This window comes from Magnolia sinica, chromosome 14, assembly GCF_029962835.1.
Source record: "Magnolia sinica isolate HGM2019 chromosome 14, MsV1, whole genome shotgun sequence".
Lineage (NCBI taxonomy): Eukaryota > Viridiplantae > Streptophyta > Magnoliopsida > Magnoliales > Magnoliaceae > Magnolia > Magnolia sinica.
Genome location: NC_080586.1, coordinates 71,113,192 through 71,185,280, shown reverse-complemented (window position 1 = coordinate 71,185,280; position 72,089 = coordinate 71,113,192). Strand labels below are relative to the sequence as shown.

At 39.7% G+C, this 72,089-nt stretch overlaps 2 protein-coding genes across 2 annotated transcripts in view; one reads left to right on the top strand and one right to left on the bottom strand.

Annotated features, from left to right (window-relative positions):
- Positions 1-35,564: 35,564 nt before the first annotated feature.
- LOC131226127 (endo-1,3;1,4-beta-D-glucanase-like) lies at positions 35,565-52,700 on the bottom strand. Its single transcript, XM_058221838.1, has 7 exons — positions 52,503-52,700; positions 47,903-47,924; positions 41,240-41,366; positions 39,133-39,223; positions 38,883-38,972; positions 38,419-38,519; positions 35,565-35,914 (listed from the first exon to the last, which is right to left on the bottom strand). Exons 1-7 carry the CDS (start codon positions 52,648-52,650, stop codon positions 35,774-35,776), a joined length of 720 nt encoding a protein of 239 aa, XP_058077821.1. The 5' UTR covers positions 52,651-52,700; the 3' UTR covers positions 35,565-35,773.
- An 18,137-nt stretch (positions 52,701-70,837) lies between these two features.
- Positions 70,838-72,089, top strand: part of LOC131225006 (anaphase-promoting complex subunit 8-like) — a 16,649-nt gene continuing 15,397 nt past the window's right edge. Inside the window, exons 1-2 of the mRNA XM_058220434.1 lie at positions 70,838-71,122; positions 71,233-71,581. Of these exons, the coding sequence (XP_058076417.1) occupies positions 71,025-71,122; positions 71,233-71,581 (447 nt within the window). The 5' untranslated portion in view covers positions 70,838-71,024. The remainder of the gene's footprint in view (positions 71,123-71,232; positions 71,582-72,089) is intronic.

The following is a 72,089-nucleotide window of genomic DNA, read 5'->3' as shown; positions in this document are numbered from 1 at the left end:
TCATTGTCTAAAATAATATTTCAAAATAGACAGACAAGGTGGATAAAACACGTACATCACGGTGGGCCCCACAGAGCCCCTGATAGAACAGCTTGCATTAAAAAATGTAGACCATTTCCCAATAGTAATACCCGGGCTCAAAACCTACTGCTTGGGTTGGGCTAATTGCAGTGAAGTCTCAATTCGATAAAAAAACAGTAATGAATTCGGTGGATATGGCAATCATAAGTGGGTCCCACTCACCTTGGATGGTCCACGTACAGGAGTGAAACATCTGGAGTTGTGGATGACTAAATGCAAAGTGGACCCATGTGCGTGAGATTAGAATCATTACTCAGGCAATCTCCACTGCATGCATGCCAATCTCTAGAAAATCAAGCTGATATAAATAGAATCATCAGGTGGGCCACACATGTATTAGTAGAAATCTTCATCAAAATTCAATGCACAAGTTGGGCCCACTTGCTGATCTGACCTCTTTTCTCACAGGCGACCATGATCGCCTTAGTTGAAATTCATTCATTTTTTTCCTTATTTTCTCTTTTTAAGTATGCATTCATTCATTTTCTTCATTCTTTTCTCTTTCAAGTACGCTTCCCTTGATAAGATCTCTCCCCATCGGGCTAGTTGAGGTTAGTTCGAGCTTAGGTCTTGCTGTCTACGAACGAGGAATTGATCAATTTCAAATGCATCCGAGTCAAATAAAGGCACGAATACTCTCACTTTTCAGGACTATGGTTTGATCATGTTCAAATCATATCCAAATCAAATAAGGGCATTTGGATGGTTTGGTCTCAAATCATTGGATGGATTAAATATGATTGATGGGATATTTTTATATTACAAACCTTGACATATCACAAGTCATTAATTATACTAACATAAAATAATCTTTAATTATAAGACAAAATTGGACAAGGAGCGTGGGGTTGTATCATTTCATAAAACACGTCATTTAGCTCAAAGAGGAAAGTAACCCGGTTTGTTGATGATTGTGCATTATTCACAGCTCTTAAAGGTGTTGCAAGAGGAAGAGTGTTGGTAGGGTTAAAATTACCATAATACATTAGGGGTGTTGAACAGTTTGTTCGTTAAAAAGGTGCAAGACCCCAAACAGCCTCGAAGTGACAACAAAAGGATGCTATGAAGTTGGCATAAGATGTCTTCCAGTAGGACAAGCGCCACACCATGGATGCTAGTCCTTAAGATTGGAGAGAGGCTTGCTATCGCTACTGCAAGTTAGTTTTCCTGATTGGAAGAGTTGATCCTAACGTCCAAAATGTATCTCCTCTTAACTAGATTTCAAAGAAGAGCACGGTAGAGAAGTCACTCGATAAACAGATTTGTCTTATCATTGTTGTTGATGTTTTAAATATGTCAATAACAGGGTCTGTTGATGCCATCGACAGACCACTCGATGCCATCAAGTAGATGTCGCTCACATCAAGATCCCATCAAAAATTTTAGAAAATACGTGTTGGTTGTTAGAACGATTTAGAGTTGCTACTCGATGTCATCGAAGTAAACATTGAGGGTTGTCGATGGCATCGAAGGTCCCATCGAAGATGTGCGCAAATTTGTGTAAGTGCATAAGTTGTTTCTTATTCCAGTTGTAATACTATAGATCAAGTGTAATTGGGATTTGGGGGAGAGAGAGAGAGAGAGAAGTGTTTTAGGACTTTCTAAATCATTCTTAAGTGTTCAAGGGCATAACTAGGCCTTGTGAAGTAGATTCAAGGCTTATTCGAATCGATAAGACTCTATCTCCTGTAATTTCTGCTTTCATAGTGTATTACTTATCACTTTATGTCATGGTTTTTTCACGTAAGGGTTTTTCCACATAAAATTTGGATTGTTCTTGTTTGGACTTGGTTGTGAAATTGTGAGTACTTTGCTTGATTCATATTTGTGTGCTTCCACGGTTCCCCAACAATCACGAAATACAAGTAATGGTCCACATAGAGCGCGAATTGTATGTTTGACTTTTGTGTAAGCACTTCCTTATATATCGTGACCCTCAATCTTTGAAGGCATTAGTGGGAGCACGGCGTGTACACCATAGCAAAAGTGCCTTGTTCGCACCAATCAAGGAAGAAGGGCGTAAGCTCTAATTCTCATCAACAATACTTCATTGCAGAATAATGATTCTCTACCATAGAATCTAGAGATTAATCCTGAAAATGACCCCTTGATGAGGTATTTATAGACAAATAAAATCTACGCTCCCTACAGTCAAAGCGACCTATTATCGGACATTCTTTTCAAAGGATTATCGAATTGATTTTCGTTCACTCTTCATGGACAATTAGACCGATTGTCGAGCACACTCTTTATAAACGATTGAACTGATTGCCGATCGCTCTCTTCTACGACAAGACAATTACATCACTAATAACACTCTTACTTATAAGGTATTTAACGAACATCGCTATTACTACAGGACACTTTCGTATTGTGCTCTTCATCAGAGCATGATAATGACTTTGCCCATGCACTTCTTTTTTGTCCAAACATGGCCTATGAAGGAAACCAAATGTTTAATAAAGGAAAATTCATTGTTTATCTTCTCCAATCACGACACTCTCTCTTTAAGGGATTCTACTCATAGAGTGGTTTTGGCTATACTAAATGTAAGCAAATTAGGATCGAAGTATCGTGCATTGAGCATGGGAAATAACGATCATAAATGAACTGCCATCAATGATGGAAATAAAGCTTTTGGACAAGGTGGTAATGGTGGATGCCGGTGCTTGTATTTTTCACTCCTTACATCAATTAATGAGACTTTTACCCTAATATGAACTAGTTAGGGGAGAGGAGACTAAAACAGCTTTTATATTGTTAAACTAGTAATGGAGGAGTCCTACCCATCATTGGATTCCTCATCACCAATGCTTTTGTGCATCTCCCACACAAAAGGGAAGAGAAATCCCATTTCAATTTTAACTCATTGATATGGTACTTCTTAAATATTGCATGGAATGACTTATACACCACCATTTATGGACCCCACCTAATGTATATCTGATTAATCCAAACAGCCTATTTAGGCAATTCCATATGTGACTAGAACATCATAAAAGGAATATAGGGTTGTCCTTACATCACTTCCCTCAAAGCACAAAGTCCTGTCACTTGACTTCTTTGGTTATTCTTCTTTCATGAAGAGAACATTTTTGTTGAGGAAGAATATCTTTAATGGTTAATAGTCTAGCAAGGATTATGCTGCTAAGTGATCAACCGGAGCTTACCTTTTGATCACTTTCTTGGGGGCATAGGTGATGTCGAATTCAGAAAGCAATAGATGCCACTTTGCCATTCTTCCTATCAATGCTGGATTTTGGAACAAATACTTTAGTGATTCATATGAGTAAGGAAATCAAATAGGTAATCATGTACTGGCAGTGGCACTGGTGGTTCATACGAGGGCAAGGTAGGTCTTCTCGATTGTCTAATATCTTGTCTCGTAGTTGGTAAACATCGTTCTCAAATAATAGATTACTTGCTCTTTTCTCTTGGTGTCATCATACTGGTTAAGGACACCTCCAATCACTGTGCTGAAATTAAAATGTATGGTAACAGTGGCCTTTCATGAATAGGTAACACTAGCACTAGTAGATTCAGTAGGTACTTCTTGATCTTAAATAGCCTGGTAGTCATCATTCCATTCATTTGAATTCTTTCGAAATAACTTGAAGATAGAATCACGAGTGTTAGCTAGGTAATGAAGCGACTGATGTATTGCATTCTAACAGAAAGCTGCAAATTCCTTTCTTAGTCTTCAAAGGTTGCATCTTAGTAATAGCTTTAGTTTTGGTTTAATCGACCATGATATCTTCCTTGCTGGCGATGAAGCCAAGTAGTTTGCACCCGATTGCACCGAAGACACTTCAAGAGACTCTTCAACTGTTTGGGGGGGAAAAAAAAAAAAACTCTTCAAAATGCCCTTTGATGATCAAAGATTTAACAATATTATATCGTCCACATAAACTTTCATTTCCTTAGTCATTGTATCATTAAACTATGCTATCATATATAACTCATTGGTATGTAGCTTCAACATTCTTAAACTCAAATTTTTTTCATCATGCATTGACATGCACACTCCACCATCTTTATTCATCATGGTATGGTGGACCATTTCAAACTGAAATTTGCAAATTTTTTACTATTTATTTTATAAGATTCTAGATTTTCCATTAGCTGCTGAGTCCTTCCATCTGTGAAAGCTCAAGCTCCATGTCTTTGCTTTTGGATTGTTTTTTAGTAAGAACGGTTGCTGGTAGGAGTTCTATAGCTGCAAGCTTGAACCAATCTCCATAAGATGATGAAAAGAAAAAGAAAAGAAAAGAAAAAAAAAAGTCTCCATAAGATGGCTGGTGTACAGTGATTCAAAAACTCCAGGATTTGTGCTCCACTGTAATGGGCCTAGGCCCAAAATACTGAACATGTGGTCCAAACAATTTATATCGACCATTCAATCAAGGGACCCATGATGCTGAATGTGATCTGTTAGCAACTTTTCAACCGTCCATTTAGTTCAATACACTGCGTACAAATCAGGTGTGTGGCCCAATCCATTTATCATCAGTACAAGTGAGTCATGGCCCATCACTGTCCAATCAAGATCAGAGGGTTTTGGGATCCTTTTATTCCTGTGATTAGAGCTGCCATCAGGCCCACTATGATTTCAAGGCCCCAAGATGAAACGGCTGGCAATTGATGAAGATGTCCTCGCCTAAAAGATCAGGCCAACCTGCACATTAAGTTTTGGGCCAACGTCCATACATCATGAGCCCGCCTGATGAACGACCAGCCTGATTTCCCATAGGTGGGCCTCATCATGTCTGAGTCGTTTGTGGTGGACCCATGTAGATATGCAGTTGCAAATAGCATTTCTCATTGGACTTGGTGGGCCATCGCTGTTGGAAATTTTTAAAATTGTAAAGATTTTCAAGGTTGGAATGCATCTTATTTTGAAAATCTTATAACAAGAATCTTGTCATTTTTTACTAGATTAACTAGGAAATCTTTTGAAAGGGTCTGACGCACTTAGCGTGTGCACATCTTGCATCTTCGCGGAGAGCTGAGGATTCTGAGAACCTTTTTCCTAATCGGATTAAGCCCTAGTCAAGCTAATGATGCGGACCATGGGTCTATCTACTGGCCAGGTGAGGCGATTAGGTAGACGATTGGGCATCTCTACCATACCTTGACATGATGCTTGATTGGCCAAGGATTGCCTACACAACATTGAGGTTGGTAAACGCAATGGCTTCCTTCCCTACTAGACTTGGCTTCGGTAGTAACTCCCATTGGTCGTAAGTGTGTATTATTGAAGTGGTAGTATTTAGTTGAGTTGTTTGATCGTTTTAAATTGAGATTGCGTTGGTTTTTAGTTCGCTAGTGTTTCGAAAATTTCAATTAGGCACTCTGACCTTTCGTAAAAGAACCTCTTGAAGTGCTTTTTTTCAATCTTGACTCTGCAGCCCTGGGCGGGTAGGTCGGGGGGGTCTTTCCCTGTTGTTCTGTTCCCACCACGAGAAAGATGCACGGAAAAGGTATGCCTGGTTGCATTGATGACTTGGTCCCTAAGGTAGTTGGGGTTCCAGCTTCCATACAAGGGAGCTTCACCAATCTACAGCCAAAACGTCAGTTATTATCGCGCTTGGAAAGATAGGGGCAATGTCAAATGTAGCCAAGCGTGTGAGATGCCCGGGACTAGTTAGGAGCATTTTGCATATGACGATGCTCCAATTCGCCCGTCTCCTTGATTTTCCCCATTGACTACTTCGATAAGGGGCGAGCAAACTCCAATTCTTTGAAGGGCCCTAATTGAAATGGGGATGGGGGAGCTTAAGTTGAGCATAGGAATGGACCTGCCATACGACTGTTGGGATGAACCCAAGCGAGGTGGTGGCAAGGAACTCCAATAGGTTTTTGCTTTATACCTTGCCCAGACAATCACAAAATGAAGCCATCTTAACCTTAACGTGCGTCCACACTCCAATTGTTTCCAATTTCTCAAATTCAACACTCATATCCGTGGAGCTCTCTCACCCAAAAAAAAAAAAATGAAAATAATAGGATTTGGTTTGGCTAGGGCACTTGAGAGATGATTGTCTTAGGAAGATGTTCAGACCTGGTTGACTATGCCCAGGTTTCAAAGCCCTAGGTCGTGGGCTACTACCCCTATTGTCGGTGCTGGAAAAGCTTTATGGGTCCACCAGATGAATGTGCCATCTCGTCTGTCCATTTTCAAAGCTCATTTTTATTAGAATTTTAGAGATTTCTTGCGTGTGGTTAAATTAATTTTTTTACACAACATTAAATAGATCAAATATTGTGTCATTTCATTTTGATTTGGTGTTTTCTTATTCTTCTTCTTATTATTATTCTTTAAAATTTTTAGACATTTTCTGAAAATAATTAAAAAGCCAATTTATTTTAATTATTTGTCATTACTTTTAGAGGTTTTTCTATAGGTTGCCTCTACTTTGGCGTATGGATGAAAAAATCCATTATTCTTAAATTATTTATCCAAAATCACTTAATAATTTCATCATTAATCCAAAATGGCTCACCTATAAACATGGGTTTAGCATGTTTTGACCTGAAAATTTGTCTATTTATCAATTTACCCATCTCCCTTTTACATGAAAAAACCTTTGCATAAAGTCAGGAAACTTTATATGGTCTACTTTTGTAATATTTGTGACAAATCTTACCTGTCCATTATTTTTTCCATCTCATTTTAGAGGGTATTTGGCACAGGGTATTAGATGGGATTAGGTGGGATAGAATTGCATTTGGTCCCGCACAAATTCTATCCAGCATTTTGTTTGGGGAGGAAAGGTTGGGATTATGTTGGATGGAATTGCATTTGGTCTCATGGAATTGCATTTGGCACCATCCCCGATTTCTATGGATTTTGAAATCTACTATACATGTGGGCCCCACATTGATGCATATTTTTATCCATGCCATCCATTCACATATACAGCGTTCAGTTCACACTTAACATTCTAGTTATATATGTGTACAAGTGAACGGCATCCATTGTGAATTTGGTCCGTTGATTGCAATTCCATGGTCCACTAAACATGATTTTGCTTAATTCGGTGTTTCCCTATAGCAAAAATTTTATCCCAAATATGGAATTGGATGGCTACAATACCATGGGATTTCCAGACATGCAATCATTGTGCAATAATGATGTTAATCCCATTTAATACAATTCAATACCATATAATTCCACCGACCAAACACGCCCTTAAGGTATGGGCCAAAAATACAAGCCAATCTAATGCTACGATAGGTTCCGAAGTGAGGAAAGCCTTTAACAGTCCACTCTTTCTTGACCTGTGGGTCACTTTACTACTAGATCTAGCTAATCTTTTGGTCACCCAATTAAATTTTCGTGGTCAAACTTGTGAACGGGGTGGATTTCTCTAAAATATCATGGTGGTCCCCACAATCACATAAGCCATCTCCATCGCATTATGATAAGCCAAAGAGACATGACACACATGCGTTGTTGTCATGCAACCATTCAATATAGGTGGGGCTTACTTTCACCATGCTTGTGATAAATCTAAATAGTCTACCATTTTTGTCATCCCATATAGGGTGTGAGCCTAAAATCCAAGTTGAACCAATGTAAAGGTGGGTTATATTGTAGGAAAATGTTAGACAAGGGTCCTTAACGATCCACTCTTTCTTGGCTTGAGGTACTAATTTTACATCCCATTTGATTGAACGCTTGTAACCCCACAATCACATAAGCCATCTCTATGAAGGTTGACCAGACTGTCAAGTCACCAATGTTTGCAGCAATTGGGTGATTTGAAAGGAGAGAGTTAGTCCTTTTGAATGAGATTTTTTTTCTTGCCTTTAACTCAAAAAGACTTCAATATTCACGTGATTGCAACTGTCATTCAATAATAGAATAATAGAATGGAAAAAAAAAAAAAAGAGCCAAAAATATTTTATTAATGATTTTTACAATATTAATACTCATGATTTGCTCGAGAGACGATGATCCGTTTGTCGTCCAACGTGAATTGAGCTTCATAACAAAATGGTTGTGATGTACAGGATAGTCATATGTTCATTATTCGATCGAAAACTAGGCTTCATAGCAAGACAATTGATGGAGGGTGAATCTTAGATTATTTATTTGTTCATTGATAAAAAAATTGAACTTCGTAGTGAGATGGTTGGTAGGATAATGGTATGTTCATAGACTTAGTGGGAACTGAGTACATGGCAATGCGATCATAATTTGATTATTTATTCATCATCTAGTGTAGATCAAGCTTCATGGTAAGATGGCCAACGGAATCGCCTAGCTTATAGTAGGAAAACCTCATAGCCTTCTGCTCGAAATTAAGGAATTTTTCTTACAATCCAGTGGGATGTCGTGGATGAAGGGTTCAGGAATGAGCTAATGATAAAACTAGGGCTCCGTGCCATAAGTAGTGATCGGGAGCTAAATTAAAACAAAGCAAGGAAATAAGTGTTTATGGCAGACGGATAGATAAGGTGACGTAGAGCTGGGTTTGGTGCCTGGAGCTCTTTGGCGGGTGTTGCTTTTATAGACTCAGAGACTCGGAGAGGCAGTGGTCACACATGAGTTTTCTCGATGTGAGAGATTTCGATAGTTAGCCGTATGAATCTATTTAATTCTCCAAATAAGCTAAGCGTAGTCCATTACATACCACTATGTGTATAAAAGATTGCACACACCTATTGCCATTTCGATCTTACGATGCGTGTTGGAAGTATTGTTGAAGTCTTTATGGACTCTTGCGTAGAAAGCTTTATCGAAGACTTGCTTTGATGGGACTCAAACTTTATAAGGAGTTGCTTTTAATATAACTCTAGTATTTAATAGCTGCATAGAAACATACTTTTGATGGGATACTTGCTTTGCAGAGAGATCTAATTTTATGAATTCTAATATAATGATCCCGCATATATATGTCTCTAATAACTCACTTTAAAGTTCAGCTACACCGCGTGTGGTATGGTTGTAAGTAGTGTCCTTTGAACTATTTGATATGGCCTAGATTGGTAGTAAATGGATCTAAATCTCACATGTACCACACAATAGGAAACAATACTAATTGAACGCCCACCATTAAAAACTTACTAGCACCCAATGTAATGTTTATTTGTCATTCAACTCGTTGATTAGGTCACATTAACTTGAAAAGGAAAACACAAATATGAGCTTGATCCAAAACTTTAGTGGCCTTGAGAAATTTTTAATGGTGGGCATTCAATCACTGCTTTTTCTTATGGTGTAGTCCACCTGATGTTTAGATTTTCCTTATTTTTAAGCTCGTGTAATGAAATAATCTGAATAAATGGATGGACAGTATCCATTAAACACATTCGTCATGGGAGGCTGCAAAGTTTTTTGCTGCAAAGTTTTTTCCGGCACCGCCAAGTACTTAGCTTGATACTGGAGGGGTCACTACTAAATTCAAGTCCTCTAATACCCAAGCGGGTGCTGAAAAAGCTTTGTGGGCCCTATCATGATATATATGTTTCATCCACTCCAACTTGTTAAGCTCATTTAAGCCTAGAAACGAGGTAAATCTAAATCTCAAGTGGACCATATCATTGGAAACATTGGTGATTGAACATCTAACATTAAAAACTTCATATGCCCGCTATGATGTTTATTTTCTATCTAACATATTGATTAGGAAAAACACAAAGACCAGCTTAATTTAAAATTTATGTGGCCCCAAGATATTTTTAATGATCCTCATTCAATCTCCACTGTTTCCTATGCTGTGGTCCAATTGAGCTTGAATCTGCCTCATTTTTATTTTTATTTTTTTACCTCAAAACACACCCATATGGCAGATACAGCACCAATGTAGGTGCTAGTGGGGTAACTACAGAATCGGAGTCCATGCGCATGGATGGTTGGAACTATTAAAGAGGTGGGTTCCACCATGGCTGGCTACAGGTAAAAGTGTGATTCAATTTATGGACAGATTAAATCATGTAACCCTCAATGGTTTAATTCAATTCTATTTTTGAATGGTTAGGATTGTTTTTAGTGAGCTGATGTACTTGGCCCATTGAATGGTTTGGATTCATTTCCATTTTTGAATGTGCAGAGGGAGGCCACTGTCCATAGAGTGTCTTTAGTGGGCCCTACTTCTTGGGAAACGGATTGACTACTCCCCCTGCCACCAGCCCGGGAGCTGGTGGTCAGTGCTCTGTGGGCCCACCATGATGTATGTGTTTCATCCACTCCGTTTGTCCATTTTTACATATCATTTTAGGGCTTGATATTCACCATTAAAATCCTCCTAAGGCCCTGTAGTGTTTATTTGACATCCAATATGTTGATTAGGTCATATAGACCCAGGTCCTTGACTTTTGATCTAGTGGTAGACTCTTAGGAGTTTCAACACCTAGTCAAAGGTTCAAGTACCCATATGGCAAAAAAAAAAAAAAAAGGTCATACAGACCCAGATGAAGGGGAAAAACAAAGATCAGCTTGACTCAAAGCTTGTATGGCCCTCAAAAAAAAATTTAATGGTCCATGTTCATTCAACAATGTTTCTTGTCATGTGGTCCATTTGATATTAGGATATACTTTATTTTTGGTCTCATACTATAAAATGATCTATAAAATGGATGGACAGCATGGATGAAATATATACATCATGGTGGGGCCCACAGAGCACCGACCATCAGCCATTGGCTGGTGGCAGGGGAGTAGCCAAACCGTTTCCTACTTCTTGGAGCGGCCCCGCGTGACTTGCATGACCCATTGCCTAACTGCAGTTACACCTCAGTGACCCGAGGACTGCCCGGTTTTGTAAGCAAACAAGATAAGGCAAAAGACAAATACACCCCCTTAATAGTATATTTTAAAAACCAGTGCAATTAATATAGAATTTGGGTTCAGGCGCCTTTTTTTAAAAAAGCTTTTGACTAAACCTACTACTTAAATAATTATAATTGGGGTACCTTCCCTTAAATTTATTAATATTAGCCGCCCACATGTGAGCACAGCGCGGGACAGCTCAAGCAAGCCCACCATGACATCTTCATGAAATCGCAATCTAATTACAAATCACAAAATTTAATTACAGTTCTACAATCTAATAATATTAAATTTGATAAATTATAAAAGTGTCTTGGAAATTTATGAAATTCATTGAATATTTGGAACCAAATTTGTTGAATTTTGATACCAAATTTATTGAATAATAGACTAAAAAAATAATGATCCAATTCAAAAAATGAGTTTGAAAAAGCAGTCCATAATACATATATATTGAACAAGCCTGAATATCTTAAGAACCCATCTTGATTTTCCATAATTCATCATAAAAAGGATATTATTATGGCTTTAAAAATGAATTTTTATGAGAAATTTCTTCATAAATTCTAAATTTACCTTTCTTTAGTTCCTGTCCAACGAGGTTAATGAAGTACTCTTATATATTATTTTTATTTAAAAAGTAATAAAGTTTGAAAATTTCAGGGCAATGTAACTTCCAACTTGTTCTACACATGCACCCACTATGATAATTACACGAACTAAAAATCTTTCTAATCTAATCATCAAATGGGTTACAAGTGAATTTTGATGTTTTTAAGTGTGTATATGATTTTTATGATGCAGCCTACTATATGTTTAGATTTATCAATTTTTTTACTATTCTAAACATCACGCGCAAGGCTACATCTATTAGATTGGTTGGATATCATAAAAATACCATATGGGCTTATAATTCTTGACTTTTTCACTTTTAAAAGAAAAAAATATATAAGGTGGGCGTTATGATAACTAGAGGTGGGCACGGGACGACTCGATCCAGCCAACTTGACTCGTCTGACTTAACCCAAACCGAATGAATGAGTCGATCTGAACCGAGTAAGCTTCACCCAATCCGAACTCAAACCGAGTCGAGTTCGAGTTACCCAATAACTCGACCCGACTTGACCCGAAACTTGATCCAGTTAGATTCAAGTCGACCCAAAACCTGACTCGACCCAACTCTCTAATCGTACCATGACCTGATCCCAACCTCTCTCTCTCTCCCTCCCTCCCTCATCCTCCTCTTCCAAGCCCGACAACTACCCTGACAACCACCCACCACCATCACCCTCCTCCTCTCTCCTCTTCACTCCCTCCCTCCCTCATCTCTCAATCTAACTCGGTGCCAACTTGACTTGACTCGATACTTTTAAGTGGATCAGACTCGGTCTGGATCAATCTAGGCCAAACCGAACTCGGATCGAGTCAGGCATGCTAGACTCGGTATCTAGTCAGATTGAGTTTGGGTCAGACTTATTTAAAAACCGGATCGAGTCGAGTCAGCCCTAACTCAGTCCGACTCAACTCGATGCCCAGCTCTAATGATAACGATCCTCTTTAAAAAAGCATCTTCTATGCATTTCTATAGACTGAAATTGTATTTTGTAAAGATTTTTGGTCAAAATCACTTAAAAAATGCATAAGCTGTTACATTCATGCATGTCCATTACTTGCTTGCGATGCCAAAGGCTCCGTTCTACCCACCCTGATGTATGTGTTTTATTTATGATGTCCATCCATTTTAATAAATAAATAATTTTATTTCAAAGTATGGGGCGAACAAGAGGCAGATCCAAAGCTTGAGTAGGCCCATTGCAGTACATGGTAGGATTGAATGTCTAAGTTGAAAACTTCTCGAGTACCATAGAATTTTTTATCAAGCTAATATTTCTGTTTTCTTAGCTCTACGTGACCTTACGAACAGGTGGGCAGTATGACGATTTCAACGGTGTCATCTCACCACTGCTTTCCTGTAGTGTTGCCCCCTCAAAATGATTTGTTAAAATGAATGGACGGTGTGGGTAAAACACATACATCACGGTGGGCCCCACAGGGACTCTGCCGTCCTGGGACGGGTAGCAATGAATTCCGCGAACACGATCATGTGGCATTAGTATCGTTTTTATAAGGTTTAATGCCGTATTTTGATCGAAAGTCTTTGGAAGATTTTCACACAAGTGGCAGAATGGCATCACTGATGACGTCAGCTGTGGATGACTATGCGTCCTCCGCGTGCCACGTGGCTGCTACCAAGAACTAGCGACCGGAACGGATTGGCTACTCCCCCTGCCACCAGCTAATGGCTGGTGGTCGGTGCTCTGTGGGCCCACCATGATGCATGTGTTTCATCCCTGCCGTCCATCTATTTTTATAGATCATTTTGTAGTATGAGACTAAAAATGAGGTATGTCTCAATCTCAAGTGGACCACATTACAGGAAACAATGTTGAATAAGACTATTAAAAACTTTTTGGGGGCCATAAAAGTTTCTGAGTAGCGAATCTGTTTCCCATCGACATGGGTGCCCCCCTGATTGTAGGGCCCACCTCAATGTATGCATAGCGGATTGGCTGGTTAACGGAATGATGAACGTGATGTGGCCAATCAACATCTTTCTCAAGTATAACTAATCTGAATCCAAGGAGCTCTCTAGACTCCTCGTAGAGATTTCAACTGGTTGAAATTTATAATTTATTATTTATAGTAAGTGTCCTATGTGGCTTAACCACATTAATTTTTTTTAATTTTTATAAACACTTTTCATGTTAGACACAACTCCGAAAGTCCCGGAGATGAAGAGTTACAATTAAACTAAAACTTATTAAAATTAGTAAAAATAGAAATAAACATGGAATTTGACTGTTGATATGATGGAATATCGCCAATTTGGTGTGGGGAACCAGCATAGCCAGGTTGGTTGGCTAAAGTAGCTCATTTTACCCTAAAATCATATATGGTACGTCGAGTAACTCAATTCAGTTTGCCAAATATGCCTATTTTAAGGTTTCGATCTTGATGACTTTTGCCTCCAATCGGGCTTTCTCTAATCCATCTTGGACATGAAAGTGTCCGCGTCCCACTCTACATCACTGGTGTACCACACAATATTGATCTGGCTGGTATGGCTACGTCGCGCAAAGACTAGCAGTGACGCTCTACATCACTGGTGTACCACACAATATCAATTTGGCCGGTGTGGGTATGTGTCGTGCAAAGACTAGCAGTGACGCTTTTCGAGCTCCGACTTGTACAAACGGTTCATTAAAATTACATAGGGCACACAATGGCTCCTTAAAGTTACAACAGCACACAATGGTGTGTTTATTATATTCACACGGTTTGGCACATAAAATTAATTATATCCAAAGCTAAAGTGAACCACACCACAAATACTTGTAGGACAATAATTTTCACTGGTGAAACATTCATAGGGCTCACCATAATGTTTATAAACATTATCCATTCATAAGGTCACGCAATTTATTCATAAGCTCACACAAACCTAGATAAAGAGGAAAAGCAAATATTATATTGATCCAATTTCTCGAAAGGATTTCTCTGGTAGATGTTCAATCCCTGCTACTTTTTACAGTGTAGTCTACTTAGATCTTTAGATTTGTCTTTTTTTTTTTAATCTCAAGCCTTATGGTGATCTTACTAAATGAACAAACAATTTGGATATAACACATACCTCATGATAGGACCCATAGAACTTCGTCGCATCAACACACCAGCCAGGTCAATGGTGCATGGTATGCCATCCAATCTGCTTCCATTCTATACCCACCTTAATGTATGTATTATAGATCCAGCCCGTCCATCCACTCTTTCAGCTAAAAATGAAGCAGGCAAATTTTCAAGCGAACCACACCAAAAGAAATAATAATTATCAACCATTAAAAACCTTTTATGTTTTGGATCAAGTTGATATTTGTTTTTGTTTTTGTTTTTTTTTAATGCAACCTTTTTAACATGTTGGATGGTCAACAAACATTGTAGTGGACCACATGAAGTTTCAGTAGTGGGTATTCAATGATAATTGTTTCTTATGGTGTGGTACGCCTGAAAGTTTTATCATCCCCCATTTTGGAACCATACTCTAAAATAAGATGAAAAAACAGATGGACAACACCGACACAAAATGCATATATATCCATAGGGTCAGCATCAGACCCACATGGTGACAGAATGCATATATTGAGATGGATCATACGGTCAGCGTCAGACCCGGTGTCTCCAGGTCATAGAGGTCTTTATGCCTGGGGTTGTGCATTCATGTGTGCCATGCCACACAGTAGTCATGATAGGACGCTAGATAGTGACAGAAGTTTTATATTAGGGTGATATTTTTTTTCACCGTTTATCTAAGTTGGAAGAAATCTATAAACAGTTTGGATAGCATATAAACATAATGTTCAACTTTAGAAAGCTTTCAATGGTGGACATTATTGTTCCCATTATTTTGTTGGTGGGGCTCATTTGAGTTTTGGATCGTCATGGTTTTTAGAATTCTATTTGGCACCGATTCGGATCAAGAAATGAGGAAGTGAGGGAGTGGAGAGGAGAGAGAGAGAAGAGGAGGGTGGTGATGGTGGTGGTGGCTGCCGGGCTTGCAAGAGGAGGGAGAGAGGGAGTGGAGAGGAGATAAAGAGAGGAGGGTAGTGATGGTGGTGGGTGGCTACCGGGCTTGGAAGATTAGGGAGGGAGGGAGTGGAGAGGAAACAGAGAGGAGGCGGGTGGTGATGGTGGTGGGTGGTTGCCCAGCTTGGAAGAGGAGGATGAGAGAGGGAGAGGGGCTCAAGGATCAGGTCGGGATGGGTTGCAGCCTATACATTAAATATACTTAAAAACTAAGATTTTTTATTATTATTATATATATACTCAAATCCGAGTCGAGTTGGTTTCGGATCGAGCCGAGTCTGATCGGATCGAGTTTCGAGTCGAGTTACTGGGTAACTTGAACTCGACTCGGATTGAATTTGGATTGGGCGAAGCCTACTCGGTTCGGACCGACTCACCCATTCCATTTGGGTCTAGTTGGGTTTGAATGAGTCAGACAAGTCGAGTCATCCCGTGCCCAGCTCTATAGGCAATCCGCTCCCCCACCCAATCTGGTAAGGGTATCAATGGGGCGGGCTTCAGCCTGAAAAATTAGAATTTTGAATAAGCCCGGCCCAAAATAGTTCAAAATCCTTGCTGAAGCCTACCCTGGGCCCATTGACAGCCCTACAATATGGGAGTAGATTGGGTGTGGGCCCGGCCGCACCCAAGACAGTGAGGCTCCTTACAGTGAGCCCACCTTGATTCATCTATTATACATCCACAGCGTTTATCCATCTTTCCAAATAATTTCAGGATGAGAGCCAAAAAATAAAGTAGATCCAAATCTCAAGTGGATTATACCATAGGAAATAGTGGTGATTGAATGTTATATACTTTCTACAGGTCACAAAAGTTATTAGATCAAGGTGATATTTGCTTTTTCCCTTTATATCTAGGTTTGTGTGATCTTATTAACAGTTTGGATGGCAAATAAACATTACGAAAACATTATAATGACCTTAAAAACCTTTAAATGGTTTAGTCGACCTGATATTTATATATGCTTCATTTTTGAATTCATGCCTTGAAATGATCCAGCAAAATGGATGGACTGCATGGATGTACAATACATACATCGTGGGCCCCACAATAAGGGCCCATCATATCAAGTGAGACTGGGCCACACCTAATCCTCTCCCCAATCTCAACGTGGCTGCAAATCTTGCTGTCTGCTTGCACCACGTGGCGCATGTGTTTGTAATGGCCCCCCATCACATGATCTCCTAACAGAAATGGCCCATCAAATGATCTGCTAACAGTCCTGTTTATTGTGGCAGATTATCCGAGCCTACACTTAGACCCTGGCCTCATTCAAGGCAGTGCAGCCCTTATCATGGGACCCACCTTCATGTATGTATCCTCTATCCACATTATCCGTCCATTTTTCCATATTGTTTTAGGGCATTATCCAAAAAATGAAGCAGTCCACTTATCAGGTGGACCATGCCAGAGGAAATGGTGGTGATTGAACATTAATGGGCCACTCAAGTTTTAGATAAATTAATATCTGGTTTCTTTCCTTTTGTAAAGGCTCATGTCACCTTAACAACGGATTGGATTGGATGGAAAATAAACACTATTAAAACATTAAAGTGCACCTTAAAAAGTTTTTAATGGTAGGGTTTTCAACCACCACTATTTCCTGGAGCATGGTCCACCTGAGATTTGGATCTTCTTCATTTTTGGGATCATGCCATAAAATGATCTGGATGGACGGTGTGGATATGGAATACACACAACAAGGTGGGCCCCACAGTAAGGGCCGCACCATCTTTGGTGAGGCCTCACCTAATCCTCTTCCCATGTACACGGGCCTGAGACCTGCACGGAAAATAGGGTTGTCACGGGCCCGGCCCGGGTAGGTCTCGGCCCGTATTTTATACTGTTTTGGGTTGGCTTTATTCAAAATATTGAATTTTCAGGCCCAAGATCGGCCCGTTGACATCTCTGACAGGGAGTTTACATTTGTACCGTACCGGTGCTGGATGGAGTGCATCCAACATACTGCTGAATACAATCCACAGGGGTTCTTTTGGGCCCACCGTGAAGTATATGTTTTATCTATGCCGTCCATACATTTGAACAGATTATTTTAGGGCATGATTAAAAAAAAAAAAAAGCAGATTGAAGGCTTAAGTGGACCACACCACAGAAAGTAGTGGGGACTGAAAGCCTACCGTTGAAAATTTCTTGGAGCCATGAGAGTTTTGGATCAAGCTGATATTTATGTTTTTCCTTCATCCAAGTCCACGTGGCCTTATGAACAGGTTGGATGATAAATAAACATAAGAGTAGGCTCTAGGAAGTTTTAAATGGTAAGAGTTCAATCCCCAATGCTTCCTATGGTGTGGTCCAATTAAGCTTTCGATCTGCCTCCTTTTTGGGCCCATTACCTAAAATAATATTTCAAAATAGATATACAGCGTGGATAAAACACGTATATCAAGGTGGACCCCACAGAGCCCCTAATAGAACAGCATGGATAAAACATGTAGACCATTTCCCAGTAGTAATACCTGGGCTTAAAACTTACTACTTGGGCTAATTGCAGTGAAACATCCGGAGTTGTGGATGACTAAATGCAAAGTAGACCCATGTGCGTGAGATTAGAGTCATTACTCAGGCAATCTCCATTGCATACATGCCAATATCTAGAAAATCAAGCTGATATAAATAAAATCATCAGGTGGGCCACACATGTATTAGTAAAAATCTCGATCAAAATTCAATGCACAAGTTGGGCCCACTTGCTGATCTGATCCCTTTTCTCACATGCGACCATAATCGCCTTGGTTGAAGTTCATTCATTTTCTTCCTTATTTTCTCTTTTTTAAGAACGCATTCATTCATTTTCCTCCTTTTCTCTTTCAAGTACGCCTCCCTTGATAAGATCTCTCCCCATCGGGCTAGTTGAGGTAAGTTCGAGCTTAGGTCTTGCTTCCTAGGACTGGGGAATTGATGAATTTCAAATGCATCCAAGTCAATTAAAGACATGAATACTCTCACTTTCTACGACCATGGTTTGATCACGTTCGAATCATATCCAAATCAAGTAAGGGCATTTGGATGGTTTGGGCTCAAATCATTGGATGGATTAGATTTGATTGATGGGATCTTATTATATTACAAACCTTGACATACCGCAAGCCGCAAGCCATTAATTATACTAACATAAAATAACCTTTAATTATAAGACAAAATTGGACAAGGAGCGTGGGATTGTATCATTTCATAAAACACGTCATTTAGCTCAAAGAGGAAAGTAACCCAGTTTGTTGATGATTGTGCATTATTCACCGCGCTTAAAGGTGTTGCAATAGGAAGAGTGTTGGTAGGGTTAAAATAATTCCATCACACATTGAGGGGTGCTGAACGGTTTGATTGTTAATAGAAAAGGTGCAAGACCCCAGATAGCCTCGAAGTGACAACAAGAGGATGTTGTGAAGTTGGCATAAGATGTCTTCGAGTAGGACAAGCACCACACTATGGACGCTAGTCCTTAAGATTGGAGTGAGGCTTGCTATCGCTACTGCAAGTCAATTTTCCTGATTGGAAGAGCTAATCCAAACGTCCAAAATGTATATCCTTTTAACTAGATTTCAAAAGAAGAGCACAGTAGAGCAGTCACTCGATAAACAGATATGTACTATCAATGTTGTTGATGTCTTAAATATGTCAACAACAGGGTTTATTGATGCCATCGACAGACCACTCGATGCCATCGAGTAAATGTCAATCCCATCGAAATTTTTTATAAAATACATGTTGGTTGTTAGAACAATTTAGAGTTGCTACTCGATATCATCGAAGTAAACATTGAGGGTCGTCGATGGCATCGAAGGTCCCATCGAAGATGTGCGCAAAATTGTGCAAGTGCGTAAGTTGTTTCTTATTTCGATTGTAACACTGTATATCAAGTGTAATTGAGATTTTTTTTTTGGGGGGGGGGTGAGAGAGAGATAGAGAGAGAGAGGTGTTCTAGGGCTTTCTAAATCGTTCCTAAGCGTTTAAGGGCATAACTAGGGCTTATGAAGTGGATTCGAGGCTTGTTTGAATTGATAAGACTCTATCTCCTGTAATTTCTGCTTTCATAGTGTATTATTAATCGCTTTGTGTCATAGTTTTTTTCCATAAGGGTTTTTCCACATAAAATTTGAATTGTTATTGTTTGGACTTGGTTGTGAAATTGTGAGTACTTTGCTTGATTCATATCTGTGTGCTTCTGCGGTTCCCCAACAATCATGAGATACAAGTAATGGTGCACAGAGAGGGCGCGAATTGTATGTTTGACTTCTATGTAAGCACTTCCTTATATGTCGTGACCCTCAAGCTTTGAGGCATTAGTGAGAGCATGACTTGTACACCATAGCAAAAGTGCCTTGTCCGCACCTATTAAGTAAGAAGGGTGTAAGCTCTAAATCTCATCAACAATACTTCACTGCAGAATAATGATTCTCTGCCTGAGAATCTAGAGATTAATCTTGAAAATGATCTCCCTTGACGAGGTATTTATAGACAAATAGAATCTGCGCTCCCTACGGTCAAAGCGACCTATTATCGGACGTTCTTTTCCAAGGATTATCGAATTGATTTTCGGTCGCTCTTCATGGACAATTAGACTGATTGTCGATTACACTCTTTATAAACAATTGAACTGATTGCCGATCGCTCTCTTCTACGACAAGACAATTACATCACTAATAGTGCTCTTGCTTAGAAGGTATTTAATGAACATCATCGCTATTACTACAGGACACTTTCGTATTGTGCTCTTCATCAGAGCAAGATAATGACTTTGCCCATGCGCTTCTTTTTTGTCCAAACATGGCCCATGAAGGAAACCACATGTTTAATAAAGGAAAATTCATTGTTTATCTTCTCCAATCACGACACCCTCTCTTTAAGGGATTCCACTCACAGAGTGGTTTTGGCTATACTAAATGTAAGCAAATTGGGATCGAAGTATCATGCATTGAGCATGGGAAATAACCATCATAAATGAACTTCCATGAATGATGGAAATAAAGCTTTTGGACAACGTGTTAATGGTGGTTGCCGATGCTTGCATTTTTCGATCCTTGCGTCGATTAATGAGACTTTTACCCTAATATGAACTAGTTAGGGGAGAGGAGACTAAAACAGCTTTTATATTGTTAGACTAGTAATGGAGGAGTCCTACCCATCATTGGATTCCTCATCACCAATGCTTTTGCACGTCTCCCACACAAAAGGGAAGAGAAATCCCATTTCAATTTTAACTCATTGATATGGTACTACTTAAATGCATGGAATGACTTATACACCACCATTTATGGACCCCACCTAATGTATATCTGATTAATCCAAACAGCCTATTTAGGCAATTCCATATGTGACTAGAACATCATTAAAGGAGTATAGGGTTGTCCTTACATCACTTCCCTCAAAGCACAAAGTCCTGTCACTTGACTTCTTTGGTTATTCTTCTTTCATGAAGAGAACATTTTTTTTAAGGAAGAATATCTTTAATGGTTAATAGTCTGGCAAGGATTATGCTGCTAAATGATCAACCGGAGCTTACCTTTTGATCACTTTCTTGGGGGCATAGGTGATGTCGAATTCAGAAAGCAGTAGATGCTACTTTGCCATTCTTCCTATCAATGCTGGATTTTGGAACAAATACTTTAGTGGATTCATATTTGGAGTAAGGAAATCAAATAGGTAATCATGTACTGGCAGTGGCACTAGTGGTTCATACGAGGGCAAGGTAGGTCTTCTCGATTGTCTAATATCTTGTCTCGTAGTTGGTAAACATTGTTCTCAAATAATAGATTACTTGCTCTTTTCTCCTGGTGTCATCATACTGGCTAAGGACACCTCCAATCACTGTGCTGAAATTAAAATATATGGTAACAGTGGCCTTTCATGAATAGGTAACAATAGCACTAGTAGATTCAATAGGTACTTCTTGATCTTAAATAGCTTGATAGTCATCATTCCATGCCTTTGAATTCATTCGAAATAACTTGAAGATAGAATCACGAGTATTAGCTAGGTAATGAAGCGACTGATGTATTGGGTTCTAACAGAAAGCTGCAAATTCCTTTCTTAGTCTTCAGAGGTTGAATCTTAGTAATAGCTTTAGTTTTGGTTTAATCGACCATGATATCTTCCTTGTTGGCGATGAAGCCAAGTAGTTTGCACCCGATTGCACCGAAGACACTTCAAGAGACTCTTCAACTGTTTGGGGAAAAAAAACTCTTCAAAATGCCCTTTGATGATCAAAGATTTAACAATATTATATCGTCCACATAAACTTTCATTTCCTTATTCATCGTGTCATTAAACTATGCTATCATATATAACTCATTGGTATGTAGCTTCAACATTCTTAAACTCAAATTTTTTTTCATCATGCATTGACATGCACACTCCACCATCTTTATTCATCATGGTATGGTGGACCATTTCAAACTGAAATTTGCAATTTTTTTACTTTTTATTTTATAAGATTCTAGATTTTCCATTAGCTGCTGAGTCCTTCCATCTGTGAAAGCTCAAGCTCCATGTCTTGCTTTTGGATTGTTTTATAGTAAGAACGGTTGCTGGTAGTTCGATAGCTGCAAGCTTGAACCCGTCTCCATAAGATGATGAAAAGAAAAAGAAAAAGAAAAAGAAAAAAAAAAAAGTCTCCATAAGATGGCTGGTGTACAGTGATTCAAAAACTCCAGGATTTGTGCTCCACTGTAATGGGCCTAGGCCCAAAATACTGAACATGTGGTCCAAACTATTTATATGGACTATTCAAGCAAGGGACCCATCATGCTGAATGTGATCTGTTAGCAACTTTTCAACCGTCCATTTAGTTAGTTCAATACACTGCGTACAAATCAGGTGTGTGGCCCAATCCATTTATCATCAGTACAAGTGAGTCATGGCCCATCACTGTCCAATCAAGATCAGAGGGTTTTGGGATCCTTTTATTCCTGTGATTAGAGCTGCCATCAGGCCCACTATGATTTCAAGGCCCCAAGATGAAACGGCTGGAAGTGACCTCAAGCTTAAGGATGATTTCTCTTGTATACCGGGCCCGCTGGGCGGGTCAGACCTACCTTCATCAAATCAAGCGGATTGGGTGGGTGATGTAGAGCGGGTCACGGATAATTTCATGGCTAAGATGGATCAGAAAAGGACAGAGGTGATCTGGACTGTCAGAACTTAAAAGGACGTATCTCGCAAACCGGAATGAGTTATGTGACGTACCATATATGATTTTGGGGTAGGAAGAGCTACTTTAGCCACCCAAACTATTTTTAGTAAGTTTTAGTTTGATTGTAACTCTCCCTACGTTGGGGCTTTAGGAGTTGTGTCCAACACAAAAAGTGCTCAGAAAAATTAGGGGAACATCATGGTTGGGCCAAATAGGGCACTTACTATTTTTGGCTGAAAACCATGCGCACTAGTAGGAGTCATGACCATCTATAAAATAGTAAGTTTATTATTTATAGTAATTCACAAGAGTTTTAGTTATAGTATGATTCCGAAACTTCTTCCAAAACTTAATATCCATATTTAAAGGGTTGTAAACTCATTTATTTTGATCATCAATCAATTTACGAATTTCTAGAAATTATTTTCTATTTTCTTATTTTCCTTGTGGATTCGAGGTATCTATGTAAGAGTCCAAAGAAGTTCGGTGGATTCACAACAGTTATCCCTCAAGGAAGACGTGCTCGACCTCAACACATTCTCCCCTGCGTCAGTGGACCAGACCTTTTTCGATGCATGGATCAAGTCCTATTTATAGTTGTCATGGGCTAGACATCGGGCTACAGGATGGGCCCAGACCTTATTTTATGCGATGTTCGAAATATGCTCGTGATAGGAGATTGTTGGCCATATTTATTTCTATTCGTCCATTTGGAGGTCTAAATTATCAGAGATCAGGATACTAGGACAGCCAGGCAGTGGGTGAAAGTGCCCTAGTTTGTCAATTAGCGTGAACGTTGAGTCAGCAAGACAAATGAGCCCCATAGGAAGATTGTTCAAGCGTCTGCCTCAACAGGATGTGTGCCTGAACTCGCCAAAGGAAAACCTTAGCCTCACATCCCATGTCCCAAAACACCAGGTATATAAAACCCTTAAAAATTGAATAGAACATTCTAAGGTTTTAGGTGAGAAAACTATTTTACAAAATCAGGAAAATCTTTAAGTTTTCTACCTTTGTCGATTTATCGACAAGTGGCTCGATGGAATCGAACACCATTATCGATGTCCTCGAAACTCACTTGATATTATCGAATTGAGGACTTCGGATGTCTAGCAACTACAAAGAACTCTGGACTGAATTATCAATTAATCGATGGATTGTTCAATATCATCAACTTTTGAATATCGAGTCCATCGAGTCAACTCGATAAAATCAACATCTGGTCAGTTGTGTCCAACATACTACTAAGGCAAAACATGTGATTCTCGATATATCGAAGGGATCCTAAATATCCTCGGAATTTAAATCTCGATGATATTGGTAAACCTTCAATCATATCGGATTGGGACACAAATCTATCCAGCAAGTTTTCAAGTTAAAAGTTTTCATGTATCGAGGATTACTCGATAAAATTGATATTTAAATACTGATCATATCAAGGCGTGGTCGATGTCATCGAAATAGGACATAAACTGTCCAACGAGCTTATAGGAAAATTCCTTGAGATTATCGATGAATCGACACCAGAATCGATATTATCGATATTCAAATTCCGATGATATCGATTGATGCTCGATCATATCGTATACCTGTTAAGTTTCAATGGTAAGTGCTCTCTCATTTTCAAATGTTGAGGAATCGAACCCTGTGTCGATGAAATCGGAGTTTCGAAATCCGATGACATCGATGAGTGTTCGATTTCCTCGACCAGTTGGCAAATAGTTTCAAAAGCGTTTGACAGTTTGAGTTTGTATCATTGAGCGGTCATTCGATGCTATCGAGAGTATACGCTCGATGATATCGAACTCTATCAAAAATATGACCATTTTATATCCGTTGGAACTTTTTGTCTATTTAATGAGAGCTTGCCTTTGGTTGTTGATAGAGAAAACAGAGAGTGCTTTTGAGGGTTTTAAACCCATATCATATACCCCAAGCCTTTTCTCTCATTGGAGTTCATCCTCCAATCCACCCTCATCATTGACATTCAATAGAGTGGATTGGGAAATGAACTTCCGCATTCAAGGATCCTACAGCTACCATCTTAATGGCAAATCATTAAGCTGGGATGCCTTAAATGCATAGATGATTGGAATCTCTCTGTATCCTTTATAGGAAAACATTTAATAGAGTAGGATTCCATCATAACCTTGACCCAACCCGTAGCCTTACATTGGTACATCATCTGAGTTGCGGTACAAGGGGGTTGAAGATTCTTCGTCGTCAAAGGAGGAGATCTTCATCATCGTGCTTAATGGGGCTCATCTACTTGTTTGTAAGTCACTAGAGTCCAGAGAACCCTTGTGATCATTCCTTTTGTAGAATTGGGTCAAAGGTACTTCTCACCCCTTTCAAGTCCTCATAGGAGGCCTCCGACGGGAGCGTACGTGGGGGTGCTGTGTGTTGACCCTTGCTCTACGGAGAACATAAACTTAGGTCCTTGTGTAGGTCCTTGACCTGTGTGGTCTAAAACCTGGATGCTGTGTGTTGACCCTTGCTCATGGGAGCATAAACTAGTAGGTTCCTTGGGTGGATCATTGGCCTGTGTGGCCTAAAACTTGGGTGCTGTGTATTGACCATTGCTCCTGTGTGGGGCATAAACTCATGTCGTTGAAACATGTTAGAGTCAGCCTAGAGTAGGTTGTACTAGTTTGAGGTAAACCTGATTTAAAACCTCTGTTAGTGAGATCCGGTACACTCAAGGGTTGAGTGCGTCCGCCGAAAGTGGAGTAGACACGTAGTCGAACCACTATAAAAATGACTGTGTTTAAGATTGCCATTTACTTCTACTGATTGTATGATTTCTCTGATTGTTATTGCATGTGCACATGATTATCTGGAACTATGTGAATCACACCTCACACACAGTCACATCCATCATAAACTATATTGAGCATCTTATTTATTCTTTAAATAGTTTAGAGATTGGATCCTCTATTTGGCTTGAAAGCCATTAGAGTTATTTTGAAGAAATCCTGATACTTGCATATTTATTCAGGATAGGGTTGATAGGTTTTAAATTATCATAAAATATTAAAAAGTCCTATTCACCCCCCTTAGGACATCTTGGCATATTCCCACTTCAACTAAAGCGGTCATTACCGTAATTTCAATTGGTATTAGAGAGGGTCTCTCTTAAGGGCTTCACCGCCTAGAGAGTGATCTTGACTGAAGTTGGTAATATGGCCAAAGGAGAGGGCTCATCGGTAACTAGACCTCCAGTATTTGATGGATCAAATTATACATACTGGAAGGCTAGAATGTATTGCTTTCTGAGATCTTTGGATCATGATGTTTGAGATATTATTAAAAAAGGATATGTGCCACCAACCGAACAAATAGTACTTGAAAATGGCACAACTATCACCAAACCGAAATCCAAAGAAATGTGGACAGTATTCAATAAAGAAAAACAAACATTTGAAGCTAAAGCAATGAATGTTATCTACTGTGATGTGTCCTAAGAAGTCCTCATTCAAATCAGTAAGTGTAGAACAGCCAAAGAAGCATGGGACTTGTTGGAAACAACCCATGAGGTAACTAGCATAGTGAAAAGATCCAAACTACAACTCCTAACATCACAATTTAAAAGTCTCAGAATGGAAGAGCATGAGACCTTCATGGAGTTTTTCACAAAACTGAACATCATCTGTAACTCCATGAGTGGATTAGGAGAAAAAGTTCAGGTTCCAAAAATTTATAGGAAAATTTTGAGATCCTTATCGGAACTGTTCAATTCTAAAGTCATAACTATTAAAAAATGTAGAAATATGGATGAGATGAAAGTAGAAGAACTTGTAAGTTCCCTACAAACATTTGAACTACACTTCAAGCAAACTCTTAAACCCAAAAATACTGTCCTTAAAACTTCAAAGAATACTCTAAATGAGGAAGATGAAAGTGAAAGGGAGAATGAAGATGATGAAGTGGCTTTGTTGGCTCAACAGTTCAGAAAATTCTTTCATAAAAATCGAGGCCGACCATCTAAAGGAAGACAGATGGACAACAAACATTTCACAGGTAAATCTGGTAAAAAGTCCAAGGAACCACAATGCTATACCTGTAGAAAGTTTGGTCATCTGTCCACTGAATGCCCAAATAGAAAAATCAAAGGAAAGGCAATGACAGCTACATGGGATGATACTGATGAGTCAAAATCAGAATATAGTGACTCAGAGAGTGATAGAGACCAAAAATTCCTGAAAATTCTTATGGTCTCTACAGCCTCTATCATTTCCATAGAAACTGAGAGAATCCAAGAACCTCAGCCCACTGAGTCATTTCCTTCTGATAATGAGGAAACAGAGAAAGAAGAAGAAGAAAAAGATAAACTGCTGGATGCCTATAATCAACTTTACATCCATAGCATCAATATCCTTAAAAGACTTGGGATAAGTGAAAACAAAAATAAATTGCTACAAATAGATCTAGACAAAACATTGAAAATCAATACACACTTGATTAATGATCTACAACAATACCACTCAGAAAATGATAGGCTTGAAAGAATCAGTACCTTTCTTAAATCTGAGTCTGAAAAACTGAATAAACAGATTGAACTATTGAAAGATAAAAACATGCATCTTCAGAATGAAAATCACACACTCAGATTTGACGTAGAGGAATCTAGAAAATCTATTGAACTGAATTATAAATTTTCCCAGAGTAGTGAAAAATTAGAAAAACTCTTAGAGATGGGAAGACCTGGGAAAGACAAGAGTGGTTTAGGATATGACAAGTTCAAAACAAAATCAGGATGTGCAGCGCCAATGTTTGAAAAATCTGCTGCATCAGGAAGTAAAACAGAAACTACTCCTATTTGTCATTCATGTGGTGATTGTGGCCATTATAAATTTGAATGCATATCTCCTACGAGGACTCAACTCAATTCTGGTCAAAATCATACTAATAAATACAGACCAACCAGAAGAACAATACGAAATGTCAGAAATCCGCCTAGGAATATGGCTAGAGGTAATACACATCCATCACCACCCAGAATGACTGAAAGAATGAAGGAATTATTGAATCAAGTGGCTGAATTAAATCAGAAAACTAATGAATTTATGAAACAAGGAAACATGATCCGGTTACCTAACTTGATTAATGAATCAAAACCTACCATAGTAAAAAATCCTGTCACAAAATGGGTAGTAAAAGAAAAGAAAAATTGCCTTGTTACTCACTCAAATCATATAAAAGGCAATGATGCTAAGTGGTACCTGGATAGCAGATGCTCAAGACATATCACAAGTGACAAATCCCTTCTCTCAAACTATTCAAATCATAATGATGGGATAATCACCTATGAAGATGGAAGCACTGCTAAGGTAATAGGACAGGGAAATATCAAACGAATAAATACGCTTAAAAATGAGAATGCCTTTTACATAAAAGGATTGACGCATAATCTTCTGAGCATTTCTCAAATATGTGACAACAAGCATGTGGTTACATTCAACAAGCATGAATGCGAGATCCTATACCTATCAGGTAAACCAGTGATGAAGGGTTGTCACACAAAATAACCACTGCTATGTCATTAAAGGCAAAGGAAGGGCTGATCCATATGCTTAGAAACATTTGAGCATGGAAGAACATGTCCAAGTCATGCATCTAGATCTGGATAGTTGTTGAAAAGATGCAATTTTGATGAATTTTTATGATATATCCGAGGTCCCTCACCTCATTTTTTTGTGCATAAACATCCTGATGTTTATAATTTTGGTTGGTACAATGTCTGTACAAATTTTGATGTGTATTCTGTCCGATACGAAAATATACTAAGTAATACATATATGAAAGATTGTTGAAATGCTGAAATGAAATATACACATCTTCGATAAGTCTGTCAATGAATCATATGGATGCTCGACAAAATCAAACAAATATCGAGATCATCGACGTCCCTTTTGGAATCAAAAGAGTCACATGTTCGAGAATGTTATCAAGGACACCTTCGATAACATAGAATGGGGTATATCGATATCATCGAAACCATGTTCAATGATATCGAAGTTTACCGCCCGATAAAAGGCGGACGAGCGGGAAAATTTCCATTTCACTTCTCAAAGATCAGTTTCTCTCCTCTGCTCCTCTCTCAGCCGTTCTACATGAAGCTTCATCTGTGAGTCCTATAAGATCATTAAAATCCGGTAATACCTCGTCTATTTCATTAATCCTCAAGATTACATCTTGTGTCTTTTGGGTATTTCTAGATTTTTTAGAGAAATTGTTTGTAAAATTGTAAATTCATCAAATCTCTCTCAGTGGTTACCGGTCAATGGGAAAGGACAAGGGCAAAACGTCTGGTCCTGGAGAATCTTCAAGATCCTCGAGACAAAAAGTCCTTGCTCCGAAGGCAAGGGCAAGGGCGCCTGATCATGGGACCCCAACACACCAGTGAACAAGACAAACATCGCGTGGTGGGTCCCAACATGACGCACCAGTCCCTCCTCCTGCTAGGGCAAATCCTACTCTGACAAAATATACTAGAAGAAAGCTGGTCCATGAAAGGAAAATTGACAGGGAGTGCTTAAAACCGTACAATCTGGAACCGCTATTAGCCGCAATTGATTGGCTGCCTCTCCTCGACTTTGGCAGCCCATGTCACTATGAAAGAACCTATAACTTATTTGCTTCCAGTCACTCTCCTGTGGTAGAACCTCCTTCTATCACTGTTTCTGTTGGGGATGTCGACGTAGAAATTACCCCTGAATCTATTACAAGAATCCTTAGCCTCACTCTGTCTCCCGTTGGTCTCCCTGACCTGGACCTTGAAAATGTTGACACTCGATCTAAGGTCGCGAGATTTCTTTACCATGGTCGGGATATTCCTTGGCACCAAGGTAATGCGTTAAAGGCAAAATTCTTAGAACCAAGGTATCATATTCTGCATGCATCTTCGCTTCAAATGTGTATCCTCAAAGTACCAATTGAGCAGACCTTACAGGATTCATGGCCATGGTAGTATATTGTGTAGCAACTGGGATCAAGATATGCCTTCCCACTCTGATTGTTCACTAGTTAGTGTATGCAATTCACACTTCTCGAGACGTGCATTTACCCTATCCTTGGATTATTCACATGTTGTGTGATATGATCGGTCTTCCGGTAACAAACGATCGGGAACTTTCTCTCCAACACTTCAACAAAAACAACATTAGAAAGATGGATTGAAGTTCTATCAATATCCCGAAGACCAACCCGAGGAAGGGATTCATGAAGAAGGTGAACTGGGTGAAGGGGCTACACAAGCCGAAGGAGTCGGAATAGTCGAAGGTGACCCTCTCGCATCGCAGTAAGCTCCGTCTTCCTCCGACCTCGTGCAGGCAAAAAGATTCAAACTACATCAAGATCGAATTGGAACGACTTTGCGAGAAGTCACTCAGATGAAGGAGACAATGAATGTGAGGTTCACTGCTCTGGAAAGACTGGTGGCTGGGGTGCAGCAGTCGGTGCAGCAACTAGTTGATTTGATAACTTGCCAACGAGACGATACAGCACCGTCTTCATCAGCTCCTCCACCGTAGTATTGACAGTCTCTATACCATCACATACACCAGATACTCATCACAACGTTTGGGCATGGATATCTTTTTGAATGCCCTGCGATCGTATGAGTGTATGTGATGGATGACTAACTTTGAAAGTCTAACAAGTTTTTTTGTGAAGTTTGAATATCCTTTGAGTGAGGAAAATACTCTCTTTTGTATGCCCATGGATGGGCTAAATATTTGTGTCTGTTGGTTTGGGATGGTTGTTACAAGACTGCCATGCTTGGGCAGTTCTTCTTTTGGATATTATTTTGATGGCTGTGTGATGATTCATATAAATATTAGTTGCCATATTATGCACTGCAATTCTGAGGAATATTGGTATACACTGTGTCTACTTACTTCTGCATATTCCCTATCACTTGAGAATTGATATTGCGATTTATGTTTGTCATACTATTATCTGTTCCATTCACCGCTTTCCCTTGACCTGATATGCATAACTGTTTTCTATAAGAGAAATCACTATCTGTCTTCCGCATTCTCTTCTGCTCTACTATTTGAGTTCTGGTTCTCCCAATTCTTCAACTTCAGTCAACGTATATTGTTATTTTGCCATTTGCCAATGACTGACAAAAAGGGGGAGAACAAATTTCACCCCCGAGGAAATTGTGTGTATCTATTTGCAAATGGTGGTATAGGTGTTAGGGGGAGCAGTAGTAAGAAGATAGGGAGAGCAACTACTACTGAACGATACAGTCGTGTGTATGCGTGAACTCAATAGCTTTGTAAAATTGTGTAAAGTTCATGTACACACAATTTACGGTGTTAGTTTAGAAGTTGTTCTAGGGTGTTTTTTCACGTAATTGACAAAGGGAGATATTGAAAGTGCCCTGGTTTGTTAATTAGCGTGAGCGTTAAGTCAGCAAAACAAAGGAGCCCCATAGGAAGATTGTTCAAGCATCTGCCTCAACAGGATGTGTGCCTGAACTCGCCAAAGGTAAACCTTAGCCTCACATCTCATGTCCCAAAACACCAGGTATATAAAACCCTTAAAAATTGAAAAGAAAATTCTATGGTTTTAGGTGAGAAAACTATTTTACAAAATCGGAAAAATCTTTAAGTTTCTACCTTTATCGATTTATCGACAAGTGGTTCGATGAAATCGAACACCATTATCGATGTCCTCAAAACTCACTCGATATTATCGAATTAAGGACTTCAGATGTCTAGCAACTACAAAGAACTCTGGACTGAATTATCGACGAATCGATGGACTGTTCGATATCATCGACTTTTAAATCTCGAGTTCATCGAGTCGACTCAATAAAATCGACATCTGGTCAGTTGTGTCCAATATACTGCTAAGGCAAAACATGTGATTCTTGATATATCGAAAGGATCCTCGATATCTTCGGAATTCAAATCTCGATAATATCGGATTGGGATACAAATCTATCCAACAAGTTTTCAGGTTAAAAGTTTTCATGTATCGAGGATCACTCAATAAAATCGATATTCAAATACCGATTATATCGAGGCGTGGTCAATGTCATCGAAATAGGACATAAACTGTCCAGCGAGCTTATAGGAAAATTCCTTGAGATTATCGATGAATCGACACCGGAATCGATATCATCGATATTCAAATTCCGATGATATCGAGTGATGCTTGATCATATCGTATACCTGTTAAGTTTCAATGGTAAGTGCTCTTTCATTTTCAAATGTCGAAGAATCGAACCCTGTGTCGATGAAATCGAAGTTCGAAATCTGATGACATCGATGAGTGTTCAATTTCCTCAACCAGTTGGCAAATAGTTTCAAAAGCGTTTGACAGTTTGAGTTCGTATCATCGAGCGGTCATTCAATGCTATCGAGAGTATACGCTTGATGATATCGAACCCTGCTCGATATCGAAATCTGTCAAAAATATGACCGTTTTATATCCGTTAGAACTTTTTACCTATTTAATGAGAGCTTGCCTTTGGTTGTTGGTAGAGAAAACAGAGAGTGTTTTTGAGTGTTTTAAACCCAGATCATATACCCTAAGCATTTTCTCTCATGAGAGTTCATCCTCCAATCCACCCTCATTATTGACATTCAATAGAGTGGATTGAAAAATGAACTTCCGCATTCAAGGATCTTATAGCTACCATCTTAATGGCAAATCATTAAGCTAAGATGCCTTAAATGCATAGATGATTGGAATCTCTCTATCTCCTTTATAGGAAAACATTTAATAGAGTAGGATTCCATCATAACCTTGACACAACCCGTAGCCTTACATTGGTACATCATCTGAGTTGCGGTACAAGGGGTTGAAGATTCTTCGTCGTCAAAGGAGGAGATCTTCATCATCGTGCTTAATGGGGCTCATCTACTTATCTGTAAGTCACTAGAGTCCAGAGAACCCTTGTGATCATTCCTTTTGTAGGATTGGGTCAAAGGTACTTCTCACCCCTTTCAAGTCCGCCTCCGACGGAAGCGTACGTGGGGGTGCTGTGTGTTGACCCTTGCTCTACGGAGAACATAAACTTAAGTCCTTGTGTAGGTCCTTGACCTGTGTGGTCTAAAACTTGGGTGTTGTGTGTTAACCCTTGCTCATGTGAGCATAAACTGGTAGGTTCTAAAACTTGGGTGTTGTGTGTTGACCCTTGCTCCTGTGTGGGGCATAAACTCGTTTCGTGGAGATACGTTAGAGTCAGCCTAGAGTAAGTTATACTTGTTTGAGGTGAACCTGATTTGAAACCTCTGTTAGTGAGATCTGGTACACTCAAGGGTTGAGTGCGTCTGCTGAAAGTGGAGTAAACACGTAGTCATACCACTATAAAAATGACTGTGTTTGAGATTGTCATTTACTTCTACTGATTGTGTGATTTCTCTGATTGTTATTGCATGTGCACATGATTATCTGGAACTATGTGAATCACACTTCACACACAGTCACATCCATCATAAACTATGTTGAGCATCTTATTTATTCTTTAAATAGTTTAGAGATTGGATCCTCTATTTGGCTTGGAAGTCATTAGAGTTATTTTGAAGAAATCCTGATACTTGTATATTTATTCAGGATAGGGTTGATAGGTTTTAAATTATCATAAAATATTAAAAAGTCCTATTCACCCCCTCTAGGACATCTTAGCATATTCCTACTTCAACTAAAGCGGTCATTACCGTAATTTCAGTGGGACCTACATAAGTGTCCACCAAGAAACCATAGCCAAGTAGTGGGACCTCCATAAATGTCCATAGACAGAGAGGCCCATGAAATCAATGGTCTGGACACAATATTAGGGGCCCCACTCGTAGCCAATTAAGACCCAAAGGCACCATAAGCCCTAGGTCCAAATATTAAAACTCCTCAAGGCTAAAACTTTCATGTCTATATCCATCATATCAGAAAGTACTTACTTGGCCCCACCCCATGGTTTTAAGACCGACGAGTCTGATGCAACATGTTCCAATCAACTTGTACTCAGCAAGACTGATCAATGCCCCGAGTTCACCCCCAACTCGGTCCGAGTCACCCAGTCTTAACCATGGCTAGAGCTAGCCACTGGACGGCTCAACTCGTTCAAACCCGAACCGACTGGGTGAGTCAGTCCAATCGAGTAGGCTTCACCCACCACACTCGTTCAAACCCGAACCGATGAGTGACTCGACCCGACTCAACCCGAAATTCGATCCGAAACCCAACTCGACTTGGGTTTGGTATATATATTAAATAATAATAATAATAATAATAATAATAATAATAATAATTTTTAAAAAAAAAAACCTAATTTCTAACTATCTCTAACCCTACCCGCCTCACCCGACCCCGACCTGATCCCAAACTCTCTCCCTCCTTCCCTCATCCTCCTCTTCCAAGATCGACATCCACCCACCACCACCCTCCTCTCTCTCTCTCTCTCTCTCTCTCTCTCTCGTGCCAACTTTACCGGAGTATGTACTTCTGTCCTACCCTCTCTCTCCGACTCGTGCCAACTTGACCCAATTATGTACTTCTGACCGGGTAGGAATCGGCCCGGATCAGTCCAAGCCAGACCCAAACTCAGATCAAGTCAAGCATGATGGACTCGGTACCGAGTCGGATCAAGTTCAAGTCAGACTTATTTAAAAACGGGATCGAGTCGGGTCAGCCCTAACTTGGTCCAACTCAACTCGATGTCCAGCTCTCCAACTCGTGCCAACTTGACCCGATTATGTACTTCCAACTGGGTAGGAATCGGTCTGGATCAGTCCAGGCCAGACCCAGACTCAGATCAGTTCAGGCATGATGGACTCGATACCGAGTCGGATCGAGTTCAAGTCAGACCTATTTCAAAACCGGATCGAGTCGGGTCAGCCCTAACTCGGTCCGACTCAACTCGATGCCCAGCTCTAGTGGGGCCATGGACCATGGCCCCACCAATAAAATCAAGAAAACAGACCATACACAACTTGTAACAGCAGAACAAACCACATCCTATTCGGGTTTTTCAGTTTGTATAAGTGGGACTGTGATCCAAACCTCTATTTTTCCCCCTTAAACAATCCAAGCCATTGATATGGAAGCCTCACCATGGATGGCCCATGACCCGAAAAATCCCAAGATTGATAGATCCTAGCTCTTAAAACTTGGCCTTTTCCTTGGTTGACCTGCTGCTGCATTGTCTTAACCATCCATTTGTGGACCACCTATTTCAGGGATTAGAACTCTTCCAAATAACAGCAATTTGGGTCAATGGACCATCCATAGAAGGGCTCACAATATCAACTCCATGGGTCATTGGATGATGGGCCCACTCACCCTCCTCTTGTGCCAGTACAACCTTTCTGCCTGAGCAATGTCTAATACCCCTCTGATATAAAACAACACTGAGATCACCTTCTCCATGTGTTTGTTGATCGTGGTTCTAAGGTTCAAGCATGCACTCAACATTGAATAAAAAACACATTCTCTACAGAACCTGACAAGAAAATAATGGTCCGCATCCAACTTAATAGGACAGGCTACCCAGATCAGCGGGTTCTCGAGTTAGCCAACCAGATTTAAACTGGTCCAAGTCCAATTTCCAGACCGTTTCTTTAATTTGGGTTAACCATGTTGGTCCCAGTAAAATATCAGTAGTATCAACTAGTCCGCATCAACATCGATTGAATGACATTTGTTGGGCCACAAACGTGTAAGAAGGTCCATCTACGCACCACGGGTCCAACCAGGTTGTGCCCCAATCCGGACAAACCCGACCCAACCGAACCCAACCCAACCTAAGCCTCAATGGGTGCCTGACAGGGACCCAAACCGGACCAGATTTGGGTCCAGGTCTTCAAATATGATACCCAGACCCAAACGCAGCCGTTCTTGTTCTTTTCTGAAAGGCAGCCATTCTTGAGGTAGATCCAGGAATGGTACGCAAGGACCAAGCAATTGACAACCATATGAGTTATGACTTGTAATAATAGATATTTGGTAAGTAATATTCAAAACCTGACAAACAATCACCTTGATTACTACATCTACAGACTCGTCGGAATCACTCACTGAATCCCACTAATAACACAGAAATGCAGGTTACACAAACTCATGCTAGTGTTATTAAATGTTGTTTTTAATCAGATAGCGTGGAGTATCTTCTCTTACTTGACATACTTGGTGAACCAGCCCAATGAGTCCTGATGCGCTTCTTCTGCCTTCTTCACAGCTGCATCATCATTAACATCATACCTCACTGTCCATCCATGTGCCACCCCCGGGAAGATCTTCACAAAAGAATCCACCTGTGGAAAGGCCAGCAGTTCTCAGCCATTGATCGAAGTAGAATCGTATGAATGCAATTTCTGGAAGTGATAGAATGACATGAATGCAGCTTGATATCAAGCTAAAACCACACATGTAGATTCACTATTTCAAGATCAGGTCAGGACACAAGTCAGATGGGGCCACATTTAACTGAAAAAAAATGCATGATTGTTAAAAACCGGTGGAAGTTTTCTAACCCATCCACTTATTTTTAGTATCATGGCACACCTACTGAGTGAACTTCCTTTCTCCTTGGGTGGCAACATCTACATGATGAGTTCCACTTGATGAATGGCTTGGATATTTCACATCTGCCGTGCTTGCACATTGGGCAGCATATGCATTAGCAGACTTGCACACTCATGTGGACTTTGCAAGGTTCATATAGACTAATGGTATTTAAGAAATTTGAGATTGAAAGCAAGTGGATGGATTGATTTTGCACATATGGAGCTGTTTTGTACGAGAAATCTTCAAAACTAGTTAAGCGGAAAGAAATCAGCATCTAAGGCTTAGGAGTCAAAGCCAATATGGTACATTTTGTAGAGGGTACTGATCACACAAACAAGCAAATTTGTGTGCATGGTAACAGAACTAAGACGTTCAATTAGTGTTTAAAAAAAAAAAATTAAAAAAAAAAAAAAAAAAACCCAAAAACTAGGACATTTAATCCATGGCCATCTCTTGGATAAACCTTTAGCCCAAAATCTGCCATTGGAAGTTCGTAACTGTCTGCTCCATGACCAGTCCTTTGAAAGATTAAAAAATGTTCAGAGCAAAGACAGGAAAGAATATGTAGACAGAATGACCAGTGTCCCATCCATAAGGTATAGGGTGAGCAACTCGGCCAGTTGGGTCAGGTTGAGGGTCAACCCGAGCCAAACCAACCTCAAGAGGACCCAATCTGCAACCCTGATCCAAATTCCTCTGTACTAGACCTTAAACCACCCACCCCGATTTCAAACTAGGTTGGAGTTTTCCAACCCCTTCCCAATCCAAGGACCCCCACAACCTGACCCAACCAGACCCAGACTCAGTTTGGGTCAGTTGGTTCAACTCAAACCGATGTTGCAGCCCTAAGAAGTTGGCGTATCAAATCATTGGTATGGAAGCCTTGAACAAAAGCTTAGTGAGTCCCAGTAAAACTTATCACAAAGACGTATGTTTCAGTTTTATGGAGAACACAGAATCAAGTTAATAGCAACCAATTGTGCATGTCTAAGGATCTGCTTTTACATCTCTGGATTTGGGACTTCTTTGGAACCACACCTGATCAAGGTTAGTTGATTGCGGGTCACTCCAGTATAAGGTACGGAAACGGGACGGAAACAGGCAGAGGGTATGCTACTTCCTCCGATGCATTGTATGCTAGGGCGGATCATGTGGGTCACTCCCACATATGAACGAAGTAAATGCAGTATAGTTTTATACATGAATTGATATATTAATCTATATATATAAAATGATGTTATTATTATAGATCTGGCACGCATACTATTATCTTATTGCACAAATCAAATTACAAACCTCTACACTCTAAATATAAATTTAGGTTTGACCTTAATCAAACACTTAGAAATCCATAATTTCAGGTGGCTAACAATAGCAATCTGGGTTGCAAATGACCCACAATCAGGATTACAAAATTCGAAAGGGAAAACGTGGGGTATTTGGCTATTTAGGTAACATTGCTTCTGATCAAGTTCCGTACATGGGTAAAAGGGTAATATACTGAACGGGAGATATCTGCAGTATTTTGGGCCCAGCCTTTCTTTTTAGGGAAAGGTGGTTTTTTGGGAAATTCATACAAAAAGGGAATGCTCAATAGTATTTTCATCCCCGCAAAGGGACCTACGAAAAACCCTTCAAAACCCTCGAAGCACCAGTGTTAGATGCGAGTCATGGGATGCAGCATGGGATCCATGTCATACATAAGCTCAGTAGTTCCAGGGCCTTGGTTTAGCCTTCATTTTAGTGGATAATCAGACAGTTGTTACAAATACAGCACCTGGATCCTTTAAATCCCTCAAAGCAATGTTTAGAAATGAAGAGACATGGGTATTTGGTATAGAATAAATGTCAGATGTAGCTTGGCAGTAACCAATATTTTATGTCAAAAAAATAGTAAAATGATTATATATTTAGAACTAAATAAAATATGTTATAAATATTTTAGCAATACATACTTAAATATTTTAGCAATACATACATAGATGTGTCGCCATACTCTGACACGTGGAGCAAGTTCAACAACTAGACCCATACAGAGCACCCGTACAAGAGTAAAATAGGCAAAATATACTGATGGCAGATGATATCGCATGCCAACTTCCATTTGTCTGTATTTGAGATTACAAATGGCTCCAATCTATATGAAGGGGCTGAGTCATATCCACGTGTTTCACCAAAACACAAGATCATGCACAAGGGGAAAAAATGATTAGCCTGCAATTGTAGTTCTAAAAGCTTGGAGATTCCTTACCTCAGCTTTCGCAGATAAAGCCTCCTCAAATTGTTTCACCAGCTCTGGTGGAGACATTTGGTCAACCTCGGCTCCAAGTATGGCAATGGGCGTTTTAACCTCTGAAAATGTATAAATCATTATTTATGAGATATAAATGGAAACAGATTAAAAGAAAAGAAAACCTCTAGAGAATCAGGATTCAACAGAAGCATAGGAGCTTAATGAAATTTACAAATTCTTTGAAGAGATATTATATACCAGAATATGAATACTATCCTCAGTTAATGAGTTTGTACAAGTGGGGCCCATCATCTGGTGATCCAGACAATTATCTGACAGGCCACACAGACAGATCAGTGATCTAATCATGAGCCCCACAAGCATAAACTCAAGACAAAAAATGCACAAATAATATTCATACGATACAACCATGATCATATGATTCCTCTGATTTGGAAGTGTTTGAGATTCCAGATGCTTGCCTTTAATATCATCGACAGTGACAAATGAAGGATGGCACAGCACTGCAGCATCAATGAGACTCTGCTTCCCTAATTCCACAACTACCTTCGCTGAGAAAAGACATAGGAAGTTGAATGTTAGCTATGTCTAACAGTACTACTTACAAATAAAATGCTTAACAGTATCTTTAATGGGGCACTATAGCTGGTTGATGTGCTAAAAGATTCCATAGGAAGTTTGTCTCAATGAAAGAGGACAAGAAAATCTCACCACCCCAGCAAAAACCCGCAGCCCCAATTGCAGATATTCCTTTACTTTTCAAAGCTGCAACAACTGCTTTTGCATCTTCAGTTCCTTTATCCTGTAAGAATGTTATAAGTTGTTGGATGCTGAATTCTTACCATAATATTGCAATTAATTCATAGCAAAAGGATGCATCATTGAAGGAATGAATACAGATAGCTGTGCCATGATAGGTGTATTGCTCAAATTACTGACACTGAAAAGCACTCTCAGCTAGACAATGCCTAAAATGGGGTTTAGAATGGCAGACTAATATTCAGATGATGGTTCAAAAAATGCATATTGCATGACACAATGTTATATCTGCACGCATCTAGTTTTTGTTTTTTGTTATCCTAGCGCTACCACTTGAATGCGCCTTGACCCAAGAACGAACTCCAAAACATGTAATGGAAGAATGCTACAGTGACGTCTTCAAATAGCTACCAATATCAGCATGAGAAAAATCAAGTGACCATTTGGATCACTTCATGTCCAACACTGGCACTTTTAGAAAGAAAACCTTTTCATATCTGATGTATTAAAGTGTAACGAAAGTGAATGCTACTATGGCACATGGACATCATGCAGCTCAGGATATGCACACTGAGACATCTCTGCCATACATAGGGCATTTTTGAACAGTGACCAAAACTGTAGGTTTGGTAGACCATGGTTTGCTGGCCTATCTGATCAGAGGCTTGGGAAAGGGGACACGTCACTCAAAATGGAAAAATTGTCCACATGCAATGGAAAAACTCACAAAGTTGAATGGTTATTATTGTCCCATTACTGCAATAATTTCCACTAGCTGATCCACCAGGTGGCCCACCAGATCAACAGTCCCGATCACCACACATGCTCATCACCCCCAATGCACATTTCTGACCAAAATTTTGTGAAGCTGGTGGCAGATGTGGAGGGATTCCCCTGCTAACACTGGATAGTGGGAGATGTTTGGTACATGTTACCAGGTGCACCAATCCATGCATGTGACCTTTTCCCTAGACAACTTTTGCTGGTTTTATTAGACGAACCATATGGAACACGACCCTCAACTTTGCACAATATACACGAGTCTTCAATTCCAAAAAGTGGGCTCATGGTCCAGCAATCAGACAACTGGTTTGTTGCATCCCACCTTCAGTGGATCATGCCTCAAAAGCAATCCATCCTAGCCACCAAGCCTGGATGTCTTTTCAGTTGAATGCTGAGAACCAAAAGGCAAAAGCATTCCATTTCAGTTGAATAAGCCCATCCATACAGAAGCAGAATTAGGCGAGTTTTGCTTGTATCAATGCAGGAATCTCTCACGTTCATATAATGCACAAAAAACAAAGCAATAATGCATGCACACATGAAGATATATGGGCAAGTATGCTTTGTTAACCTATGTATGCTATCCTGTTAAAGCATATACTCAGGGGGTGGGTGCAGGGCAAGCGATTTCAAAATGGACTCCTCATTCATTAGATAGAGAAGATCGCCAAGATTTCGTGATCCGCTGCCGAACCTATTGCAATTCCAACAGCCAGGACTTGGATTGTGGGGATAACCGAAATACTTCGTATCAACAGATACTAGGTATATCAATACCAATTAGTTCCGAGATCTGTTATTGAATTGCTCATTCAATGAGCATTCTCAATATTGTACCTCGAAGAGGACTCACACCTAACCTACATACGCATGCATAACATAGACAAACAACCATCCAATCATGTATGCAGGCATGAACCATAGATTCATGCATGCTTCCCTGACCTACATAAAGAGACATGCAATCCAGTAACCATACGGTCATGGTGCATGTGTGCAGCATAACATGTGTGCTTTTTAAACCTAAATAAATACTTTTCTAAAAAGTTTATAATAAAAATAAAAAATAAAAATAAAAAAAAGAAGAAGAAGAAGAAGAAGAAGAAGGCATAATGCTCCTTGCAATCAATCATCACTAAGTGACCTTGTGATTCAAAAATCAATAATAAACTCTAAACAAAGATATGAGATAGAGAGATAGAGAGATAGATGGATGGATGGATAGATAGATAGAGAGAGAGAGAGAGAGAGAGAGAGAGAGAGATCAGAAACCAACCGTTCCATGATCTTTTATCCACCCCTGAATGGGTCTCTTAGGATCATTGGGTACAAATGGATCCCCGTAAAAGAAGTCAGGAACCACCACATAGAACCCGGCAGCTGCAATTTTGTCTGCAAGCTTCCTTTATAATAAAATGTAGGTAATATTAGCTTTCACTAAAAAGTTTCTTACATACATAAGTAAGAAGTAATCATATAAGTATTCACGGAATGAAAGACGAAGAGTACTAGTAGTAAAAGGAGGAGGTATTATATAATGAAATCTTGGGAAACAGGGAATTTATTTGAAGATCAGCCCTGTCATTTCTTTTCTTTTCTTTCCTTTTTTCCCTTGGCCACATTACTATCATTCCACTGGGCCTATTTGGATAGGAGTATCCTGGGTGAGGAGGTGGAAAAATGTAATCATGATTTTCAAATCATAATAAATGCAGGGACTGTAGTATCTCGACAAATCCATTGTTGGTGATATGATCCCGCCGAGCAGTCTTGTAACTATTTAATGTATCAGTCCAGGTCTTGTCAGTATGCTTCACCAAATTTCAGTCAGTAGAGGGCATCGTTACTCTCTCCAAACTGTAATCGATGAGTGGGTTGTTGCTGTGGAATGTAATACTGTTGTCTTCAATAGAACAGATGCACTGTAGTGAAATGTTTGTGTGAAGTAAGTTTAATTGCTTTATCCAAACACCTGTAATGTGTATATTTGAACACAACCATAGACCACCGTAACAAACAGACCTCAATCAGCTGCTGTTTACATGCCTAGAACAGGCGTGGAAATTTATCTGCCGGTCATACATTTACCGAATTAATCTATCTAAACAAACGACTGATCACAAGGTCAAATGCATCTAAGAGAAACTGAAAGAATCTTTGAACTAGGACGTAGAGTGGGACAGCAAAATGTATAGGTAGATTGGATTATACCATTGTTATTATAGGTTTCACAAGGCAGGACAAGTGAAAATCGCCACCTTCGTTGCAGATATTATTCTAAAAAGGTGGAGTGCGCATGTCGACACATATCACACTCCAATGCTCCAAGGAAGTGGGTGAGACACTCCTGGATTGCTTTCTTTTCTAAGTTTTTTCCTCTAAACTGTACATAGCTACAACATAAAGTCAATATTAAGCACACGCTTTTTATAAATATATTCACAATAGGTTTTTAGATTTTACCATTATCAAGAGAGCTTTTACATGGAAATTCAATATTGCCCATATAATTTATTGTCTAGCCCATTATATAACCTATTATCATTGTATCATCATATCAATTGATCACCCTTCTATATGGAAATTCAACTCTTTTAGCGCATTGCTTGCAAGGTGGCTTTTTCAAGTGATGGCAGGGCCACTCTTTCTGTTTCGCTCCTGGGAATGTTCCCTTTTTCCTATTCTAGTACATTTGACTCGGTAAAATTGGGGGTTAACTTTCAAAAAAAAAATATTACATGTGAAAGCATCGGTTTTAGAATGAATAGAAACAAATGGTGGGATCCAATAATATTATTTTTTAGGGTTCCTTGAGTGAGAATCGAGTTTCAAGTTTTGAGGTCCTGATTCGAGGTCTTACCAAAGTGGGGGACCCAATTAATACACATGGATGACAGAAGAGGACATGTCTGTCTGATCATACTGGTGGTCCCCACAGGTTGTCCATCAAATTGTTTCCTAAACATGCACACATCATAATGCAATTGCTGAAAGAGAGAATAGGCATCTCCTAGAAGTTAATCGTGCATTCTCATTGGTATGCCTATTTCTAAATCCTTTCGGTCGGATGCAGTCCTTATTGCATATTATTTTATTAATTGTTTACCTAGTGAAATTATAGCTTGTCCATCAAATTGTTGCCCAAACACGCACACAACAAAATGGAATTGCTGAAAGAAAGATTAGGCATCTTGTAGAAGTAACTCACGCGTTCTCATTGGTATGTCTATTACTAAATCCTTTTGGTTGGATATGGTCCTTACTGCATATTATTTTATTAATTGTTTACCTACTAAAATTCTTTCTAATCGGTCTCCTATTCAATATTTTTCGGCGTTTTATCCTATTCCAGAAATCCCATTGTAGGTACTTTTGGTGTGTTTATTATATCTATAATACAAATCCTCATAGAAATAAATTGTCAAATTGGACCGTCAAATGTATTTTCTTAGGATATTCGTGTTCACAAAAAGGGTATGAGTGTTTTGATCTAGTCACTAAAAAGCATTGTATCCATGGATGCTGAGTTTTTTAAAGACGCTCCATATTTTTCTATAGGTCAGAGGGAGCACAGTTCTTGGTTCTTCTTCTTCCTGCTCTTAAGCCTGGTCCGATATTTTTTGTTCATTTTAAACCCGATAGTGTTAAAGATAAAATTGTTTTTGATTCACAATTGACTAAATCAGACATAAAAGTGTATGAAAGAAGAAATATTCGTGCTCCAGTTCTTCCTTAGGTTACCATGAAGCATGCTCCTTTAGTGACATTTACTGATGGTGTTCCTACTAGCTTGACAATTTATACCAATCCATATTTAGATTCATCATTGGATTTGCCTGATTCTATCAGAAAAGCCAAACGATAGTATACTTCTCATCCTATTAAACATTTTATTTCCTATCATTCTATATCTTCAGTTCACAAGTCATTTCTTTCTACTCTTAAGTTTTCTTTTTTCCACTATTCCTACAAATCTTAAAGAAGCTATTAATTCTCCTCTATGTCAAAAAGCTATGGAAGAGGAGATGGCTAATCTTAAGAAGAATCATACATGGGATATATGATTGATTTACCAGTTAGGAAGAATCTAGTAGATTGTTATTAAGTGTATGCTTTTAAATACAACTCCAATGGTAGTATAGCTCAATGTAAAGCTTGTCTTGTGCCTAAAGGATTTAGATAGACATATGGTGATGATTATTTTAAGAATATTACTCCTGTTACGAAGATGAATTCGACACAGGTGATCATTTCTCTTGCTTATTTGAATTAGCCATTGTACCAATTATATATTAAGAATGTCTTTTTGAATGGTGATCTGACTGAGGAGATTAAAATGCTTCCCCCTCCTAGTTTTGATATAAAAAAAAAAATGAAAAAGGAAAGAAAGGTATGTCATCTTAAGAAGGCTATATATGGTTTGAAACAAGCTCCTCAAGCCTGGTTAGAAAAGTTCAATATAGCCCTAATTTGTATTGGATTTACTCGCATTCACTCTGACCATTCTGTATATGTCAAATGGCATGTACAAGGTATCATTATTGTGAGTGTGAATGTAGATGATATTTATTACAGGTTGTGGTGCTAGAGCAATTTTTGAGTTGAAATTCTTTTTAAGCAAGGTTTTTTACATCAAAGATCTTGGATAATTAAAAAAAACTTTCATTGAATTGAAGTCTCTCATTTTAAGAAGGACATTGACTCAACGAAAATATGCCATTGATTTGACTTCAATTGGTAATCTTGGTGCCAAACCTACTAATTCACTGTTGGAGGTTAATAAAAAGCTTTGGGCTGATGATGGGGAACTTCTTAATGATCCTTGCATGTACCAGCGTTTGGTTATTCAGTTAATATATGTGACTATTACTCTCTCAGGTCTGTCTTATGCAGAGTCACATTAAGACAATTTGTCAAATCTTACACTACATTAAGTCTTCTCCAGGATATGGCATCTTGTTAGCTGTCGCAGGAATCATGATATTGAACGCTATTCTGATGCAGATTAGGCAGCTTTACCAGAAGATTAATGCTCTACGAGACTATGACAAGATATTGTACTTTTTGCGGAAGCGATCTTGTTACCCCTAAGCATTGTTCAAAGTATCCCCAATATCATCGAAATCTCCCCGATATTATCCATATCTCCAGCTCGGAGATACCGATAACACCGGTAATGATACTGATAACACTAGTATTAAAAATTCTAGATATCAATGATATATCACTAAATTTCGCTATTGTATTGATAACGCCAATGTATCGACAATATTTTTTACTGTGTAAATTCTAGGTGTCGCTTGTATCGCCAGCGTATAAGTGATATTTCAATAATATTGCAGATGTTACCAATATCACCAAAAATATGTTTATTAAAAATTTCATTTCAATTTTTTTAATGGGTGTATGGTTGTATGATGAAATGCATGTTTGTATGTGTATATATGCATGCATGCATGGATGGATGAATGTATGCATGGGTGGTTGGTTGGATGGATGTGTATACATGTGTGTGCATGCATGCATGGATAGATGGATCATGCATGTATGTTTGAATGTATGTATGTGCATGCATGGATGGATGGATGGATCCACCAATTTACCCATGTTTCCCCAATGTTTCCCTGTGTCAATGATACATTCTTTTAGGCCCCATTAAGGGAAACTTATTATTTGATTCCTAAATATGCAAATATGCATCTTTTTCCCTATCATTTGATTCTCAAATATGCAAATATGTGTAAGTTTCATTGAAAAATTCCACCGGTTTCCCCATGCTTCCCCACATTTTTGGGAATCAGCAATATTATCAACGATAACGATATTTTTTTTTGTATCCCCAGCCAGCGAAACTTGTAATGATACCGATACTATGAACACTGCCTGGAAGACTAAAAATTATAGAGTTATTACACAATCCAATGTTGAGGCAAAGTACCGTGCTATGGAAAATACCGCATGGAAAATTTTGTGGTTATGAATTGGGATTTCAAGTGAAGACTTTGATGCCTATGAATTGTAATAATCAAGATGTTATTCATATACCTTCTAATCATAGTTTTCATGAGCGAAAAGAACACATTAAAGCTAATTGTCACTTTATTTGTGAGAAGGTTGTTTATGGCATTATTTGTACTCCCTTTTGTTCTGTCTACGGCTCAACTTACCTAAATTGTCTTATGACTCATCAATAAGATGAATTTTGAATTTTAATTGTCAAGGAAAAAGTAATCTCTTCTCTTGATACCAGTTGCTACTCAGATCTCTCTCCCCATTCCATCAACAACATCTTCACCAAGGCTCGTACTGTTGAAGTTGGACGGCATATTCCTCGTAGTCGGGCATGATTGATATCTATGCCTTAGCTTGAGAGGGAGTGTAAATATTTCTAGACCGTGGGCCTTCTCTCTCTAGACCATGGACCATCTCTTATTCTCTCTTATTTATCTTGTTATTTTTCTTTCCTTTCCTTTTGTTTTTCTTATTTTTCCCTTGATTCTAAGGGTGTTTTATGTAATTTGGGACATCGCTTAATATAAATAAGAAGGGGACTAGACGTCTAGCCCCGGTTTTTTAAAAAAAAAAACCCTCTGAAATGCTTTTTTTTCTCTTTGACAAAAAACAAGCAGGGAAGGTTTCCTCCACAATTTTCTGGAGATGCGGTTTTCTAGAAACATTATTTCCTCTCTCGTGCTTTTCATAATCCAAATAAGCCTTAAGGAGTTCACCCTCCCGGATACCCGCCTCAATAATTTTTTTTAAAAAAATCAACCAAATCTTTGATCTCATTGACTACAAACACTCCTTTCTACAGAACCAGGATATTACAACAAAGTATTGACCCAAGAGATGGTCGCATTCAAGTCCATTTCCACCATGAAGGGGCTATTTGCAGAATTGAAGAAAACTTGTAGTTCTTTGTTATAGCCTGTTGAAGCCCTTTGCTATAGCCCTCAATTCTATAGAATTGGATTCACCAATTCCAGAGGCTGACCTTCAAGTCTATTTCCACCATGACAGGGCCATTTAGAGAATTGAAGAAAAGTTGTAGTTCTTTGTTATGGCCTGTTGTAGCCCTTTGTTATAGCCCTCAATTCTATAGAATTGGATTCACCAATTCAAGAGGGCTATGAAAATAAGCCGCACCAACCCAGCAAGCAAGCTTCTTCTCAAATGACACCCCAACCACCGAGCCACTAGAATTCTCCTCATTCAATTTTCACAAGCCCAGGCACCAATTGGTCAATCTTCTCCCAATGCTTGACATAATTAAAAATGACCAAGTTCCAACTACCACCCAATTTTGAGGCACCAGTACTTTAAAAGCTTCAATACTAATCCTAACTTGATGAAGTATCCAATTCTTTCCTTCAGTACAAATATCAACAACAAGATACTAAAAAAAGTCCATTTATTTTGTTCATTCCATATTCCCCACATAAGAGCTAAAGGAAGCAACCTCCATACAACTCATTGACTCAGTTTGGAATGACCCTACAATCCACCATTTAAAAGATCCGCAACCGAATTTGGAATGACCATGAAATGTTGAGCAACTTAAAGAAGAAACCCCCAGACCTCCTTCACCATTTACAGGTCAAAAGCTTAAGAGAGGTCTCATTTCTATAAATAAAATGGTGAAAGCAAACATGTTAATATTCAAAGAGAGCTATATTGAACATGCTGATTGAAATCACACAAGTGTTTATGAATGAATGCACATGCATCACAACTTTATAAATAAAAATGACAAATAACATGATTTTAGATCATTTGGGCCACAAACTTGTTAAGTGCAAAAATTTAAATCCTGATCTTTTCAGACCCTATAATATGTATAGCCATAAGAGAACTATGAGGAAACCATGTTTATCATCTCAAGATATCAATCATAAAATTAAACAATTAGGTAAAGAACATAGATAAGAATTCGCCATACCTCAAGTTTGGTGCTTCATATCCTGTAAAATGTTCAAGTCAAACATGTAAGACATGATAGTAAGCAAGTGCTGCATATGAAAATGATGACAGTGACAAAGATGACAACAACATGATTATAACTTCAACAACCATGACAACAAAATAAAACAAAAAAATCAAGAAACAAAAAAAAAAAAAAATCATGTGATGAAGTTTGGATTTGAGATTATAGGAAGCAGAAAAGGAGAATTGATAGGGATTAAATCATGCACTTTTCACACAATTACATTAGAAAACATTGGTGTTTTTGGGTTTTCTCCCTCTGCAAAAGACTCTTCTATAAAAATAACCTACGTTTCCTTTATTGATATTCCAAACCATACGTCATCTGACAAACCATGCATTGTTAGAAAGATATCCAAACCTGAATTTAGCTTCAAACTATAAATCTCAGCTGCACTAGTGCAGGGCATAATGTAGCATGTTACTAGAATGCCGTACAGTATCAAGAACTGTAGCGAGTTTTTCAGTACATTATTATTTGTAGGAATTCTAATAAAAACTACCAAAACCACAAAAACTAGACTCAATGCATGCACAGAAACTATATTTGATATTGTAGGAAGCAGAAAAGGAGAATTGATAGGGATTAAATCACACGCTTTTCACACAATTACATTAGAAAACATTGGTGTTTTTGGGTTTTCTCCCTCTGCAAAAGACTCTCTTCTATAAAATAACCTATGTTTCCTTTAGTGATATTCCAAACCACATGTCATCTACAAAATCATGCATGTCTAGAAAGATAGCCGAACCTGAATTTAGTTTCAAACTCTAATAAATCTCAGCTGCACTACTGCAGGGCATAATGTAGAATGTTACTATAATGCAGTACGGACCGCATGCATCCTCAAACAAGAACATCATTGTAAAGGTGCACTTTCAGCTTTTGTCAGAAACTTAGAATGTAGGCCCACCCATCGAGTTGCCATGATCTTTGAGGCACCCCATATTATTGTGCATTGTTGCTTCCCTCGTCCTTTCGTGGACCAAATTCAATGTTGTGCCCTCCATATCACTCTTGAATCTTGAATTGCCTAATTTGATCTTTGTGAAATGATGTGTCATACATGCGTCGAAATACACCACATCAAGTTCTGCCAATATGTGCATCGATCCATCTGCAATCCACCCATCGACCAAGTGTCATCTTTGTTTGTGATGTAATTGTTGGATACTTCCTTCTAATATAAGTTTTGGATTTGTGCATTTTGAAATTCTTAGGCTCTTCACTGGACCCAGGCATCTCAACTCTTACACCATATTTGCAGTCATGATCCTCCAATCAGTCATCTCTTCCATCATGAGGATGACCAACTGGAACAGTGTTGTGATCACCAATATACAGTTACACAACGCTAACAGCTCGTCCCAGACGAGGAGCCTCTCCTTGATCTTGTGTCAACAGTGTCAACTTATCCAATCGGCTTCAACTCTCTTATAATTCCCTCCAATTGCCATGTCTCCTTATTACTTCCTCCAGGATATTTCCTCAGTAGCCAATTTATCCTATGATACCAACTTGATGCAATGCGGATGGATTTGACATTGTAGGATGAAGAAAAGAAAAGAAAATTAAATCACACGCCTTTCACACAATTCAATAGAAAAGATTTATTTCTTAGGGTTTTCTCTGTTTACAAGACTACCTCTTCTCTATAAAAAATAAAAAAAATAAAAATAAAATAAAAAACCTATTTTTTCTTTATATCAATATTCCAAGCTGTATGTCATTACAAACCATGTACATAGGTAAAAATAATATATATATATATATATATATATATATATATATATATATATATATAACTTTATATAAACCACAAATGAAATGATTATCCCTTTTTAAAAATTTAAAGAAAAAAAAAAAAAGAAGCATACTGTAGCAGTTACTATAGAGAGTTGTACCGTTATTGTAGGAAGTTACTATAGCTAGTACTGGAACACAATCCTATTTATAGAATGTCCATTAAAAAACTATTTAACCAACAAATACCTGCATATCAGCCCCCTTTTTAGCATGCCAAATTGTGGATGGGGCACAACCAAAAATTACACTGAGAAGATAATATTTTTCCCATGGAATTTGGACTACTCAATGTTTTACTTTTAACCATCCATTTGATAGCAATCATTGAATAGATAGGACTTCTCTTCCAGTGTGAATTTAAATATATGCTCTGCCCACAATACCCACTCCAAAAGTTTTGGAAGGTCCTAGACAGCCACACACACACAGTGCCACATGTGAGGAGGATGAGTCACCACCATTTTCAAAATGGTGGTGAAGGCTAGCAACAAAAGTTAGAAGCCAGCAGAAAAGGTGATATTCAAAAAAGCAAGTGAAATTACGACTATGCCAACACAACAACAAGGATGATGATGAGGATGAGAATGGAAGTGATGGTGCTGCAAGTTGGTGGCTGCAAGTTGCAACAGCTACAATGATGACAACACCAATTCGCTATAATTACTTTTTTTTTTTTTGGACAATTTGCTATAAATACATATGCCCACCTCAAACAAAAACAATTTATAGAAGAGTGAATAAAAAAAAAAGCAAAACGGAAAATATCAAAATCCCACTAATATTATCACAAGTCACAACACAATCAAGTATGCCACATTAAGCATTTGAATCTCAAAGATCGCAAGAGAAGCTACAGCGGCAACAAAACGACAACAGAAACAAACCCTTCTCACTGCTTAAATTAGAAAAAGGGATTTGTACCAAAAGGTTAGTTCTAAGCACCAAGGTGTGCCATAATGGCTGTTAAATAATGGTAATGTCGACAACCGTTACGGGTTACAGGTCATAATGGCCGTGATGGAAAAAATGCCCCATAACAATCCATTACAGTGCCAATACAGGTTTTTTCTGTTTTATAATAATAATAAAAAACCGCACGTTTGGTGGCAAGGATTTTGAAGGATTTGGATTTTGATTCCTCCAAAATCCCTCCCAAGAGCCCTTTTTGCATTCCCACCTCAAAGCTGATTTGCAAAACAACCCTCTTGATTCCACAGGTTTCAAAATCCACTGGAAGGAATTTAAATCCCAGCTGCCAAACGACCCTTAAGCCCATTTTAAAGTTACAGGTAACTTGAAACTCAACCTCACTACCTGCAAGATTTTCACAGCTTTCTCCTTAAGAAAGTTACAGGTTGAGAGAGTTACAGGTAACTTTCCTCCCCCAAACACCACCTGTATCAAAGTCATGCGCAATTTTCTTATATTTTACACAAGTTAAAGGCATTGCCTGTTTGATTGGAGGTAAATGGTAGTAATTTGTGGTAAAAGCATAATGATGGTTTTTGCCATCTTTTTGGAAGAGACGGAATTCCACCTTAAAAACAGTGCACATTTCAACCTCTTTTTAAAGCTAAACTCTCTGGACCCCAACATGATGAATCCATGGTGTGTGTGTGTGTGTTATATCCACACCGTTCATTCATCCTTTCAAATCATTTTAGAGCATGAGCCAAAAAAATGTGGCAGATCCAAAGGTCAAGTGGACCACACCACAGAAAACAGTGGGTTCAATGGTGGAGGTAATTATTCCTATCGTGGGCCACCTGAGCTTTGGATCTGCCTCATTTTTAGGGTCATGACCTAAAATTATCTGGAAAAATGAATGGACGGCATGGATGAAACATATAAATCATGGTAGGGCCCACAAAGTTTTACCACATAGCACAAAACCCAATGCGAGATTTGTTCAGATGCTCTACATTTCCAGAAAATATAAAGGTAAATAATTATTACTTATTTACAGTTAACTACATATCATTACGACCAATCAAACAAAGGACAGTAAACTACATGAAAGGAAATTTTATTTTTTTTAAAAATCAAAATCAAAAGGAACAAAAATACTAAAAACCCACCAAATATCCTCAAAATCCAAAATCAAACACATTCATATCAAGCATAAATAAAAAAAATAAAAAAATAAAGCATAAAAAAATTCAAAAATAAAAAATACCAACGTGTGAATATATTCAAAAAAACAAAGAATAGCAAACTACATGAGGGGTCGTTTGGATGGCAGTAAATGATTTACTAGTGAATCATTTACAGTGTTTGGATAACCTGTAAATGGTAAATGAAATCTGCTTTATAGGCTGTCATAAAATAATAATAATAATAATAATAATTAATAGAGCCGTACCATCTCCTCATTTACTAGTAAATGAAAACTATCTTTTTGCTGGTAAATGAGAAGGGGCTTTGCTAGTAAATCATTTACAAGTAGGAAATGATTTACAAGCAAATTAGAGCATCCAAACACAAGTAGTAAATGATTTGCTAGTAAATCATTTACTACTTACCCCATTTACCACCATCCAAACGATCCCTGAATGAACAAAAAATACCATCAACAAATCAATGGAAAACGAAGAAAAACATCAATATTTCAACAAACCAATATCGAATTCTCACATACCAAACATCGAATACATCGAATTCTCAACACCCAAATACCAAAAAAAAAAACTAAAACTAAAACTGGTAGAAATCTGCATAGTGCATGAAAGGAGGTGAAATCGACATGTACCATAAACGTCGGAAACGAGGAGAACAGCAAGCTTGGAATCGGAAGGGCCGGTGATGTAGGTCTTGAGGCCACCGACGTCTTCTACACCACCCTGCCCGCAGGTAGAGCTCAACTTTGGAGGATTTGCACAGCACTGAGAGCTTGCCATTTTCACTGCTTCTCTGAGAGAGAGAGAGAGAGAGTGCTGGGGAAGACTGGATGGGGTGTCCTTTTATACAGGCAAGGTCGGTATTGTAGCCCGCGGACTACTGAATTAAATTCGTACTCCGCTGGCTGAGATGGGGTCATGCACCTGGCCTGGAAAGGTGGAACTGTTAGGTGGGTCCCACCAGGAATAGGCTACGGGGAGAAAATGTATTCAATTTGTAGGCAGATTAAATCATGAAGCGTTAGTGGTTTAGATTCGATTCCACTCTTGAATGGTTGGAAATGCCTTTAGTGAGAACATGGCCCATTTAACGGTTTGGATTCAATTCCATTTTTGTGGATAGTGAGAGGCAGGCGACTGTCCGTCGAGTTAATTTTCCGTAGCGGGCCTTACTTCTTGACGGACGCGGTTTGGCTAGTGACGCTGCCACTAGCCAGGTGGCTAATGATCAATGCTATGTGGGCCCCATTATGATCTGTGTTTTATCCGCACCTATATTCATTTTTAGACCCCGTTTTAAAAAGTATGCCATAAAGGAGGCAAATCAAAATCTCAGGTGGACCACAACATCGGCGTCTACCATTAAAAACCTAATAAAGCCTATTATAATGTTTAACGCCTATTATAATGTTTAATGTTTGTTCGACATCATCTGCGGTATACGAACCGTGCTAGCTTGGTTAGCTCGCTCGGCTCGGCTAGAAAAAGTTCGATTTGGTTCAATTCTAAGCTGACTTCGAGCTGAATTGAGCTGATTTTCTGAGCTTGAAAATGAGTTCGAGTTGGCCTAGCTCAACTTAACTTAGATTAAACTCAACTTGAATCGAACTCGGATCAAACTAGTTCGGTATCTCGGTTACTTTGATATTGATGTTGCTCATCAAGTGTTTAATGAAATGAATCAAAGAAGTGTTGTTGGTGGCAAGGAAGGTTTGTATATGAAACCAACACTCTTTTTTTGTATATATTGTTTAGAAGGTGTTTGATAAAATACTTGTAAAATCATTGTTGTTGTCTCAAATACATTGAGATTTTGAAGGTATAATTCATGTGTTTGTGAAAATGCTGCAATGGTGAACTCGGCTCAACCTTGGCTCAAATTTGGCTTGAATTGGCCTGAGCTGCTGATCAAATTGAGCTGAGCTGACCAATCAAGCTCAAGGACCAAGCCGTGCTAAGTTCGAGCTGAGGTCAACCAGTAGCCGAGCCAAGTTGAACTGAGGCTAGCTCAACTCGGTTCGACTCGATGTACACCCCTAGATAAGGTCATACAGACCTGACTGAAGGCAAAAAAACAAATATAAACTTGATCCAAAACTTTTGCAGCCTGGAGAAGTTTTTAACGGTGAGAGTCCAATCAACACTATGTGGCCCACTTAAGATTTTAATTATTTCAGTTTTGAGTTCATATCATAAAATTATCTGAAAGAAAGAATTGATGGCATGGATGAGGCACCTATATCATAATGGCTCTACAGAGGACTGACCACTGGCCATTGGCTAGTGGCAGGGGAGTAGCCAGTCCATTTCCCTCTTTGACTGGGCCAGGGCTGTTTGCACGGACGCGGTTTGGACAGTGGCAGGGGAGTAGCCAGTCCATTTCCCACGTTGACGGCGCCAGGGCTCTTTGCACGGACGCAGTTTGGCTAGTGACCGGGACACCAGCCAACTAGCTGATGTCAAAGCTCTCTGAGCCCACCAAGATTTATATATTTTATATCAGTTATCCATCCATTTTACCTTCTCATTTTAGAGCATAGTACTAAAAAGGAGGCTGACTGAAATCTCAGGTGGACTACACCACAGGAAAACATTATTGACCGAATGTCCACCATTAAAAAATCCTCATGGCCCACTATCATGTTTAGCTTTCCATCCAACCTATTGGTAAGGTCACACAAAACTGGATGAAGTGAAAACACAAATATTAAATTGATCCAAAACTTCACTGACCCTCCAAAAAGATTTTAACAATAAGCGTTCTATCCCCATTGTTTCCTGTGTTATGGTCTACCTTACATTTGGATATCCCCATTGTTTCCTGTGGTATCATCTACCTTACATTTGAATCTGCTCATTGTTTAGCTTGTGCCTTAAAATGATCTAAAAAAATGAATGGACGGTTTGGATAAAAAGTACACATCATGGTGGGGCCCACAGGCGTTCACACGAGGTAGCTGGCCCCTAACTGCGTCCGTTTGCACGGCCCTTAAAAATGACCTGTGCCCTGCACAAAAGATAAGATAAATGACATATTTACCCTCCTATATTTTAAAAAAATAGGAATTATTCTGAAATTGCGCAGATATTTTATTTATTTATTTTCTTAAAAAGGTGTTAAACTCCATAATTGTGGGCTCAATTGCATGTGTATAACACCTATGTACTTTACCGTAAGACTAAGATTCAATTTGGTACTCGAAAAGCTTTGTAGGCCCACCATGATGTATGTATTTTATCCATGCCATACATTCATGTTATTGGCTTAAATTAGGTTATGAGTCTAAAAACGAGGCAGATCCAAGCTTAAGTGTACTACACCACAGGAAGCAATGGCGGGCCCATTGAGATACTATTTTGTCATCCAACTTGTTAATAAGGTCTTACAAAATTGGACGAAGGGCAAACATAAAAATCAGCTCGGTCCAAAATTGTAGCCCATAATAAGTTTTTAAAAGATACTCAATCCCCACAATTTCTTATAATGTGGTCTACTTAAGATTTAGATTTGCTTTAATTTTTAAATGCGATTCTAAAATGAACTAGAAAAATTGATGAATTGTGTGGATAAAACACATACATGATGATGAGGCCCATAGAGCTTCAACTAGTACTAAAGGGTCACTATTGAATCCGAGTCCCTCTCCATGATGATCAATAAGAAAAGGTGGGTTCAATTGTTGGGTGGGCCACATCATAAAACTAATTCGCGTCACCATAGAGAATTAGTGATTTGATAGGCTAATATTTTGTCTGGGCATTTGCTATACTTGGGTGCATATGTTAGATGGGTTGGATGTCATTAAAAAAAAAAAAAACTAATCGTGGGCATCTTGGTAATTCTCTTATACAAAAGTCATTGCACTTATCAAAAAGTGAAGTTACCAATGTACCCTCATATCTTATTTTTATTTAAAAATTAATGAGATTTGAAAATTCTAAGACCCCCGTGTACCACCTTTTGCTTACCTAGCATATACACCCGCTGTATTAATTACAGAACTAAAGATCTTGCCAATAATATCACTAGATGGGTTGCATGTGAATTTTGATATTTCTAAAAGTATGTATCATTTTCAAGTTGTGTCCTACCTTATATTTAGATAGATTGACTAAATATTTTAATCTTCTAAACATCACCGTAGATTACGTCTAGTTAGATATCATATAAATATAAATGAGTCATATAATTCTCTACTTTACCACTTTCTAAAGAAAAACAAATGTATTAGAATTGTGATAATATCTTACCACATGTATATCAATTTTGGATCAAGTGTTTCTTGGTAAAATTATAATTTTTGAACAAGTTTGCAGTCAAAATTTCTTAAAAATCCGAAAGTCCATTCATATAGACCAAATCTGCTTATCTGATTGGATGTAATTTTAATAAGTATTTATTTTTATATTTTTTCAATGAGATTTCACAGGTACAAATGTCTTAATTTGCATGATATAAGCATGATGTCTTTGTGGTAAAATTATGCCGACCTTACATTAATGTGTGTTTTATCCACTACATTTATCATGTCATATCATTTTATGACATAAGTCTAAAAATGGGGCAAATCTATAGTTTAAGTAGACCATGCAAGGAAAGCAGTAGGAATATGCCACCTATCATTGAACCTATTACTTTCTGCCATGTGGTCAATTTGAGCTTTAGATTCATCTCATTTTTAGCCCATCTCATAAATAATCTAAGAATATGAATGAATGATGTGGATATAACACACACATCAGGGTGAGGCCTAAAGAGTTTTCACTTTCATCTATTTAAATTTGGTTTGAAGTTTGAGCTGAAATGCAGCCAATTTTTCTAACTCGGAACTTTTCATTGTTATGGTTTTATCATAATTATCCAAAAGGTCTGGATTTTTCATAAAAGTTGGTAGAATGGCATCTTTGATGACATCAGATGTGGAATTGTAATTTTTGAAGAATTAGCTGTCAAAATCAGTCATGTCGGGCGTGAAATGGTAATTTTTTGAAGAATTTTGCTGTCAAGATCCCTCGTTAATTCAAAAGCCCTTTAAATAGGGAGCGGACCGGTGAGACCAAGATCCACCGAGGTGGGTGAGACCCCTGACTGTGGGACTTACAATGATGTATGTGCCTTGAATGCATGCCAACCAACCGTTTTGAAAGCTCAATTTATGTAAACGAAAAAATGAAGCAGGTCCAAATCTTATGTAAACCATACCACATGAAGAAAACAGTAGTTAATGTATCTCCACCATTAAAAACTTCATGAAGGCCACCAGAATGTTTATTTGTTATCCAACCCGTTGACAAGGTCACAAAGATCGTGATGAAGAGACCCCACAGATATCAGCTTGATTCAAAACTTTGTGGCCCATGAGAAGCTTTTAATGGTCGATTACAACTGTTTCCTGTAATACGGTCCTCTTGAGATTTGAACCTGCTTCCCTAAAATGAGCTTTCAATATGGATATGGACAGCATGGAAGTAGTCACATACATCACAGTGGGCCCCACAGTCAGGGCCCCACCCACCTCAGTGGATCCTGGGTCTCACCTAATCAGCTCCCTTCCAAACATGCCATGCAAGTATTAGTGTTATAAATTTTAACCCATGACATTCATGGGGAAGTGTCGAAGTCTCGAGAGGATCTTTCATAGAAGTGATAAGATGAGGATCTTTTATAAAAGTGGTTGAATGGCATCATTGCTGATGTCAGTTGTGGAGGACTGTGGTCCACCCAATATTCGGAGGTCCCGGATTCCACAGTGACCCTTCCAGGATGTATGTGTTATGGCTCACTTTTGGTAGGAGCCCAAAAATAAAGCAGATCTAAAGCTCAAGTGGACCACACCAAAAAATAGTAGGGATAATTAGGGCCACCTGTAAGCCCTGTATCCTAGACCGTACCGTTCCATAGGCTTCCGCGGTCTTTCCGGTCGAATTCCGGCAACCTTCGACCCTTAACCGGTATTTGCGCGCGACCCTGATTCTCATGCCGTCAACCCGAGTCGACTCAACCCAGGACTTATACCTTAGCGACCGCATCGTCGCCGCGGTTCCGATGCCGCGACTTGCGCGCCGAGGCGATACCCTGGTTGGGAGATGTGGGCCAGCGTTCGGTGCGAGGAAAACGCCGCGCGTGCGAATTCTGAGGGAATCTCTATAAGGTGTCACATCAATCAATCAACCCATCAATCCCATCATGTCAAGTACACATCACCTTTCACCCTTTCCCAAGCAAGCCCCAAAAGTCAAAAAGTTTCTTACAACCCATAACTTCTCTTACACCATTAGCCACAAAAGTCAAAAAGGGGCTCTTACACCCATCACCACCACATCCATCACTCCATCACCCATCACTCCCTCTCTCTCTCTCCCTTTACAAGTCTCTCTCTCCTTCTTTTTTTTTCAAATCCAATTCAAGTAAGAGCTCCTCACGTCCAAGCATCTTCCATGGAGAGAAAAATGCATTTGTGAGGCCCACCTTTCCTACCCCTTCATCTCTCATCTCAACCATCCATTTCTCATCTTCCTCCATCAAAGAGAAGCACAAGGAGCTAAGGAAGCCAAGGAAGCAAGAAGATCAAGCGGTGGGTGCCTTGATAGGGTAGTTTTTGATGTTTTTAAGATGGGCCAATTGAGGCCAACCGATCAATGGTTTGAATCTCACTTTGGACCCTAAGATGTGGCCGATGGCCCACTTGGATCATCATGATCATTCCATGATGGGGCCATTCTCCATAGACCCCATCATGATGTTTATTTCCTTGCATGCTTAGGTTCATCTAGACCGTCTATTTTAGTGGAGAAGGGATCTCCACCGTTGGATTTCGATTTCATGGACCCACATGTAATGGGACCCACTTGATGTATGATTTAGTGCAAGGGAGGGCCCATAGTGCCGGGGTCCCTCCATCATGCGGGTCTCACTCTCTATCTCTCTCTCTTTTACTTTATTTTATTTTTGTGATGATAATGAGGTTGTGTGGCCCACTTGAATGGACCCCACCATGAGGAAGGTATTTTATCCAAACCATTTATAAGTGGGGCCCACCTTATATGTGTAGTACCCATGCCATCCATCACTTGGTGGCCCACCTAAGCAGGGCCCACCTCCAACGAATATGTTAATTCCAGCGTCCAGGGACGCTGGACGTTTGCTGGAAAGAAACACAAATATCAGCTTCTTCCCAAGCTTTGGGGTGGCCCACTCATGTAGGCCCCACCTTGATGCATGTATTCAATCCACGCCGTCCATTCCCTTCTCAACCCCATTTCAGGCGTTGAACCGAAATACAGAGTAAATCCGAGGTTCTGGCGGGCCACACCATATCAAATGGTGGTTTTCACCATTGAAGCCTTCCCTGAAATTATTATATGCCAAAATATGTCCAATATTGGACTTGTTTTGCTCGTGTTGAGCCATGGAAGGCCATTGGACGAAGCGGATTGCCTAGATGTGGACCCCACCTGTGAAAACCGCAAGAAAACGGAAATAAAATATAAAAAAATATTACAACACAGCAGCTAATGCTGCTGTGTCAGAAAGGCAACAGCGCTGCCTGCGCACCAGCGTCCGGGCAGACGTCATCCAACCCGTTCATGAGGTGAGCCATTCCCAGAAGTGGGCCCCCTCCAAATTCCAACGCCATCCAAGACTCAGGTGGCCCACACCGTATGAAACAGTGGGATTGAGCCTCTACCTTTGAAACTCTTTTTGGGCCCACAGAAGTTTTGGATCAGGGTGAAATTTGCTTTCACCCTTCATCTATGCCTACGTGACCTTACCAACGGGTTGGATAGTATCTCAACATTATGGTGGGTCCCACATGGAGCCCACAGTGATGTATGTGTTTAATGGCCACCGTCCAGGCGGACGATGGAGCCATCTGTGATGTTTGTGTTATTCCCCACCGTCCAGGGACGGTGGGCGTGTGGTGTGCGTGCGTGTGTGTGATGTGTACGTGTGTGTATATATCCTTATATATATATATAATATTATATTATATATAATATTGTATGTATTGTGTATATATATATTATATACTATATTATATATATATTTTTTTTACTGGTGTGGGATGCCCACCTCAGTTCGCTTGTGGCCCGTGATTGAGTCCCACCTCAGTTCGCTTATGGCCCGTCATTGAGGCCCACCTCAGTTTACTTGTGGCCCATAGTTGAGGCCCAGTTTGATATATATGTAAGGCCCATGGGCCGAGGCCCATTTGATGTATTAGGGGCCCATGAGTTAAGGCCATTAAAAATGTATTGGGGCCTATGGGTTGAGGCCCATTTGATGTACATATGGGGGCCCAATTGGCGAGGCCCATTTGATACATATAAGGCCCATAAGATTAGGCCCATTTAATGTATTCTAAAGCCCACGGGTTATGGCCCATTGCAATGCACATAAGGCCCATTGGTGTGGCCCATTGATGTGGCCCATTTGATGAATATGAGACCCATATGATACGGCTCATTTGATGTATTGAAGGCCCGATGGGATATACCTAAGGTCCATTGCAATGTGCAATCCCAACATGATTTATGTAATAATGTTTACATCGAGCTATGCCTTGGGAGCAATGGTGGTTTGATGTCCACATTGCAAGTATAGTGTTGGTTAAATGTCCGCATTATGACTCACCCTAGGGCTCATTATAGGCCCGTACGTGTTATGTGTAGGCTGTCTAGGCCCATCTTCATTATGAATGTCATCCATCCCATATAACATGTTTAGTTCCATAATTCATGATCATATGCATCATACGTATGCTTGATATGAGAAATGACTGATCATAGCATATGCCTTCGGACAGATTGTTTAGGGGCTCCCGTACAGGGGGTGTTGCCCTACATGAGCGCACGATACGCGCATGATTGCTGTATGACTGGATAGTGTGATTCATGCATTCGCATTGTGTGATATGGTTACTGTACGCCCTAGCGACATCAAGGTCGTAGCCTCTACAGACGTATCGTGGTTGGCAGGATTGGATACCGGAAATACTGTTCTACATGGGGTGCGATAGATATCCCTGGGTGAAAGTCCCTAAACCCTTATGGTACCAAGAGGTTGCTCCAACGTCTAGACCGAGTGGGTGCATGAGCGCTGAGTGCCGATTACCAGACGGCTGCGCTTTCCACTGTGTCGTGGTAGGTTGGAAGGGGGTGTGGCCTTACCCGCCCGAGAGTAAGGGGCAATGCTAGGCTGAGTCTGACTAGCTCGAGGAATGGGTCCACTATTGACGAGCCGAGCCCGATATTGGCAGGCGGATAGTGAGGTCTTTTCCACTCACCTTATTGCGCGCAATGGGGCGGCAATCTGGCTTGGAGTGTACTAGACCCCGGTGATATTCCAGATTTTTGAGCTGTATTGATGTGGACTTAGATGAGGATTTGTATGCTTGAGTTGCATTTCGCATTGCATGGCCTTGGTATGGCCGACATCATTCTTTACACCGCATGACCTTGGTACGGCTAATGGTATTCTTGGCATTCATCAGCATGTTCCGCATTACTCTGATACTGCATAGTTGCATTACCACCTTGAGCATACATTTTCACCACCCTCTAAGCTTTCTATAAGCTTATGCACGACCGTTGCGTGCAGGTGACGTTAGATCGCAGCAGCGCTGAGGCAGGAGCACTTAGCAGATCATTTTGGAGCTTTTGGTCTATCTTCATTGTATTTCCCTTTATGCTCATTGTACTTGTAAAGTTTTTTATCATAGTGGAAATGTGATGGAGTTTTTGGTTGTTGTTTGTGGGTTATGCCTTTGGTTATGCTTATTACGAATCAAACTGATGTTGAAAATCCTCCTTATAGTATCCCAGAATCGGAACCTGGCGAATGGGTGCTGGGAGCCGAGAATGGGGTTCTACGGAGGCTGTCGGCGCTGGATTCGGCGATCGGGAATTTTGTGAGCCCGGTTTTCGAGTTTGGAGCGTGACACCACCGAATAAAAAAAATTTATAGGGCCCATTATAATGTTTATTTGCCATCCAACTTGTTCATAAAATAATATGAATCTCAATGATGGAAAAACACAAATATAAACTTGATTCAAAACTTTTGTGGCTCATAAGAAGTTTTCAACGGTAATCATTCACTCTCAATCACTTCCCATGGTGTAGTCAACTTGAGCTTTGGATATGTGCATTTTCAGGCTCATGCCCCTAAAATGATATATGAAAATGAATGGACAGTAAAAGTAAAATAGGTATATTTTAGCATGCGGGTCCTTACCCTTGCTCGGGTGGTAGATTCTCAGGAGTTTCAACTCCCGGTCAAGGGTTCATGTACCCATAGGTGGTGAAATTCCACTAGCGTGAGTGTGCGGGGTGTGTGTGCGTGTGTGAAAAAAAAAGTAGTTTAAAAAAAAATAGTATGCCCACGGAGCTTTTCCAGTATTCCACCACTCTGACGGATTAGGTACTACCCACACCAGGACATAGCTAGAGATAGAAGGTTATGTCAAGGGCTTTGTGTGGCCCACTATGATCTATATGTTTTATCCATGCCATCCATCTATTTTTAAAGATTATTTTTTGACATGATCCCAAAATGAAGACAGATAGAAGGCCCAAGTGGACCACACTACATGAAGTAGTAGGGATTAAACTCTTGCCGTTGAAAACATCTTAAGGCACACGGTGATGTTTATTTGCCATGCAACCTGTTCATAAAGTCACAAAGACCTATATGAAGGGAAAATAAATAAATAACAGCTTGATCTAAAACTTGTGTGGGCCCCAAGAAGTTCTCAACAACATGCTTTAAATCCCTGCTATTTCACGTGGTATGGTCCACTCAAGTGATCTTCCTCTTTTTTGGGCTCTTGACTTAAAATAATCTTTCAAAATATATGGATAAAGTGGATAAAACATATAAATCACAGTTGGTCTTACAGAGCCTTGATTGGATGTAAATTTAATAAGTATATACTTTTATATTTATTAAATGAGATTTGATAGGGATAGATTTCTTATTTTACATGACATAAGCATAGAGGTAGGCAGGATCCGACCTGAACCGACGGATCCAACTCGATCGAACTGGTTGGATCCGATTTGACCCGAACCGAAAGCCAGGATCAGGTTGACTCGAGTAGACCCACTCAGATTCGATCGCACAACGAGTCAAGTTCGGATTAGTATCTAATTCGATCCGATTCTGTCGGATTCTATAAATTGTATTTTTATTCCTTTTTTTTTACACTTTTACCCCTCTTTTCTACCCTAACGAGAACCCTAACCCGTCCCTACCCGAGTGGCATTGCACCCATCTCTATCTGAATCCAGGCCACTCAGCAGCCCAGTAACCCATCTTCACCGTTCATCCTCCTTCATCCATCAGGTAGGTTCCATTTTATTTTATTTTTCTATATATTTTCTAGTGGTGGCCCACCCTGGCTCGCTGGTGGACCGCACTAGCTCGGGTGCAATCGTGCAGGCTGCTGGTGGCCCACCCTGGCTCGCTAGTGAACTGCACTTCATGGTGGGTCCTGCCTTGGCTCACTAGTGGTCCGGCCGAGGTCGGGACCTCGCTGGCTCGGCTGCAGCATCCCGCTCTAGCTCGCTGGTGGTCCGACCCTAGCTCGCTGTTGGTCCGGCTCTGGCTTGCTGGTGGTTCGGCTAAGATACCTTAACCCTAAACCCTACCCAACTAGTCCTTGGCTCGCTTAGGAAAGTTACCCTCAATTTCTTTTTTCTTTTTTTTTTTTGTCCTTCTTTTTGAAAACATTTTTTTAAGAAATTTTTGATTTTTTATTAATCAAAAAAATAAATAAATAAACAGAAGACTCGATCCAAACCGTACCCAATCCGATCCAACTCGGTTTCCCTCACTGAGTCAGACTTGGTTCGGGTCTGGCCAACAAAGAATTGGATCGGATCGAGTCAGCCTGCTAGACTTGGTCCCAAATCAGATCAAGTTTGGGTCAGGTACTTGAAAAAATCGGATCGAGTCGAGTTGGACCCAATCCGGTCCGATTCGACTCGATGCCCACCTCTGCATAAGCATGATGTCTTTATGATAAAATTATGCCGACCTCACTTTAATGTATGTGTTTTATCCACTTCATTCATTTTTTCATATCATTTTATGTCATGAGCTTAAAAATGAGTCAAATCTATAGTTTAAGTGGACCACACAACTAAAGCAGTAGGAATAATGCCACCTACCATTGAATCTATCATTTTCTGTGATGTTGTCCGCTTGAGCTTTAGATTCATCTCATTTTTTAGCCCATCCCATCAAATGATCTAAGAAAATGAATGAATGGTGTGGTTATAACACATACATCATGGTGAGGCTTACTGTGTTTTCACTTTCATATATTTGATTTTAGTTTGAAGTTTGAACTGAAATGCAGCCAATTTTTCAACCTCGAAACTTTTCATTATTATGCTTTTATTATAATTATCCAAATTTACACTTAAAACAGACAGGTCTGAATTTTTCAAACTCCAAACTTTTCATTATTATGATTTTATCATAATTATCCAAATTTACACTTAAAACAAACAGGTCTGGATTTTTCATAAAAGTTGGTAGAATGGTATCATTGATGACATCAGATGTGAAATTGTAACTTTCGCAGAATTTAGCCGTCAAAATCAGTGATGTCGGGCGTGGAATTGTAATTTTTTGAAGAATTTTGCTGTCAAGATCCCTTATAAATTCAAAAGCCCTTTCAAATAGGGAGCGAACAGGTGAGACCTGGATCCATCAAGGTGGGTGAGACCCCGGGGGCTTACAGTAATATATGTGCCTTAATCACGCCGTCCAACTGTTTTGAAAAAGCTCATTTCATGGCATGATCCCAAAAATGAAGCTGATCTAAATCTTATGTGTACAGTACTATAAGAAACATTAATGGTCAAATACAACTATTTCCTGTATTATAGTCTTCTTGAGATTTGGACCTGCTTCCGTAAAATGAGCTTTCAATATGGATATGGGCAGCGTGGATGTAGTCACATACATCACAGTGCCCCACCGACCTCGGTGGATCCAGGTCTCACCTAATCTGCTCCCTTACCTCATACGCTCCCTTCAAGCCTCGGTGGATCCAGGTCTCACCTAATCTGCTCCCTTACCTAATCCGCTCCCTTCAAAACTTGTCATGCAAGTATTGGTTTTATAAATTTTAATGCATGACATTTAAGTCTCCAGAGGATCTTTTATAAAAGTAGCAGGACGAGGATCTTTTATAAAAGTGTTTGAATGGCATCATTGCTGATGTCAGCTGTAGAGGACTGTGGTCCACCGAATATTTGGGGGTCTCGGATTCCATAGTGACCCTTCTAGGATGTATGTCTTATGGCTCATTTTTGGCATGAGCCCAAAAATAAAGCAGATCTAAAGTTCAAGTGGGCCACACCAAAAAATAGTAGGGATAATTAGGGCCACCGATAAAATTTTTATAGGGCCCAATATAATGTTTATTTGCCATCCAACTGGTTTGCAAAGTATTACGAATCTCAATAATGGAAAAACACAAACATAAACTTGATTCAAAACTCTGTGGCTCATAAGAAGTCTAATCATTCAATCTCAATCTTCCCATGATGTAGTCCACTTGAGCTTTGGATTGGTGGCATTTTTGGACCATTGCCCCTGAAGTGATAGAAAAATGAATGGACCAAAAAATAAAAATAAAAAACTTACACCACCGTATGGCCATGGAGCTTTTCCAGTACCCCACCAACGGGCGGATTGAGTATTACCCCACCAGGTCATAACTAGAGATAGAGCGTCATGCCGGGGGCTCTATGTTGCCCACTGTGATCTATGTTTTACCCAGGCCATCCATCTAATTTTAAAGATTATTTTCAGGCATGACCCCAAATGAAGACAGATAAAAGGCCCAAGTGTACCACACTACGTGAGGTACGTAGTAGGGATTGAACTCTTACCATTGAAAACATCCTAAGGCCCACGTTTCTATCAATGTGACTTTTTAGGTTGTCCTATGATCTAGACCATCGGATTCATTCGCACATGGGCCATAATCACCTAGTCATTTGTTGAATTTCTATTCTCAACTGTCCACTTTGATGCCACATCAAACTTAGATGAATCATAGTGTAAAATTGTTTAATAGAACTAATTCATAATTCAAAAGAATTTCAAACCATTATGCAGAAAACATTAAAGAAAGAAATAAAGTAAGAAATACGCAGAAGAATCCCTCATTGGAGACGGAGTGGAAACAACCATGAGAAGACAAATAAGAAGATTTTTACCGTAAAAATTATGGAGCAAATGGTTTTCTTTTGTAACCCAAAACTACCAACCAAACCTTGTATATGTGATCATAAACCTACTAAAAAAAAAAAAAACCCTTATACAAAAGTCAATTTTTGTATGATAAATTAAGATACCTTTAATATCATGCTTAGATGCTCTAACCCGAGCTAACTTCATTAAACGAGGCCTTTTAGATCCCCCTCATGAGATTCTTGAGGGTGTTTGGATTAGACCAAAAGTAGCTTATCTTGGTTTCTACTTATTCGGCCAATAAGTATGTTTGGTAAGCCAAAAGGTAGAAAAACATGTTTGGCTTCCAACATTGTAAGTATTTATTCCTCTACTATGTTTGGTCTCCCCCACATCCACAGTTTATCATGTGGGGCCAACCTTTGATATGGACCATCTATTGAGTGGGTCCCACCTTTGACATGGGTCGTGCATCATGCGGGGCTCACTTGGATGTGGGCCATTCAGCATTGGGGGTTGACCTTTAATGTGCATCATCTATCATATATGGCCCACTTTGACGTTGGTCATCCATCATGTAGGGCCCACCAACAATGTTATTGTCCATCATGTGTAACCCACCTTCAATATCCACCCCCCATCACGATGGGCAGGAATACTAAGCGAGATACAAGTATATGAGATCCAAGTATTACGACCCATTGTGATGTATGTGAGGCCCATATGACGAGGCCCGATGTGATGTAATCATGACCCATGTGCCGAGATCCACGTGATATATATGTTTGATCCGAACGGCCTAATCTGATTTATATAAGGCCCATATGATAAGGCCCATCATGATGTATTTTCGGCCCATTTGGTGAGGCCCAAGTGATGTATATGTAGCCCTTGTATGAGGCCCGTGGATGCAACCCACCTGTTGTGTATTAGGCCCTTGTGTGAGGTCATGGGCTTACGATACGTTTGGCTCTATGTGAGCCACTCCTTGGGAACAATGATGGTTAAATGGCCATATTGTTAGGCAATGATGGTTTAATGTCCACATTGTGACCTTCCCTTAAGCCTTGATCGGCCGATTGTCGAGGCCGATTATCGATCGATCCGACTGTTGAGGCCGAGTATCGAGGCCAATTCCGAGTGTCAATTTTGATTGTCAAGGCCGAGGCCGATTGTCGAGACCTATATGATGTATATGCGACCCGTAATTGGGGCCCATTATGATGTATTCGTGGCCTATGGGCAAGGCCCATTGTGATATGCCCATGATGCATGACCCATTTGATGTATTCAAGACCCATGTGTAGGGCCCACATGTCATGTATTTAAGGCCCATGAGCAGGGCCCACCTGTTGTGTATATGTGGTCCTTGGGTAAGGCCCACTGTGTTGTATATTAGGCCTTTGTGTGAGGTCGTGGGCACATTATATGTTAGGCTCTACGTGTGTCATTCCTTGGGGGCAATGTTGGTTAAATGTCCATATTGTCGAGGTTAATCGTTATTGATACCGATTATGAGTATGTGACTGCATAACAGCATGGTACATGCCCATACGCATCATCTGCATGTTTGTTATGAGATGTGATTGACCATTACATATGTCATTGGGCAAGATGATATGAGACTCCCTGATAGGCGGAGGTTATCTCACATGAGCGCACTGTATGCGCAGGATTGATGCATGACTGGATTGTATGACTCATGCATCTTGCATTGTGTTATGATTACTATATGCTCTAGCGACATCAGGGCCATGGCCTCCACAGGCATATCGTGGATAGCCAGATGGGACACCGAAAATGTTTGGTTCTAGCATACGGGCGCCATAGATGTCCATGGGTGAAAATTCCTAAACCTCCGTGGCCAGGAGACGCCTCAACGTCGAGACCGAGTGGATATATATATATGAGCGCATGAGGGCCGTATACAAGTAGGCCGCGTCTCCCACTGTGTCGTGGTCGGTTGGGAGGGGGTGTGACCTTACCCGCCTGAGTGAGGGGGCAATGTCTAGGTTGAGTTTGACCAGCTTGAGGAATGGGTCCGCTATCGATGAGCCGGGCCCGATATTGGCAGGCGGATAGTGAGGTCTCTTCCACTTACCCAGTTGTGCGCTCGGATAGGGGCGGCAAGCTGGCGTAGAGTGTAATAGACCCCGGTGATGATCCCAGAGATGAACTGTACTGATATGTGGATTTAGTGAGCAGGAGTTGCATACTCATTAATGCATTCATTCATTCACTATCCACTCAAGTTGGTGGTGCGCAACTATTTGTTACGTGTGCCTTCGCAATGGCCAGGATTTCGGTTAGGGCGCGCGACTAACCTGAGATCAGGAGTTTACCACATTGAGTCTGACTATCCAAATTTAGGTATGGGACTGGTTTGGATAGAAGTCCCTTGTGATGGACCCTATAGCCTGCGATACTACGTACTATCATCCCGACTTCACACTCTAGTATGGTCATTCCATTCGCACCGCATATTGCATAACATCCGCGGCATACGGCATTTTGGGTTATTGTGTCTCTGCATTTATATGGCCTAGGTACGGCTGACGCTATTTGTGTTACTCATCAGGAATGTATGTTGTATTGCATCTGATATTTGGTTATCTATGATTCATCATTTGCATAGTTGTTCTACATTTTATATTCTGACATTGATTGACTCATGGACTTGTCCGTATTTTCGCTTACTCTGTTATCGTATGATTTATGATCTTGTCAATATTCCGTTTACTATGATAATTCATGCTCTTGTCAGTATTTCTGCTTATTTCGACATTATACAATTTATGGATTACCAGTACTTTCGATATTATGTGACTTATGGCATTGTATCCTCGGCATCTAATATTTGGCTCGCTTTGACTCCTCATTTGCATAGTTGATTTGTATTGTGTACCCTGATATTGTATGATCCATGGACTCGTTAGTACTTCCGCTTAATCTGATTACTCTGATATTGAATACTTGGCACTTACCTTATGCACACACTTACACCACCCTCTAAGCTTTCTATAAGCTTATGCACGATAGATGCGTGCAGGTGATGTTAGGTTGCAGCAGTGTTGAGCTTGGAGCGTGCGGCAGTTTTCTGGTGCTTGATTTTAGATTTATGTATTTCCCTTTCAGCATTGTACTCAAATGATTATATTAGTGGATATGTGATGATGATGTTGCCTTTGTGAATTAGGTAATCTTGTGGTTATGCTTATTACGAGTTAAACGTACAAAAAAAAAACCTCCATGTAGGACCCCAGGATCGGAATCTGGCGTATGGACGATAGGAACCGAGAATGGGGTACTACGGAGGCTGTCGGTACCGATTCGGCGATCGGGATTCCTGTGAATCCGATTTCCGGGTTTGGGGCGTGACAAATACTAAGCGAGATACGGGATCTTCTCGATCAAGATCCAAATCCAAGGGCAAGGGCAAGGGCAAGTTAAAGTATTGGAATTGTGGAATGGTTGAGCACATGAAAAAAGATTATACAAATCATAAATCGAAGAAAGAAAACTCAGAGGTTTCTTCAAGGGAGACCAACACTGAAACGGCTGATGAAGAGACAAGTGAATGTGATGTGTTGTCAGTGTCTATGATCGGACACTTGTACGATGATTGTAGAGACGAGTGGATCCTTGACATAGGGGTTTTGGTATCACATGACTCCTCATCAGAGTTGGTTCACCAATTACAGAGAGTGCGATGGTGGATAGGTGTTTATGGGCAATGATAATGCCTATAACGTTGTGGCTGTTGGTACGGTGCATGTCAAGATGTCTGATAGGATGGAGCATACCTTAACTAAGGTCAAGCACGTTTCTGACATGAACAAGAGTTTAATTTCTCTCGGTGCACTTAAAGCAATAGGGTTCAAGTTCACCAATTTTAATGGTATCCTTAAAGTTTCAAAAGAGGCACGCATGGTTATGAGAGCACAGAGGCACGGTAACCTTTAAAGGTTGATCTGGAGCACTTTAAGATGTGGAACGGCAGGGGCTGTTGCAGATTCCACATCTGCACATATGTGGCATGCTCGTTTGGGCCACGTGAGAGAGCAAGGCATGAATGTACTTTCCGACCGTTGTTTAATTCTAGTTTTTAAGAATTCTTATTTAAATATAAGGGAGCATTGTATATATGGTAAACAATCTATGTTATCTTTTAAAACTGGTAAACATGTATGTAAGGGAGTGCTTGATTATGTGCACTTTGACATATGGGGGCCATCGCTCATGATCTCTGTTCATAGCCCCAAGTGTAAGATCGCACCATGCGCGGTCTGCTTCTGTAGTTCTGAAGCATAAAAGGAAAAAAAAAAAATAGAAGAGGGTTTTTCGTCTGCAAAAAGGGGTTTTCGGCGGAGAGGAGGGATTTTCAACCCAGGGTTTCAAAATCCTATCTCAATCTCCTCAAATCCCTGATTTTTAGCCGAAATCATGTATTTGTGACATCAATCTTCCAATCGAACGAAGAAAAGGAAAAATTTTAGATTTCTTTACCTCCGTCGAAGACGAGAGCTGTCGATTGCTGCCCAGATTCTTTTCTTTCGAGTTCCGATCAACCATCAACCAGGTATTACCGAAATTAAAGGTTTTTTTTTCGATTTTTTCCTTTTTTACCTATTTTGTCACAAGAAATCCAAAATTATCGACGATATCGCCGATAATCCAGAGAGAAACGAAAAAGGGGGGTTTCGGTGTCGCTATTGGCGATATTATTGACATTTCGTCGACAATGCGAGACCCGCCTCAAAGGGCCCAATACGGAGAGCCGATCAAACCCGAAGCAGCTTGTAAACGGGTTTGAAATTTGACATGGCGCCTTTGAAATCCAGCTACCACGGGCCGGGAACTCACGGCGTACATTAGCGAAACCCTCGATTTTAATTTTCTATTTATAGCTTTCCAGAGAGAGAGAGAACAGCAGCAGCAAATGGCTTCTTCTACTAGTATGAGGGAAAGCTACAGAAGTGAGCTCTGTACAGCGATCCGTCAACTCAGAGATCGCTGCCTCTACTCAGCTTCCAAATGGTTTTCCCATTTTACCCCCCATCTTCTTCCTCTTATTCCATCTCAGTCCCTTCCATCTCTAATACTTGATTTCCTTCATTCAAACTCTTTATTATTTTATTTTATTACAGGGCAGCAGAACAGCTGGTCGGAATCAAGCAAGACCCGGCAAAAGTCACCAATTCCCACCACCAGACCCGACTCCACTGTAGCAGCGGCAGAACCACCTCCAGTACTCGCCACCACAGATTCCACCCTGCCGACATCGCATCCACCCCTCTAACAGGCGTCTCCTACATCGGCACCCCCGTCCTCGAAGAAGAACAGGATGACGTCAAGATTGACTACTTTCTCCTTGCCAAGTCGTACTTTGACTGTCGGGAGTATCGACGGGCCGCTCACGTCCTCCGCGATCAGATCGGGAAGAAGGCCATCTTCTTGCGCTGCTACGCTCTCTATCTGGTTCGATCGATCTCCCTTGTTATTTGTAACGCCCTGAAAATCGGGGGTCAAGCAAGTACCCAACTCCCGAGTTCCAATGCATCACTTATGCAACATACATAATGATGATTTGATGTTGTCCATGTTAGTGTATAAAACATGAATGAGATTAAGCTAAATCAGTAGATCATACTCCAGGGACAGTTAAATTTACACAAGTGGAAGACTGTAATCAGTGTATAAAATATATAAATCATTGTAGGTCCCCAAAGTATGAACGCATTTCCAGGTTAAATAGTTACAAGTACTGTTTCAAGATACAGAATGTCCATAAGAAATGATGGTCCACTACAAGTATAAGCCCTGAAGCCCCGTCGATCAGAACGGTTTATATGAACCTGCCTGAATACTGCATATATGAGAATGCCTCCTCGTCATCCTTAGAGTCCGACTCCGCCTCGCAGGCTACGCCATCATTTGATCCTACAACAGGGTCTGGTTGGTGTTTAAAACACTATCCCGTAACGTGGGAGTGAGTGATCAACTC

Excerpts from the sequence above, each read along its gene's own strand:
- LOC131226127 (XM_058221838.1), bottom strand. The coding sequence starts at position 52,650 with ATGGCAAGCTCTCAGTGCTGTGCAAATCCTCCAAAGTTGAGCTCTACC. Across the intron at positions 41,367-47,902 it reads TATGAAGCACCAAACTTGAG|GAAGCTTGCAGACAAAATTG; the intron begins GTATGGCGAATT and ends TTTATTATAAAG. Across the intron at positions 39,224-41,239 it reads GGATAAAAGATCATGGAACG|GATAAAGGAACTGAAGATGC; the intron begins GTTGGTTTCTGA and ends ACATTCTTACAG.